The sequence below is a fragment of the Xenopus tropicalis genome, chromosome 2, assembly GCF_000004195.4.
Source record: "Xenopus tropicalis strain Nigerian chromosome 2, UCB_Xtro_10.0, whole genome shotgun sequence".
NCBI lineage: Eukaryota > Metazoa > Chordata > Amphibia > Anura > Pipidae > Xenopus > Xenopus tropicalis.
The window spans coordinates 115,995,480-116,051,058 of record NC_030678.2 but is presented as its reverse complement, the minus strand read 5'-3'; the positions used below and the strand labels follow the sequence as shown (position 1 = coordinate 116,051,058).

General features: G+C 37.4%; 2 protein-coding genes across 7 annotated transcripts; one reads left to right on the top strand and one right to left on the bottom strand.

Annotated features, from left to right (window-relative positions):
* Nucleotides 1-844: 844 nt before the first annotated feature.
* Nucleotides 845-15,925, bottom strand: pcid2 (PCI domain containing 2). Of its 4 annotated transcripts, none has more exons than XM_012956988.3 (15): nt 15,830-15,925; nt 13,496-13,618; nt 13,091-13,180; nt 10,582-10,655; nt 9,894-9,959; nt 7,685-7,726; nt 7,022-7,076; nt 6,176-6,279; nt 5,746-5,821; nt 5,498-5,639; nt 4,815-4,915; nt 3,413-3,486; nt 2,850-2,975; nt 2,146-2,269; nt 845-1,324 (listed from the first exon to the last, which is right to left on the bottom strand). In XM_012956988.3, exons 2-15 carry the CDS (start codon nt 13,529-13,531, stop codon nt 1,235-1,237), a joined length of 1,200 nt encoding a protein of 399 aa, XP_012812442.1. In that variant the 5' UTR covers nt 13,532-13,618; nt 15,830-15,925; the 3' UTR covers nt 845-1,234.
* Nucleotides 15,776-50,521, top strand: cul4a (cullin 4A). Of its 3 annotated transcripts, XM_012956905.3 has the most exons (22): nt 15,953-16,060; nt 18,909-18,980; nt 19,689-19,919; nt 20,572-20,687; nt 23,250-23,353; nt 23,508-23,577; nt 25,407-25,480; nt 27,222-27,384; nt 28,198-28,287; nt 28,598-28,680; nt 29,200-29,267; nt 29,456-29,574; nt 36,316-36,508; nt 37,763-37,867; nt 38,177-38,287; nt 40,125-40,210; nt 40,964-41,071; nt 43,950-44,063; nt 44,901-45,006; nt 46,297-46,469; nt 48,481-48,633; nt 48,864-50,521. In XM_012956905.3, exons 3-22 carry the CDS (start codon nt 19,790-19,792, stop codon nt 48,957-48,959), a joined length of 2,262 nt encoding a protein of 753 aa, XP_012812359.1. In that variant the 5' UTR covers nt 15,953-16,060; nt 18,909-18,980; nt 19,689-19,789; the 3' UTR covers nt 48,960-50,521.
* The last annotated feature ends 5,058 nt before the right edge of the window (nt 50,522-55,579 follow it).

The window sequence follows — 55,579 nt, the reverse complement described above, 5'->3', positions numbered from 1 at the left end:
ATTAAACTCAATAAGATTATTTTGCATCCAGTAAGGATTAATTATATCTTAGTTTGGATCAAATACAAAGCACTGTTTTATTTTTACAGAGAAAACGGAAATCAATTTTTAAAATCTGAATTATTTGCTTATAATGGAGTCTATTGGAGACAGGCTTTCCGTAATTCGGAGCTTTCTGGATATCGGGTTTCCGGATAAGGGATCCCATACCTGTACAGTATAATGTACTGTTGCCCTGCATTGCTACAACTGGTGTGTTTGCCTCAGAAAGACTACTATAGTTTATATAAGCTGTTGTGTAGCCATGGGGGCAGCCATTCAAAGGAGAAAGGGCACAGGTTACATAGCAGATAGCAGATAAACTCCCATTATATGGGGCTTATCTACTAGTTATCTGCTATGTAACCTGTGCCTTTTCTCCTTTTTTCCAGCTTGAATGGCTGCCCCCATGGCTACACAGCAGCTTATTTATATAGTAGCTTTTCTGTAGCAAAAACACCAGTTTTTTGTAGAGCAACAGCACATTATATTTTAATTACTTTAAAACACTTTAATTTTTTTGATGTTACTGTTCCTTTAACAGATAATTTCTTAAAGGGGTAGTTCAATGTACAACCTGCCAAAAGCTGCTTATAGACAGCGATATTTAAGACAATCTCCAGCTGGTTTACGTTGGCATTTGAACTAAAAATATTCAAAACAGAAATTCTGTTCTGTTTTTTTCTTTATGGTTACCAGGATCAGTACAAACTACAAATGAAAAGCTTACGTAATCTTAGCTACGGCTTCTGACATACTGCATGAATATATTTCACATTATTTTTTTTAAATTGTCAAGCATTCCTTAATACAAAAAAAAGTTACTTTATTCAGCAGGAGAATCTATACACAGAAAAATAATGTACAATCTAGTGAACACCTTTACTCTCCCCACCCGGGCAATAAGGCATATAGTTTATATCATGTCACTGGAACTGGAAAGCATTACAGCTGATTTTGGAACATCATGCAGCATTACAAAAATGGGGACCTTATAAAAGGTGTTAAAAAATGTAAGAGCGTGTCCTTTTTCTCATCCCTTTTAAAAAAGTATCTTTTGTCTTTTTGCTATTAGTAGTTTGAATAAAAAGTAAGTTGTTGCCATTATAAAAGGTAAATCTGATATCTCTAAATGATGATATTCAAAAGAATAGGAGTTCTCTCGCATTCAATTCATCTTTAAAAACTGCAGAAGCTAGCAGACTGTGGACAAAGGTGGAAAAGGATTTTGCTTGCTGACCACAAGCTTTTGATGCTGATGAGATATATAGCCTTTAATGTGACCCTGTTAAAGAAAGAAAGGGAAAATATTGTTAAACCTATTAGAATGCAAGAAAAAAAGGAATGTCAAAATCAAACAGGTACAAGACAGTGGAAAATTTGATATGACTGACAACTCTTGTAAATACATTAATCCATAAACCAAACACTACTGAAACTGGGTTTTCAAGTGTTGATTCTTATATGACAAAATATGTCAAAATTTACATAATTTAACAAAATGTACCTTGGTGTGCTACGTGTATATTTGTAAGTGGTATGTCCTTTGTTTATGAATGTAGCACACAGGAAGTGACTACAAACAGGCATCGAAGCCAAGGCTGTTACTGAATGTTAATGAAGCTTTGTCAAGGCCTGCTTCTGACTAAAACATCTAGACAAAGCTAACATAACATGGCACAACACAACTTTGCCTGTTTGCAAATTGTTAGATTTCCACATATTAAATTAGTGCCAGGAAGTGTCATGAAGTAATAATTACATGTTTCTGTACAAATCTGGGACTAATGCTGATGTCAGACGAGGCGTAGGGCGGATATTTTCGGCAAGCGGGAAAAAAACTTCCTACGCCTGCCCTACGCCTCCAACTTGTGCCTGCACCCGAATGAATGGAATACGCTTGGGTGCAGGCACATGTAGCGGAAATAAGCATAAAAGAGCGAGAGTTTGAAAGTCTCGCGTTTTTATGGGTATTTCTGCTACATGTGCCTGCACCCTTATCAGTATCACTTAGTTCTCTTAGTATGATGTAGACATTGAATTTGTAATATAATTGACAGATAATTTTGAGAATGAAACAGTTTAGTACACAAAATACATTCGTACCATATAAATAAGATTAGCTATAATACATTGAACTTCGGCAAGATCTATGTCTTCTACTTCCATAAACTTCAGTGCAACTAAGAATGCATCCAAAGAAAGTTGGTGAGTTTTTAGTAGAAGGTACCTGTAAAACACACAAATGGCATTTTTTTTACAGCAAGAATAAGGCATGGGTAAAGCAGGGAATTTTAGCTCCAAAACATTATTAGAACAATTCCCTTAATGGGTCCAAGTGATTGTTAGTGCTATAACATATATCTGAATTCTTAATCACTGATGTAAATCACGTTAGGGTAAGAGTTCAGTGTTTAGTAAGGGTTTAGAAAGGGTTCAGGTTATTATTTTCCACACTAGAATTCTAGTTCACCCTACTTCTAGTGCAGAATATAAATTGTTAAATAGGGAAAATTGTTACATTCACAAAAAACAATGATTATTAATATATCAGCCCCTACAGCATAAAAATTGCTCGTACTAAAGCACAATTAAGAAGATACTATTTTAGAATTTCTGCCATGGCATGCCACCCTTGTCTGTACTATTTAACCAAAAACTCATTAACCTATGATTCTTTAAAATGATTCCTGTACAATAATTTTGTCTAATTTCAGCTAAAAAAAACAAACAAAAAAAAAAAAAAAAACTGCCATGGACCATGCACAATATTAGTGTGGACTCCTGGGAAAACAAAGCTGTAAACTCACACTTTTTTAAAGAGGTTCCTATAGCTGATAATCTTCAGATTCTCTAGTATCAGAAAAATACCACAACGAATAAAGAAGGTCTCATGCTTGGACAAAGCCTCGGTCAGTAACAGCAGGTTGCCTTCACTGTAAAAAGGAACAAAAAAACAAAAACACAAACAAAACTAATTATGTTAATATAATAAACTGAATCAGGCCCTATGCTATATGAAATCATTCATTGTATAAAGGCAGTACTTACAAATAGAACCATTACACTGTTAGAATAGCACCATAAATAGGATTCCCTTGTTTCAAATATTAGCGATTATTTTCAATATTACCATTACACGTTATGTTTAGAGCAACATACAACCAAAACATCATATGAATAACACAGGGCTAGTTTTATACTAACATCAACATTGAAAGCCACATTGTGCATTATTGTACTTGTTTAGAATTTATTGGGCTAAATCTTAATAGGTATCTTCAAATAAATTGGATAAAGTATATAGCGTACCCATTATCCCTTGCCCAGCAGAACAATATGTTTTTCAAAGAAATTGTTTAATGTGCAATACCTGACAGCTTTTGTTACTTCGGCAAACTGCATCAGATCATATTTTTTCAACAGCTGAATTGCTGGCATATGACCCTGAGAAGAAAGGAATATTTTACTTGGTAAGCAACTAAATGTATAACAATACTTATCAATAGAGGGGCATTAATATCATTAGACCCTGTCCCAGTAAACTTTACAATGTAAGGGTCCATATCATGTTATAAAATATCAACAACAGTTATGCAAAGGATTTACAAGGCTTTTATAACAAAACTCTTTTTTGCAAACATACTGTACATCAGTGATCCCCAACCAGTGGCTCGGGGGCAACATGTTGCTCCCCAACCCCTTGGATGTTGCTCTCAGTGCCCCCAAACCAAGTAGTTATTTCTGAATTTCTGACTTGGGGGCAAGTTTTGATTGAATAAAAACAAGATTTACTACCAAATAAAGCCTCCTGTAGGCTGACAGTGTGCATAGAGGCCCCTAATAGCCAATCACAGCCCTTATATGGCTCCTCCATGAACTTTTATGATGCTTGTGTTGCTCTCCAAGTCTTTTTATATTTGACTGTGGCTCACGAGTAAGAAAGGTTGGGGATCCCTGCTGTATATGAATGCTTGACTGAAAAATCATTTCAGGAAACATTTGGCATTGTGCATATTTTTTCTGCTAGTGTGTGCATTACTTTGTACTCTTAAAAACTTTATGAATAAAAAGTAACTTCAAAATATGACGTGACAATACATATTAAAGAGATTCTGTCATAATTTTTATGGTGTACTTTTAAATGTGTATTTCTAAAGGTTTATCTAAAGGTATATTTATTTTATTTTTTATTTAATTTACTTTTTTTTTTGCAGTCATCGTGCATTGTGCCCGAGTCTGAGCTTTCAGAAGGATCCAGCGCTACACAATAGAACTGCTTTCAGATTGACCTATTGTTTCTCCTACTCCCATGTAACTGGAGGAGTCCCAAGACGGACTTGGATTTCTTACTATTGAGTGCTATTCTGATATCTACTGGGAGCTGCTATCTTGCTACCTTCCCATTGTTCCGTTTATCGGCTGCTGGGGAGGAAAGGAGGGGGGGGGATATCACTTTAAAGTGCAGCTCAGCAGTAAAGTGGGACTGAAGTTTATCAGAGCACAGGTCACATGGCTGTGGCACTCCAGGAAATGAAAAATATTGGCTAGCCCCATGTGAAATTTCAAAATGAAATATTAAAAAAATCTGCACTTGCACTTTTAAAAAACAGATTTCAAAGCAGGATTCTTATGGAGAAGCGCTATTAACTGATGTGTTTTGAAAAAAACATGTTTTCCCATGACAGTATTGAAAAAAACATGTTTTCCCATGACAGTATTTCTTTAATATAAAACAGGCTCTATAGCCTTATTTAAAAAGTAACCGTACTCACCAATAACATTTTCACTGGTAATAAGTAAATAAGGATCATCCGCTTGTTTTTCTGGCTGGATCGGTGACAGTGCTCAAAGGCAAATGATAAATACTCTTCAGCTAGAAGGGCAGAGCAAGAAAAAGTTAATCTTTCACCTAAGTAAAGCTGGCCATACATGTAAGGATCTGCTTGGTCAGACAGCCAAACAAATGGACCTCTTACTGATATGCCCATCTTCATGTAAGTAAATATTGAGCTAATCCAATCGTTTGGCCCTGGGACCAAGTCAGCAGCTTTTATCGGCATGTGTATGGCCACATTAAAACCTACCTAATCTCTATCAGATCAAATATGAAGGCAAAGATACAGGTATAACTACACAAGAGCCAAGAATATCCTGTAAAATATATCCTTAAAAAAAAGGTGCTAGCTTAGTGATGTTACATAACTTACTGAAACTGGTGTATTATAATAAATAACACCCTCTAGTAAAATATCAGGCTATTATAAGTCAGGTTGGAGTTCCATGACCTTTATAAAAGCGCTCAGCCTTCAGCCACATGTCTTAATATAGTCATGAAACTCCTTATATCCTTATATTTTACAACAGGGGTTACATAATTTACTATATAATATACAGAAATGCATTGTTTACTTCTGTTTTATCACATATTCTGCACTCTTAAATTTAAGTTATTTACCTTTCTTGAAATCACTGTCAAACATGGATTTCCGACCAACATAATACTTGTATGTGACCCTTTGTGCCATGGTGTATTCTTCCTTAAAATTGGAACTGTCAATTGCTCTGATTAGAGGTTTGCATAGGTGGAGCTTGCTGATCTAGAAGTAACACCAAGGTTGTTAATTAGAGGCTGTTTTACTGGAATGCATGCAATTCATACACCCAAGTATGTACATAGCAAGTTTTTTCTGTTACAAAGCATACCTTGAAATAAATCTTGAAAAGTTGATTCACAAGAAATAACATTCCCCATTTTTTGGAATCCTCAAAAGAAGCACGGCTATTTGAAAACAAAGATTTAATCAGTTTTTTAAGGAAACTAAGACTTTTGATAAGATATATCTTTCTCTATAAGAACAATCTTTTTTGTATTATTTTATTAATTATCAGAAGCTAGCATGTTGCTTTCCCTGTAAAGGACTATAAATCATCACCTTTTTTTATCATAAGTTCTCATCTGTTTGCATAGCGTTTATAAATCAACAGGCATGTTGAAGCTTTGTAAAGCACATTATTGCTATTCAAAGATTTCTTCCTTTCTGTTAAATACAGGAGCCGAATTGCTTGCCAATTCATACCTCTTGCGGGTGATCTATGGGGCATAATAAAGCATTTAGCCAAGGCCTATACTCACGTATCACTTGCACATACTCTGAAGCAACTCATCAGGAGTTCAGCAGCTTTTTCAAGCATATCTCCCACTTTACCTTTTCCCTTCTTCACTAGCTGCTGGTCAGCCTGGAGAGAGAGAGAGAGACATCATGTGTTAGAACCACATATGAGCTGTAGATTTAAACTGCACACTTTTATTGGAGCAACTGCCATATAAAACTAAAAGGGTAGATTACCTTCACAAAAACCTTACTGTTTTCAAGCAGTGCAAAAATAATGCCCTTTTTCAGTATATTTTGTACTATTAAAAACATTTTTGTGTTCCCTCCCCTCATGTTTCCCAGTAACAGTTCAAAAACCATCTCAGCAAGTTCAGTAGCAGCAGAGAAATGGCAGAACCTACAGTATGTATCAAGCTGTAATAGCTGCTCTGTTGCCGATTTTAAAAAAGGCTCAGAGAAGTGAGCATGCTCAGTAGGAGCTGAAGCTGCTGCTGTGAAATGTCTTTTGATGTATTAAACTAAATAGTTTTGACATTCAGTGACAAGGCATAGTGAGCTGCTACTATTAAACATATGAAAGAAAAACAAAAAAACATTAAAAAATGAAAGATTGCAAAAATAAATATGAAATGCTATTTTTGCAGGATACTAGTTGAAAGCAGAAAGCTGTGTAAAGGTGAACTACTGCTTTTCTAAAGTCAGAGCCAGACAGCCATGGTTGCATCAAGTATCACCAACTACTGTTACTTAATCTGAGCAAGAGCTAGCTGGAGGCAGACAAAGATAACTGTTGGTTTAACCAAGCTGTTTACGGTGCAAGTTTTCAAAAAATGAAGTGAAAATTACAAGATGATTGATTTACTTACATTGTTAGCAAATATTCTTAAGTCAAGTGTGATGGAGTACATAATAGGCAAGGCCCTAATATACAAAGAAAATACACAATAACCAAATGTGAATATAAAAAGAAATGGCAAGATACTAAATTATTAAAGAAACAGTAAATAGTGTAATTTGCTAATAAACAAGTATAAAGGTCAGATTAGATAAAGTGCAGCAATAGTTATTTGCCATAGTGTTATTCTAGTACTGATGCTCAGTCTGGGCTCAGTCTTTTCAAAGGGCAGATAAAGGGTTAAACTCCCCAAACCTACCTCAATATTACACTTCTTTCTCCCCAAATAGGTAGGAAATCTATATTATATATATGCTACCTTTTCCTGATACCTGGTACTGAAACCCTAACTTCTGTTGGGAAACTTACAATGTGCTGTCTGCAGCAATATAAACTATGGAGCCTTGTAGGCAAATATTTAAAATGCTTCAATACATCTGCCAGTGGACACAAACAGAATCACTATCACAACTGGCCACGTCTGCCCCTACCAGAAAGAATCCATTAAGCTAATAGGCAAAACAAAAACTAAAGGTTTTATAGGTTTAACAGACACACAATTCCAGCATGAAATAGTATATCTCCAGTTTTTTGTCATACTTTTGAGGTCTAGTACATTCTAAATGGTACTCACCAGTTTTCTTCTTTATGAGCTTGAAAGCTTTTCAGAAAAGATGTGATGTGTGTTAAGAAAAGCAAATGTCAATCTCATGGATTTACGTTCAACCAGCAACAAATGAAAAGTGAAACCTTCATAAAGAGCATATTTCTCTCTACAAATCCCTGGATAAGCCTGATATAAATAGGGTGTGCTGGTCTGATAATAGTTGTTGTTGTATATTTAGTTTAGCTTTGCAAACAATTTTTGCATTTGAGTGCAGACACTCTGAGGACTGATCAAGCACTGCTTAGGAATTATCTTTGACTTCCACCTGTCTTTTATACCACACACCCAATCACTTTCCAAATCTTGTCGTAATCACCTGCACAACAATGCCGGAATATGCCCTTACCTCAGTTTAGACACAACTAAAACACTCATCCAGCCTCTTATTTCCTGCCTTGACTACCGTAACTTACTCCTTAAAGGCATCCCAACACATCGCCTTTCACAACTACAATCTGTTCTAAACCCTGCTGCCAGACTCATTCATCTATCGCTCCCCTATGCATATCATTGGCTCCCAATCTCCTCTAGAATCAAATACAAATTACTAACACTTACATATAAGGCCCTTACTACATCTCAGCTCTAATCCCTTCATACAACCTACACTCTGCCTCTGACGTTCGTCTCTTCACTTCTTCCGGGCTTCTACCTGTATCTGAATTTCTCTGCCTCGACTAATCAGACTCTCCCCTTCCTTCCAAACTTTCAAATGTTCCTAAAGACCCATCTGTTTAGGGAAGCATATGCAATGTATCTAAACTGATCAGACATTTATATATGTATCATAAATCATCAGTCAATATCCGCATTCCTTTTGTTTCAATGTACACCTAACCCCTGTAGATTGTAAGCTCTTGTGAGCAGGATCCTCTGATCTTATTGTTACCCTGTATACCCTTGTTTGTTGAACTTTTTAAGATCCCTTTTTGTGTAAATTTATTGTGCAACGCTGCATAAGTTGCTGGCGTTATATAAATAATTGATTATCTACAAACAAAATTTCTATGCCAGTTCATTACACCCTTTTAACAACCGTTATAGCTCCCCTATCATACTAGATATTGTTTCAGGTCACTTATGGCAAAGTGACATAAAAAATTTAATAACTGGAATTGTATACAGGTATAGCATCTGTTATAAGAAAATCCATTATCAAGAAAGGGAATTAGGGCGAAGCCATCTCAAAGAATCTATTTCAAGCAAATAATTCTAACTTAATTTCTAAGTAATTTCCTTTTTTGCTATAGTAATAAAAACAAAAACAAAAAATATAAATCTTATTGGAGGTAAAACAATCCAAATGGGTTTAATGTTTAAATTATTTTTTAGCAGACAAGGTTTGGTGACCCAAATTAAGTGGTCATTTAAATATCCCTTATCCGGAAAACCGCAGGTCCCGAGCATTCTGCATACTAAATGCTATACCTGTACAATCCTTTTTAATTCAAATTGACCTATGAATCCTTAATTTTTTCAGCCCCTTCACATAACCTATGCACTAAAAACTAATCTTGTAAACAGCAAAAATACAAATATTGCTTGTGTATGAATGACAAAACAGCAATATATTCATTTATTCAATGTCCTGGCTGCTAAAATGGCCGATACAGGAATTTTCAAATGCCGACTTAAAAAGAACCAATAAGAGTGTTGATGATTCAGCAGTATGCTAGGCAGGCTTATAGAAACTAGGAGAATTAGGCTGATGCCACACGTGGCGTTTTTACGCTGCGTATTTTCTAATTCTCTCGGCAGCTGAAAAATGCACAATATCATCATCCATAGAAATAACTTGAAAAGACTCGAGGAAACCACACAATGCGTAAATACGCTAGAAAACGCCTTACCAAGGATTTTTCAAGCGTTTGCCGAAATACGCCATTATTTGTACAGCAACCTATTCCTATGTATACACAAAGGCAGATGCCAGACCTAGAGGAAATACACAGCGTTTTTTACTATTTCGCACTATTAGCACCATGGGAAACGGGATTTGCTACGTCACCAGTACTAGGCTGAAAAACCCCATAGTCAGGGGCTGTGTGGCTTGTGCTGCGTTTTTAGGCTGAGAAAATACGCAGCGTAAAAACGCCATGTGTGGCATCAGCCTAAAGGTGTATAAGGATAGTTCTCAAAATATTTATGTTTGATACTATATTAAAGTGAAGGATATTGCACAACAAGCGTTTGATATTTGTATGCCTCAACAAAGTCATGGTTGGACACTGCATTAATGCACCTAGAAAAAGAACAAAAACAGATTTAAAAGGGACATAGCGTCAAAAAAAACTATATTGTAAAGATTCATTGTACTCATCTAAATATAGAAAGAATATGCTCTATAAAGTAGTGCTTCCGGCTGATTTATTAAATTTTCTCCTAAAACCTCACTGGTCCCACCCATCTGTTCCACTTCGTGCTGCCTTCTTTTCCAGGCTGTACAGGGGGTAGGGACTGTTAGGACACGCCCACCCCTCATCTGAAACACGGACAGGGACCTGAGAGGTTCGATAAGGAGCTCCAATAAAAGGGGCACTTTTACAGATGGTATTAATTTTTAGTGCAAAGTGAAACAGCACTTTAGATTATTCATAATTGTCTACAAAATTAGGTTTTTCTTTATCCTATATCTCTCCTTTAAATAAAAAATGAATTTATTTTTAAGTTTGCCATCTTCCTATTTTTCACTCACTGAATGTTAATGCAAAATCATATTTGATAAAAAAAAAAAAAAACTAAGCATAAACTAAAAAATGTTTAAAAACAGAAAATGCTTTTGAGAACCATAAAAAAATGTAATTTGAACTGTAATATGAACCGCATGGAGAGCAGTACAAATGACATATCCCACACATTCTTACCGTAGGTGTGCTGCAAACATTTCATCATAAGGTGGTTCGAGTACCTGCTGACACTTTTCCTCTGGTGAAGACAACTAACACAAAAAAGCATTAATAAAAATGTGCAGAACTATGAGACTGCTAATGTTAATATATATTTCTTATATCTTTCAATGCACTTTTTGTGCAATTATGTTTTAATAATGTTTTAGGCCACAAAATATAGAAAATTTTAAAGGGTTTACAAATTTCAAGCACAACTGTATATCTTTATGAGATCTTATGAATGCAAAACACAAGAACATATTAGGAGCCAGTAATCTGTTAGATACATTGTTCTTATAAAAAACGATTAAGCCAAGGCTCTGTATGACCCTACATGTCTGGCATGGTGATAACATGTGAAATAAGGACTTATGTATAGCAGCTCAGCTACAGTTGAAAGCAAAAATTTGGGCACTCCTTGCAAAATTACATACACAGTTCATTTTGTATGTGAAAAGTAACTACTACAGGAATTATTGAGTTACAAAAATCATCATATTTACAAAAATTAAAGGACATGTAAACCCCACCACAGAAAAAATAATCTGTGAATAGCCTCTTTAAAACCTTTAAATACCTGCCACTCTGGTTGTTAAAAGGTTAGTCGTACAGCTGCAGGATCCCAATAATTAGTTAGGATTACTTCTCCAGTTAGGAATTTACTTTGACTGTTGGCTCCAGAACATGCTCAGTTCTTCTCAAACTGAGATTACCAAACAAACCCTCCAGTCTAGGACCCAATTAAGAAACTCTGCTGGAGAACCTGTTTTTTTTTCCTCCAGACTAACTTTGCTGAGCATTACAGTGCTCAATCCAACAGGACTTTATTTTATTAAAAGTTCTGCATTCTTAATTGCATGAACTTTACAGTGCACATGTGCTGTTTGCAGATGTAAAAATTACTGGTGATGTGTGAGAAGGATAATAGCTACCGGAGAAAGTGGCTATTTGTTTTAGGAAAATGTGGAGGGGATATTTGCAGTACAGATGATGCTGTCCTGTTGGGGAAGATGTGCCCAACTTTCATACATGGTAGGAAAATGTAGGGTTTAAATGTCCTTTGGGGCACAGTCACTTTTTATTTCACAAACTTTAATACATATGAACAAAGAAAGTACAATCTCAGCTTGCAAATGCCTTTTCTATCTAAAAAATGTAATCTATAAGGGCTGGAGTGGGCAGATGTCTAACATAATGGCCAGAACACTACTTCCTCCTTTACCACAGCTCTAAGCTGTTAGCACACAGTAAACAATCATATGGGGCATAACTGTTCAGTTAGTTTGCATTTCAATCTAACCTGCTTGCTCACAAACTAACTGAACAGTTATGTTCCATGTGGGCCCCCCAAAGTCACTGACTAACTAAGAGGTTAGAGAGCTGAAAGCAGGGAGTTCTGGCTATTATGTTAGACATCTGTCCACTCCAGCTTTTATAGATTACATTTTTGCCTAACTATATTGCAAATATTTTTTATTTTGTGCAGTCTATCCATTTTACCCAGTTTAATTTTTTCACTCAACTGTTCCTTTAAGGACTACAACCTTGTTAAAAAAAAAAAACCCATAAAGTCAGGGCGCTCTTCACTGCTCGCAGCTCTTACAGAAATCAATTACACAGCCACAACAGTTGACTTGTGGTTTTTCTCTACTTGTTCGGGCTAGAGGGAAAATGTGCGCACCGCATGTTAGATCCTGCACAATGAGTATCGCCCTTTCACCTTTAGGCCGGAATATTAGCAAGGTTTTTTTTTTTTTTTTTTTATATAAAGCATTTAAAATATTAAACTTTGTGCAGGATAGAGCTAGTATTAGTGAGGGGTAGAATTGTTTTTTTTTGTGTTTAGCTCACATTGGCTGTGTAGGATTACTGTCTATGTAGGAGCCATCCCATTTTCAGCTTTAGCTTCTTAGCCGTTTCACACTAGCATTCAGTATTTGCTATTAGTAAAATCCATTCTTCCCTCTGCACATACAATGTTTTCTGTGTGTCTGCCACGCAACCCCAAGCATAATGCATCCACCTCCATGTTTAACCGTTGACAAGGTTTTAACCAAAATAAATCGGATATGTAATTTGGCAAGGGGTGCCCAACCTTTTGCATTCAAGCTCTCACCCTCTCTGTCTATATGCGCTCTATATACACATATATATGTAGACTCTGGGACAGGACACTATATTGTTAAGACTTGTAAACATAATTGCATTGTGATATTTATAGACTATTGCTGAGCACTTGAAATTGTTTTAAATCAACTGGAATCTTATTTTTCTGTTACTTCTACAGAGCTTCTAGATACCCATCATATTATTATTGTGAAACCACCACTAACAGGGTGAAAAGGACAAAACTTATTAGTGCTTACAATCAAAAGGGGGTACCCAACAGAAGGCGTTGGAATATAATTCCTCTTAAATTTAACTTCTAGCAATACAAATATGTGTTTTAGGTTATTGTAATAAAAAATAAAGAAGGCTTTCCTACCTGTAGTCGAGCATTTGCAACATGAGGATGTCTGAATGAAACTAGGTCTGCACAGTTGTAGCCATTTTTAGAGTCAATAGCTTCTTGCACCTAAAAACAAAGGACGGTTTTTAATAAGATTCTGTGAACAGATTGCCTTAAAAGAGAAAAGCTGCTTTATATCATGTACTGTTTAGTAATATAGCTGTAGGAGATATAAAAGGATCACACTACTTGGATCATACTACTTATCTCACAAGTCAGAGCAGGATCAACTGCCTTTTACATGAAAGCCTATTTTTTGCAGAAGAGCAAATTATCCTGCATGGGCATAATACACAGACAAATGCCAATCACTATATCAATTTTTGAGTTAGAATTACAAACAATACCCCAAATTCAATCATCTTCTTAAGGAAACCATACCTGTTGCAAATATTGATTTATGGTAATGTGTGCCATATTTCCTCCAGATAGATTTTTTTTTTCTTTATTCGGTTACATAAGGAATGCACATGTACTCTTCTGGTTACTCAACATTCAGTTTTTCTGAAATAATAATAAGTTATCCAATGTTATTTGAAACTACTAAAAGACATAAGACTACAACAGCTATTTTCAAACAGCGATAATGATGCTAATGTATCTCTGCATAGGCATAAAACAGAAGATGCAGAAGTCAAAAGCCATTAATAATGCCCTTAGGCCAAAGTGTGAGAGCACTAAGAGGGCTAGGAGCATACCTCTTAGTGCAGGGGTGTCAAACCCAATCACATAAGGGGGATGAAATCTAAAACACAGGCTAAGTCGCGGGCCAAATTTTTTCATTAATATACTTAGTAAGAAGATACTAAGGGGTATATTTATCACAATGTGTAAAAAGTGGAGAAGACATTATCGGTGATGTTGCTCATAGCAGCCAATAGATGCTTTGCTACTGTTGAAATCCGATTACTGATTGGATGCCTTGGGCAACATTACTGGTAATGCTTCACTCCACTTTTTACACAGCATGATAAATATACCCCTTAGTCTTAGTTACTATGTGAGAAAAATGGAAATTGATCAGGCTGGATGGTCAGACACTCACCAAGGGCCACATAAAACAGCCAGGTGGGCCGGATTTGGCCCCCGGGCCTTGTGTTTTACATAAATGTCTTAGTGCTTATGCAGAAAGTACTTTGGACTGGTGCAGGCCAGCCCTGTTCTTAACACTTTTCATCGGGCAAGCAACTAGTACAGGGTCCAAGTGTGCTAAATCCAGTCTTGTAGGATAAGCATCATCTTCCAACAATTATTTATTTTATTTTTTTTAACTGGGTTAACATTTACACTGTTTCCAGTTAATACAGACACACTGTAGTTTGACAAAAGGGTGTTCAATCAGAATATTACAACTACAATGAGTTAAAAGTGACAGCATCAAACACTGAGAAAAAATTCTATACTACTGTTTAAAAAGGGTAGTTTGCCTTAGAAACCGTTTTTCCATTAATTTGTTTTCACGCACATCGTCAACAATTAGATTGTTTAACTTTTTGTAAGATTTAAAGGGGTGGTTAACCTTTAAGGTAACTTTTAGTATGTTATTGAATGGCCAATTCTAAGCAACCTTTCAATTTGTCTTCAATATTTATAGGTTTTTTTTTAATTATTTGCGGTTTTCTTCTAACCTTTTGTAGCTTTCAGAAAACTATTGCCCTGTGAGATTACAATTTTGTTATTATTACTGAATAGGTCCTCTCCTATTCATATACCAGCCTCTCATTCAAACCACTCCCTGGTTGCTAAGGTAATTTGGACTCTAGAAACCAGATAGCTGCTAAAACCAAACTCAATTCAAAACTGAACCACCCCTTTAATTTTAAATGTAAATCTTTTTATATAGTATTTTACTGTAGTGCCTCAAAATCAAGATGCAGGCTCTCTACAGTGTTACAATTTGCTACATTTGTTGCTTCATTTCTAAGAAGACTAAGAAGAATAAGATGGAATGTATCAACTGTTAAAAAGGTTGCATAAATACTATATGCATTGCCATGAGCAAAATGTGTCGGCAATGAATTTTAATGTAATGAATGCCAGCACTCTAGGATTAGGGAGAGAATTGGGGAAGAGTCCAGACTAAGACCATAGTAGTAACTTTTTTTTGTGAAATTGGAATTTTCTGTAGAGTGGTAGTCCTAATACAAACTCAAAAGTTTAAACCAGAAGTGAGTGTAAAGAATAGAAAGGAGTAGCAAATACATATTTCGATAACAATTATTTAAAAAAACTTTTTTTTCAATTTAAATGTATTGGAAAGTTGTGTAGGATTACATTTTCTCACATTACACAAAATGACAGTTTTGGACTGGTCATCCCCTTTGCAGAACTTCATCCTTACTGTGAAGACTACTGTCCTAAAGCCTAAAGCATTAAACACTGACCAAGAAACACGTGAGTTTCCATTCAAGCGCGCAATACAACCTGCCCAGAGATGGTGTCATGTACTTACCCTGAAAATAAAAGCAAAACATTCATATCTTAACAACAAATTAAGTAAGAAAATTGCATTTCGCTTTCCTACACAATTGTGCTCCTGCAAAGACAAAATTACTCTCGCTTAACTCCCCCGGAAACCGGCTATTGTGCCCCCTGACCCGGAAGTGACTGTACATATTATCAGCGGCTAATGCCGGTGATAGTTCCAGCCGCTATATGGAACGCCATTTTAATTACACAGGTAACCTCATAAATGTATGTTAACATTTCACTCACTCTGTGGCATATCTCTCAATTTCCATTCTGACAGCAGCTTTCTCAGGTTGTTTCATAGTGGGCGGGTCCTTGATGTAAACCGCAGCTAGACACGCCCCTTCGTGACATCATGTTCTCTTTTCCACTTCTTGGTCACGTGGCTGTGACATCACATTTGCACTCAATATGTTTTTTTTAAGACTTCGGGATCACCTTTAAACTGCTCCTTTTCCGGAAGTCGAGCGTTTGTTTGTAAGTCATTGCTGCAAAGAAAATCAGCGGCAGCTAAAGAGTCCTGGGGGATATGTTGTGTAACATTACTAGCTGCTATTTTGATTGTAATTGTGGGTGATTGGGCCGGCCTTGCCCCCCTCCCTGCTACATCTATGGGCCCCAGGCGGCTGCCCCAGCCGTCTCTATGTGTTTATTTGTGTTTAACAACTCTGTAAGCGCTAGCATTCGTAGTTGCAGGACCTTGGTGCCTTTAATGGCCGCTGACCTCTGAAATTTAACAGTTTCTGAAAAGCCTCACATTGTTGATCACTTGTGCAGCAGTACTTGGCTTTGGCGTTGAGGGCTAGGTGATCACCTAAAGAAGGAAGTCATGGGATCTGTCCAACCTGAGGCACCTCTGCTCGTTTTAATGGGGATATCCTCATATAAATTGTTTTTTTCCCTAATAATGCCATGTAAAATATACTTTCCAGTTTACATTAACATTTCAAGTTGTTTTAAATGTATGTGCTATTTAATGCAATATCTGTGTGTCTCTTTCTGTTGGCTGATATTGACTCCTGAGCCAGTGTAGCAGGTCAGTTTTCTAAGTCTATTAAAAGACATGTCAACCCAAAATAAATGTTGCCTAATAAAATAAAACATAATTCTAAGCAACCTTGTAATATGCATTCATAACAAATTTGTAATGGTTTTTAAGTTATTTGTAGATATTATTGCTATTGTCCTTTTCTATTCACTGCCCAGGTGGCTGTGGCTTTTGAAACAATATAACATAATCCAGCAGATAGACAGACCTGTCTTGCTGAAGGAGACTGGCTTTTCAGCATTGTTTTTAAAAGGCATAGCCACCAGTTAAGCAAATTCTGCCTTCAGTTGTACTTACAAATAACTTTTAAAGCACCAAAAACATTTTAATAAATTCATATTGGTTGCTTAGAACTATGTTTTTTTTTATTAGCTTTAATCCGCTGGTTTCTGCTAGATAGTTTCAGCAGAAGTGCCATGGTTGATGGGCACAGAGTAGTGACAGGCAGACCAGTGCACCAAAACAGTTAAGAGCAGAAGCGCCTATATCTGCTATGTGTATGTTAAACAGGGTGCTTGAGATTAAGAGCAGTGACAGGTGGAGATGGGTATTTTGACTGTGACTGTTCTCCTTCAGAGAGTAACAGTGGCGAAAATGCCCTATGTCCTATTACTTTCTCCTGAGTCTTCTGGCAGGCTGCAAGGTCTGTCACCGTTTTATGTACATTCAGAATGGAGCCATACACGTAGCAATTCTAAACTTTCCTGCGACCATCGGTCGTTTCGTTGATCCACCATACATGCATCGAATGAGGTTTCGTACAATATCATCTGTGTGTGTATGGCCAGCTTTACATTCAGTTCTGCCAGGAGGGGATGGACCATTGGACTGCAGCTATTCTGAGGGCACCAATGATCAAACACCTCTGTGCCATTAGTCTTAAAGGACATGGAAAGGCAAAGTCACTTAGGGGTGCCAAAATGTTAGGCACCTCCAAGTGACTTTAATCGCCTACCTTTTACCCCGGTCTGGTGCCCCTGTTGGGAGAGAATAGCACCAGCCCGGGGTAGCTGCATCGCTTCCTCCTTCCTGATCGCTTGCGCGCACATGCACAGAAGAGTGAAAAAGCTGAACTTTAACAAAGAAGTCGACTTTTCACTCTACCGCGCATGCGCCTACCGCATAGTCGCAGCTAAAAGTAGCAGGAAGGAGGAAGCGCATCACTCCACGTACCCCGGGCTGATGCTGTTTTCTCCTAACAGGGGCACCAGCCCGGGGTACAAGGTAAGCGATTAAAGTCACTTGGGGGTGTCTAACATTTTGGCACCCCCAAGTGACTTTGTCTTTCCTTGTCCTTTAATGTTGAACAGCAGCAGGGGAGCAGCACATAGCACATCCTTTAACTGTGATGGTGGTCTTTAATATCTCCTGTAATTATAGATACTTCTCAAGGGACAGTGGATATAGTTAATAACAAGCATCAGGTCTTTGAACCAATAAACACACTTTAGGGGCAGATTTATCAAAATGTGAAATTAGAAGTTTACCACAGAAAAATTCACCCACTTTCCATTCATTACTTTTGGGATTTTTAGAAGCGTATTTATCAAATAATGTACTTTTCCCATTGATAAATACACTTATTAGTGTTGTTGAAAAAACCTGCAGAGTGCTGTGAACTAAGCATTACTGGCACTCAGGCATTGAAATCATTTTTAAGGCTGTGCTCCTCTTTTTCCATTACATAGAGATTAGATGTAGATTTGGAGCTTTTTGTAGGCTTCCTTATAGTAATGTAGTTATTACCTTTTGTTTTTGTACAGCTGTGAAAAGGGACACATTAAGTGGAGTGGATGGGAGGACAGGCATATTGGAGCAGTAAAGTGTGTTGGCATGAAGATCAGCATCTTTATTATAGTTCTGTGACACATGGGGAGATTAGTCGCCGTGCGACATATCTTCCTTGTCGTGGGTGACTAATCTAAAAAAATGTAAATTGTAACTAAAAACTTTCTTAGAAAAGGACATTCTATAGCATACAAAAAGTTAAAGGTGTAACCAGAAACATAGATTTACTTATTTGCACCCCTAAATAGAGATTAGTTAGCTGTGTTAGAAAGATAGTTGCTTATATTGGCCCAGTCTTGTTCTGTAAGGAAATGAATGTTAGCTAAACCCTGCTTATTGCGGGAATCTATTTAAAAGAATAGTGTCATGTAATTAAAGACACAATGTGTTATATTATGAGAATTACTTTATAGTAATAGTCACTTTTAGTTTTATGAGGGTTTTATTTCCTAATTCTGATGTGACTGTCTCTATATCCTTTTTATGCAGGACTGTCTTACTTTATGGCAGGGTCTATAGACTCAGGATCAGAGCAGATGTCTCACAAAGCACATGGACAGGGTCGGTTATACTTTTATATTTATTTTTACAACACTGATACTTAAAGAGCTTAGCATATGAGAGTGGAACAGGATAAGAAAGTTTAGCTGAAGCAGAGCAAACTGTACAGTGAACTTTTTGTTTTTAATTTAAAATGTATTAATTTCCCAAACTTTTTCCAAAAATGTCAAGTACTTGTTAAACAGAAACAATAGACGAGATACAGTCCCTATCATGTACCAGTTACTTGATTTAAAAAAAAAAAAATGACAATACTATTACATTGGGGTGGGGAATTTGTAGTGAAATTTTAGTGTTTATTTTGAAGCAATTTTTTGAAGTTGCTAAAGTTTTGTTTACCCAATTTTTCTGGGAGAATAACTCTTCCTAGAGCCTTGTAGCAATGTATATACAGTGAAATTTAAATATTTACGGGCTTCAGCAATAAAGGAGCAGTAACCAATAACAACCAATCCGAAGGTAAAATTTACTGATCACCTGTTTGAAAGCAAGCATCTTATTCGTTGCTATAGGTTACTGCTTATGGCCAAACTTGTGCCTTTTATTACATATGAGGGAAGTTTATAAAGGTCAGACCTACAATGTAACTAACAATATGGATAAAGAAAATGGGGTTATAATGGTAATTGTTATTGATAACCATATCTCATTAAAGTTTTAAATAAACGCTAACATGCTTTTTTATCTCCGCAATTTTGTAAAATATAGATTTCCAGTGAGAATATGGGGAAAGAGCTCTGCTGACACTCATTCTTGGAACCTAATTTTTCATGTCGTTTAATCCTTGAGTGGCTCACCAGTGTACCACTATGGCACAGGAAGCTCAGAAAAAAGCAAACTTTTCAACACTTGCTGGACATACAAATGGTCTCACAAAGTCCTCTGCCTTGACCTCTAAGCCTTCAGCTTCCAAAAAGTTAATTATTAAAAATTTTAAAGGTAGGTATTTCTTAATCTGTTTTTTAACTCTTACATGCTATGAAGGTTAATCCATTGTTGAAGCATTTTTATATATAATGCTGGCTCTATATAGACGGGGGTTGGGGGCAGTGCATAAATTGTTCATCAGTAAGCAGACACATTTGTGTTAAGCTGGCCATACACGCACCGATAATATCGTACGAAACCTCGTTTCGTGCGATATTCGGTACGTGTATGGCATGTCGGCGAGTCGACCGATATCGCAGGAAGCTGCTGAAATCTGTCGACTCGCCGATCGGCCAGGTTAGAAAATTTTGATCGGGCACCATAGAAGGCGCCTGACCAAAATCTGCCATCAGGGCTGAATCGGCAGAAGGAGGTAGAAATCCTATTGTTTCTACCTCCTTATCTGCTATTATCTTATCTGTTATTTTTAGGTGCCTGACACCAACCTTCATTTGCATGTATATAAACATAATAGTTACTGCCTTTTTAAGGAGTATATCACTTTTTGCCCCTGGAATATGCTGTTTGATTCCATACATAAATACCCTGAGATCACATGTAATTAATTCTTCAAATTTGTTACATTTTACATGCTCTGCTAGTAACTAGACCTTACATGGTGTTGTCTGCATGGCTGCTCTGACTGTAACATCTGAAATTTCAGATAAACCAAAACTGCCTGACAGCTACACTCAGGACACGTGGCAAAAGCTCCAGGAGGCAGTGAATGCCATAGAAAGTAGCACATCTATAAAATACAACCTGGAGGAGTTATACCAGGTATGACTTTCCTTTGCTATTTTAGTAAAGTCTTAACCAGCCACCCATTCTGTCCTGCACTGTTAATTACCCTGGCAACCCAAACCTATCCAGCTCATGGGTAGACTTTTTCTCTGGTACTTAGCAAAACGCAATGGTATTATCAGGTATATTAATAACTACAGTTACTGTATAGTACTCTATTGTGCTAATGTGTACTAACATGGAGCTTGTTCAGATGGTATATAGAGCAGTGCTGTCTAACTTCTGTGGTACCGAGGGCCGGAATTTTTCTGACCTACGTGGTGGAGGACCGATAATGGAAGCCAGTTTTGACCACTCCCCTTTTTGAAACCACACCCGTGTTGTCACATGACCATACCCATATTAATGGTTGTAGTACAGCAAAAACCTGCCATACTCTGCCTTCCCTAACCCTGCCTGTGTGTGCCATACTCTGCCTTCCCTACCCTGCCTGCGTGTGCCATACTTTGACTGTGTGTGCAATTCTTGGCGGGTTTGTGCCATGCTTGGCCTGTGTGTGCCATACTCTGCCTGCCCTACCCTGCCTGTGTGTGCCATACTCTGCCTGCCCTATGCTGCCTGTGTGGGCAATACTCTGCCTGCCCTATGGCACACACAGGCAGCATACAGTGACACAATGCTGGCACTGCTCCTACAGTCTGCAAAAAACTTTTTAATTGCAGTATCACCTCAGTATATGTTCTTTTTGTAGTGTGCAGGGATTATTTGTGGGTTTCTACTGCTCCTACAGTCTGTCTGAGGTGTGAACAGGGGAACAATGTGGGTGATTACAGTCTGAGCCTGAGGTGTGAACACTGCAGGGGGTGAACAATGCAGAGATTAAAAGGTGAACAACACAGCGGATTACATTTTCAAAAATACAGAGGGTTTACAGCCTGAATCTGAGGTGTGAACCATGCAGGGGGAGCAGTTAATCACAGTACTGTGACCGCACTGATATAGAGGGTTCCAGACATGTTTAAAATGTGAAATAGATAGACATCATCACACAGAAAAGTAGCACATTATGTTTTTTTTCAGCAGTCACTATTCTTATACCAGTCTCTCTTCTACCTGAGAAGTGTAAAGATTAAAAAAAACAATTTTCTCTACATTTTGTGTGTTTAAGGGGTTGGAAGGCTTGTCTAGGAATAGCATTGCTATCTGTAATCAAAGCAGTTAGTACTGGACATACTTTTTACTTATTGTTTAATCACTTATTGTTTAATTTTTTTTTTTTCTTGAGCTAAACAGGGAGATTAAAGCTACGCAAAATTTAGCACAGGTATCCCTTATATGGAAACCCATTATCCAGAAAGTTCCAAATTATGGAAAGGCCAATTCTCATAGACTCCATTATAAGCAAATAATTCTAATTTTTGAAAAGGGTTTCCTTTTTCTCTGTAATACTAAAACAGTACCTTGTACTTGATCCCAAATAAGATAGCATTAATCCTTATTGGAGGCAAAACAAGCTTATTGGAATTATTCAATATTTAAATTATTTTTAGCAGACTTAAGTTATGGAGATCCAAGTTATGGAAAGATCCCTTTTCCGGAAAACCCCAGGTCCTGAGCATTCTGGATAACCGGTCCCATACCTGTACTTGCAAGATATTCCCCTTGCATAATAGAATTCTATTTATTTGTCCTTAGGTAATCTGTGAGTAAAACAGTAGCCAAAAGTATGTTTAGGACAATCCTTGTTTATTAAACTCATGTTGGAAAGGGGGTATACTGTTATTTAACGTCACCACCTTCCCAACATCATTGCAACTTGTCTGTTGACAAAATATGGCTCCAATAGCTATGCAGTTTAACAAACTTACTCCAGAGGGTCTCTAGCTCATCTTGAAGTGTTGTTAAAAGCATGTAAGCAACTTGGGATAAATCTGGCATACAAGAAGAAAATTGCCTGCACTGTGTCCAATTATACTTTTCTTTAGTCTTGTTTACAACTCTTTTTCAAAATCCATGAGGCGCACAAACCTTTACAAGGCACAATACAAGGCAGGCATAAGGCAGTATAAATGCCTGCTCCCTGCAAGCTCTCAGCCTTTGTGTCTTGCAGTCTTGCTATGAGTTGTTTCTCAGAAAAGTTATATCAACACGGGAGCACTTACCGCCACTCATCCACGTGTGCTACTCACGGACCAACTCCCAATGGCCCCAAACAAGTAGATAACATCCAGAAAAAGCGGAGCACCACGTGGTGAAAAATAAAATCAGTCTTTACATGTACCGTTTTAATGTGACTAAATAAAGACTGATTTTATTTTTCACCACGTGGTGCTCCACTTTTTCTGGATGTAATCCGTGTTTTCTGCCTCCATCCTACTGACCTTAGTTATGTGTGCATACCTGCTTATGTGCTGCTGTTCTTCTAAGCATCGGTGAAGGAAATGCTATAGCAGTATCTGGCATTCTAAAGCTGGTAGAGCACACTGTAATAGATTGATCTAGTCCATCACAAGTTTCATTTTTTAACATTTAATTAAATCAGCTTTAGTAATTTTGTTCATCTTGTAAAAAAGCACTGTGTACTATGTTGTTTTTCAGGCTGTAGAAAATTTATGCTCCTATAAAGTTTCTCATACCCTTTACAAACAACTTCGTCAAGTATGTGAAGAACATATGAAAGCTCAAATCCATCAGTTCAGGGAATATCCTTTTCTTAAAGACTTATATAGAATTCTAAGGGCCACACTAAGTTTGACCCTTTTTATTAATTTGTTCTACTATAACTGATAAATGCAATGTGCTGACATTTTAAAAGAATGTGTATTACAGAACCCTTAACTTCTGATATGTGTGCACAGATTCTCTAGACAGCTTTTTATTTTTAAAAAAGGTTAACAGATGTTGGAAGGATCACTGCCGACAAATGGTAAGTGTACCATTGCTTTTGTTTGTGTTCTGTGAAATTCCATAAGTAAGGGTAAAGTTGGTGTGGGTACTGATTGAAAACAATGTTTAAAAAAAGTGTGTATTTATGAAATTAAAACTTTAGCTGTCATAAAGGTTTTGTGTGTGTGTGTGTGTGTGTGTATATATATAAAAATATAAGAAACAAAAATCCAGACTCGTTTAAATGAAAAAAGAAAAAATCTTTACTGCATTGTGCATAATAATTGCATTACTTACAACGTTTCAAGGCTCCCGCCTGTTTATCAAGTAGCAAGATGTATATATAGATATGTATGTAAAGAAGCAGAGAGCCGCACACACAGGGACTTTGCAAAAAGATAAAGCATTTATTGAAAAAGATCCAACGTTTTGAGCACTAACGGTGCTCTTCTTCAGGGAAAAACCAGATAGATATGTATGTATGTATGTATGTATATATAGATATACAGGTACGGGATCCCTTATCCGGAAACCCATTATCCGGAAAGTTCCGAATTACAGAAAGGCCATCTCCCATACACTCCATTATAAGCAAATAATTCTAATTTTTAAAAATGATTTCCTTTTTCTCTCTAATAATAAAAACAGTACCTTGTACTTGATCCCAACTAAGATATAATTAATTCTTATTGGAGGCAAAACAAGCCTATTGGGTGTATTCAATGTTTAAATGATTTTTAGCAGACTTAAGTTATGGAGATACAAATTAAAAAAAATGAAAAATAAAAACCTGCTACAGGAATGCCATCCTATCTTTATCTAAGTGCTTTAGTTAAAGGAAATCTATACTTCCAGAATGAAAACTTAACCAACAGTTGATTTTATGTTAAGTGACCTAGTAAGAATCTTGCCAAACTGGAAATATATGTTAGTAAACATTGCCCTTTTACATCCTTTCCCTTGATCCACCATTTAGTGATGGGCTGTGTGCTCCCTCAGAGATCACGACCCTTAATTCTTAAAATGGCAATTTTCTATTTAGGAGTACACAATGGTACATACTACTAAAAATATATTTTTACAAAAATGGTTTATTTAGATAAAGCAGGGTTTTACATATAGGCTTGTATATGCAATATATTTTTATAGAGACCTCCATTATTTGGGGGTATAGTTTTCCTTTAAATACAAAGGGAGAAAAATGTGGGTCCCTTAAGCATAATAATATGTTATCTCTGTTCTGCTTTTCTCCTCTGTAGCCCAACACCCACACCAAAAAACACTTTTGGAATTTGTATGGTTTTAGTATAATGCAGATATAAGCAAGGCAGTTAAGAGTGGGTAAGGTCAAGAAAATAAAAGAAACTGCCCTTTTTCCACACTACATAAAACTGATTTTCTTATGTATTTTATGGATGTTACATGTAGTAAACAAGTTTTCTGGTTATTTGTGGTTTAAGTCAGGCCTGGACTGTCAATCTGTGGATTCTGGCTAATGCCAGACTGGCTGCTGTAAGATGCAAAAGACAGTCATTATTAAGTGAGCTGGTAGGAGGCTCTTTGTGCATTTGAAAGGCTTTTGTCTATTTTGAATTCTATTCCAGGCCTGGGTTACATTATAGGCCTGTACAAGATTAAGTATATTCATTTTTGCTGAAATAGTTCTATTAAACTTACTAGTGTATACACATATATTACCTATTATATATTAGGCATTGTAATATTATACTCTTCAACACAACTTTAACACAACTACTTAAGACCCAAACTTGAATTTTTAAAATAAAGAACCCTGGGTAAACTGGAAATTTGAATATTACTGGAAATGTTTTAGCTTAATTTTTACTTAAATTTTCTCTTTCTCTTTAGATCATGATCAGAAGTATTTTTTTATTTTTGGATCGTACTTATGTCCTTCAGAACTCAATGCTTCCATCAATATGGTGCGTTTATAGTATGTGTGTGTGTGTATATATAATACAGTAATATATATATATATATATATATATATATATAAATCTCATTAGCAGATTGACACAGTGGCTTTACCTTTACATACGTTGTTTAGAAGTATGTTATATTTACTGTCTGATCTATTGACAAACATTCCAACTAAGGAATGTACTGGAATTTATGTAAAACAGTGTTTGCAGCAGCAAAAATGCTTACTGGATAAATTTGGCCTAGTTCACACTAGTATGTAATATTCTTTCTCTGCACAGGCTGTTATCAAATGTACGAGTTTTGTCTTTTTTTTTTTTTGCTACATGTTTTTTGCCACTTACAACTGACCATATATTAAGTCATTTCTAAGTACTCCCTCTGATGTCAGACCACACATTTGGCCCCATATCCCAAAGAAAGAGATTTTTCACATACTGTCAAATAGACTAAGAGGAGACAAATAGGGTTGCTGGAAGTACATGCATGAAAGTTTAGCCAAGGTAACATCTAATACAAGGGCCATTATGGAATTTAGGTAAACGGGTATATAGTTAGACATGTCAAGCCCAAAAATATTTTTTTGCCTAATAAAAGAAAACATAATTCCAAGCAACTTTCCAATGTGAATTTATTGAAAATTTTAAGTGCTTTAAAAGTTATTTGTAAATGTAGTTGCTATAGGAAGCAGCATTTGCTGAACTCCTGGTTGTTACTTATTTTGTTGTTACAATTTTGCAAATGCCAGTCTCCTCCAGCAAGGCAGATCTGTCAATCTGTTGGCTTGTGTTACATTGTTTCAAATGCCTTGGTCACCAGGCCAGAGAATAGAAAAGGATAGCAAATATATACAAATAAATAAAAAACCATTGCAAATTTGTATATTGCAATGTTGCTTAGAATTATGTTTTTCTTTTATTTGTAGATTGTAAGCTCTTTTGGGCAGGGCTCCCTTCACCTTTTGTATCGGTTATTGATTGCTTTATATGTTACTCTGTATGTCCAATGTATGAAACCCACTTATTGTACAGCGCTGCGGAATATGTTGGAGCTTTATAAATAAAAATAATAATAATAATTAGGCAAAAAATTATATTTTGGTTTGACTTTTTCTTTAATAAGACACATGCATAAAAATGTTACTAAAAATTGCAAAACAGCATGTAAAGAGAATAGGGGATTTTAAGGAGGAAAATCGCCTTTCATAAAAGTAAGCAATAGTGATGAGCGAATTTATCCCAGCCACCGTTTTGTGATGGTCTGTGTGCTCCCCCAGAGATCACCTGACAGGAAATAATGCCCTAACTGTAACGGGAAGAATTGTGTGAGTAAAATATAGAACTTTGCCCATTAGCTGAGGAGACCTAGCATGTATGTGTGCACCATTAATTGTACAATACCAGAGGGTCGGCCCTTAGTACTTAAAATGGCAATTTTCTTCTTAGGATACTACTAAAAAATTATATTTTTATGAAAATAGTTTATTTAGATGAAGTAGGGCTGCTTTATGCAATATATTTTTATAGAGACCTTGTTTATGGGCATAGTTTTTCCTTTTAACTAAAATTTGCTTAACTTTTAAGAGAAAGGTTTAATGCATAATATATACTGTATTAAAGTGTCTGTTACTGTTCCAGTGTATACAGATAATGCACATTGTTTGAATTAATTTATACTGCTCCTGGTAAGAGAAGAACTGTTAAAGTTTGAAATTCTAAATTTCATCTCTGGTGTTTTTTTTAGGGATATGGGATTGGAACTCTTTCGCTGTCATGTTGTTAGTGACAGAATGGTTCAGATCAAAACAATTGATGGAATCTTAAAGCTTATTGAGCAAGAACGCTCTGGGGAGGCTGTAGATCGGAGCTTGCTGAGAAGTTTATTGGGCATGTTGTCGGACTTACAAGTAAGTGGTGTGTGTCAGGTGAACATCACAGCATATCTTTGTGTTATTTCACATAGAATTGTAAGTCCCATGATCCACCTACCAGTTGAGACACTGGCAGTTTAGAAGGTCCATGCTTCGCAAACTTTCCTTTGTGTTTAGCAGTAGGAGGTGTTAGTAAATTAATAATGTCTTTGCTAAACCAGATTTATAAGCAGTATGTGAAAAGATGATTAAATAACCCATCATTTTACAAATATACTGTAAAGCAGTGTTTAATATTTTCCTAAATGCCTTACCTGTCGGCTGTAAGAGTGGTGTATAATCAGCAGATCTGTTTTGTTTTTTTTTTTTTTTGTTTTTTTAATGTTTATAGCATTTCACATGATAAAATAGTAAATAAATTAGTCCGGCAACACTGTGCAGTCTTGGCACACTCCTTTCCCCCAATTAAAAAAAAAAAAAAAAGGAATCATTTCATTTTTACATTTGGCTGTAGCGTCTTGCTTTAATGGGGACTTTTTTAGCAGGAAGATGATGTTTCTACCAGTTATGTTTTTTTAAATCAAGTTATAGCATATACTATAAACCTCTAGTTTAAACAATAAAGCATAAATAATTGTGTGCCTCACTCTTTTTTTCAATTATCAAGAAAATGTATTTGCTTTCTAGAATCTTTTTTTTTTTTTTTTTTCCATAGCCAGAATTTATATTTAGTATTCCTGTTGCATGTTCTGTTGTAGTCTGCAAAGTAGCTTTATTTGTGTTGAAACTGTGCAACCTTTTTTGTCAAAGTTTTTATTTATATACATATTTGGGTTTGTTGTCATTTAGGTGTACAAAGAGTCATTTGAGACAAAGTTCTTAGAGGAGACAAATTGTTTGTATGCTGCTGAAGGACAAAGGCTCATGCAAGAAAGAGAGGTTAGAATTTATACATCTAATATAGTACAAAATTTGATACAACTGTTTTGCTGGGAAACATACAAGATGCTTTGAACAGAATTCCAAAAATACTTTTGTCTTTGTCTTGAGGGGAAAAAAGTACTGATATGGAGAGGACATCTAGGCATTGTCCTTGCTGGCTGGGCAACTGAGTTGTGTTTGGGGCAGTAGCTTATATTATAATAATATAAATAAGCAATTAACTGTTATCTGCTTGCCTGCAGTCATCCCAAGAAAAGGTTAAATGCATAAATATCTTGCGGTTAAACTGCATGATTTTTTTTTTTAGGTACCTGAATATCTCCATCATGTGAACAGGCGTTTAGAAGAAGAGGTAGACAGAGTTATTACATATTTGGACCATGGGACACAGTAAGTAGCATATCCGTTAATATCACTTTCTGCAACTTGACATGGAACAGCTTTTCATAGTTCATCTGGACGACCCAAAAGCTGTATTTTACTTTGCTCAGTCACCACAATCTGTGCTTATTGTGCCCACTACTTGTATACCTTTTATGTGATCTAACTTAAATAAATGATAATAATTTACTTTTAGTCCAGTCAAATATGTTAAATATGTTAATATGTCAAAAATGTTAATATGATGACATTTCAAGCTAAGTTTGTATAAAGTAAAGTGTAGTATTTTGATTGTTGTGGTTGGCTTATTTTAAGTCTTTAGGGCTGAATTACTAAAGAGCATTACCCATAGCACCCAGCCAGCAAATGCTTTTGATCAGTCTTTCAAAAGTTTTAAAATGTAACAAAACTATATGACTGATTGCTTTGGTTAACTGCCTTTATGCAATTTAGCATATATGTTATGCAGTCTGTTAATGCAATTTTACTTGATCATATTAAACTGTAATTCTGTCCTTCCTTTTGCAGTAAACCACTGATTGCTTGTGTGGAAAAACAGCTCTTAGGCGAGCATTTAACTGCTATCTTGCAAAAAGGTAAACGCTGAATTGTGCTGTAGGGTGGAATATTATTATTTTTTATAATGCTAGGTTACATTAAGAAAATTGGCTTAATTTTAAAAAACTTTTAAAAGCTAAAACATGTAAATACTACAAAATTGCACATAAATTTCACAAGTAAAGCTTCATTAAGATTTTTTTTTATTAATAATGTGTTTACTCAGGTCTGAAGAATATGCTTGATGAAAATAGAGACCCAGAACTGACTCTAATGTATCAACTCTTTAGTCGGGTCAAAGGTGGTCAGATAATACTACTGCAGCACTGGGGTGAATACATTAAAGTAAGTTTCCAATCTATAAAGGTAAGCATGACACCTGAAATAAGTAAAAAGCACTATATGGTTCACAAAAAACTTTTTATATGTCATTGTTACTATCTCCCTGGTTTTCCCTTGTTAAAGGAACAGTAACACTAAAAAATAAAAATGTTTTAAAATAATTAAAATATAATGTACTGTTGCCCTGCACTGGTAAAAGTTGTGTGTCTTCTTCAGAAAGACTACTGTAGTTAATATAAATAAGCTGCTGTGTAGCCATGGGGGCAGCCATTTAAATTGAAAAAAGGAGAAAAGGCACAGGTTACATAAGAAGATAACAGATAAACTGTGTAGAATACAATGGGAATCTATGCTACTTATCTGTTATCTGCTTAGTAACCTGTGCCTTTTCTTTTTTTTCAATTTAAATGGCTGCCCCCATGGCTACACAGCAGGGTATTTATATAAACTGTAGTAGTGTTTATGAAGCAAACACACAACTTTTACCAGTGCAGGGCAATAGTATATAATTAATTATTTTTATACACTTTCATTTTTTAGTATTACTGTTCCTTTAAAGTAGTTATCAGGGAAATGAAAAAATGTTTAGATCTGTAACTTTAACCACCCTCTCTTAGCCAGCTTCAGGGGTGGATCCTTCAAGTCGGATATTCATTAAAAAAATAAGCATTGCCTACACTGTACTAATGAAACAATTGTCTGCCATAGAGACAAAGAAAAAAAAAACACCTGCACTCACCTGTATCAATATATTCTGGACATCAAGTGCATGAAGCTACTAAAAATGCTATTCCCCTTTAAACAAAACAGGGATGGTTTGTACGTATATTGCTGTATATTCAAGCTAGCCAACTAAGTCAGTCATCCCTGGTCTGGCCAGTCCTACACTCACTTTCAGCTGATTCATTAACAATTCTACTACTTTAGTATACGTTTTACTCCAGGGATAAAACTCACAAATAGTTGCCCTTTATCATTGGCCACCTCTGGGATCACCTGGCTGTAGCTGGGAAAGATGGATTATAAAATGGATCTGGCCACTGTTCCTGTATAAACTATAGAAAAGGAGGAAAGTTCCGCTCACCACTAAGAAATTTTAAGCCAGAAGTTCAGTAGCTGTGTAATGATCTATGCCTGCAGCTCTTCAATCATGAATATCTGTCCTGCAATGTAATGATAATTACTTCACTCACTCAGCTTACATAAAGGTAGTATGTTTTGTGGTCAGACCTACAGCTTTATTTTGTATTCATGCCAAATTAACAATTAGGGTATATACTGTCAACAATAACATATTCAATAAATATCATGGGCAGTTACTCTCTTATGGTGTTTTAGATCAAAACACAGCAAATCACATCAAAAGTTTTTTTTTTGTTTTTTTTTTTAAATTACACAAAATATTGAGTGTGCAATTGAGTAATTGTATACAGTTATGAGACCTGTTATCCAGAATGCTCTGGACCTGGGGTTTTCTGGATTAAGGGGGTCTTTCCGTAATTTGGATCTCCATATTTTAAGTCTACAAAAAAAAAATTTAAACATTAAATAAACCTATTTTTTGCCTCCAATAAGGATTAAATCTCTTAGTTGGGATCAAGTACAAGGTACTGTTTTATTATTATAGAGAAAAAGGAGATCATTCTTAAAAATCTGAATTATTTGATTAAAATTGAGTCTATGGGAGACAACCTTTCCGTAATTCAGAACTTTCTAAGGGATCCCATACCTGTATTACATAGTTACATAGGGTTGAAAAAAGACCAGTGTCCATCAAGTTCAACCCATCCAAGTAAACCCAGCACACCTACCAATTTATACACTCACATACATAAACTATAAATACAACCACTAGTACTAACTGTAGATATTAGTATCACAATAGCCTTGGATATTCTGATTGTTCAAGAACTCATCCAGGCCCCTCTTAAAGGCATTAACAGAATCTGCCATTACCACATCTCTAGGAAGGTCATTCCACAACCTCACTGCCCTCACCGTGAAAAACCACCTACGCTGCTTCAAATGGAAGCTCCGTTCCTCTAATCTAAAGGGGTGACCTCTGGTGCATTGATTGTTTTTATGGGAAAAAAGAACATCCCCCATCTGCCTATAATCCCCTCTAATGTACTTGTACAGAGTAATCATGTCCCCTCGCAAGCGCCTCTTTTCCAGAGAAAACAACCTCAACCTCGACAGTCTAACCTCATAGCTTAAATCTTCCATCCCCTTAACCAGTTTAGTTGCACGTCTCTGCACTCTCTCCAGCTCATTAATATCCTTCTTAAGGACTGGAGCCCAAAACTGCACCACATACTCAAGGTGAGGCCTTACCAGGGACCTATAAAGGGGCAAAATTATGTTCTCATCCCTTGAGTCAATGCCCTTTTTTATACAAGACAGCACTTTATTTGCTTTAGTAGCCACAGAATGACACTGCCTGGAATTAGACAACTTGTTATCAACAAAAACCCCTAGATCCTTCTCCATTAAGGATACCCCCAACACACTACCATTCAGTAGATAGTTTGCGTTTATATTATTTCTACCAAAATGCATAACTTTGCACTTATCAACATTGAACCTCATTTTCCAGTTTGCTGCCCAGTTTTCCAATTTTGTCAAATCTCTGCACAACTTTGTGTCATCAGCAAAAATAGAAACAGTACTCTCTATGCCCATCTCCAGGTCATTAATAAACAAGTTAAAAAGCAAAGGACCAAGGACTGACCCCTGCGGTACTCCACTAACCACACTAGTCCAATTAGAAAATGTTCCATTTACCACCACTCTTTGTAATCTATCCTTCAGCCAGTTCTCTATCCAATTACAAATATTATGTTCTAGGCCAATATTCCTTAATTTGATCATTATCCTTCTGTGAGGTACTGTATCAAGCGCTTTAGCATAGTCCAAGTAGATGACATCAACTGCCATTCCAGCATCGAGGTTCCTACTCACCTCCTCATAAAAGGCGACTAAATTAGTCTGGCAAGATCTGTTACGCATAAATCCATGCTGGCACAAACTAATAGTATTGTGAACTGCAATCTATTCAAGTACCCTATCCCTTATTACCCCTTCCAAAAGTTTTCCTACTACTGATGTCAGACTAACAGGCCTATAGTTTTCAGGCACCACATTAGCAATCCGCCAGTCTCTCGGCACCATGCCAGACCTCAACGAATCTTGAAAAATTAAGTGAAGAGGTTTGACAATCACAGCGCTCAGCTCATTTAATACCCTGGGAAGAATCCCATCTGGTCCTGGACCTTTGTTTACCTTTACATGTTCAAGTCTCTTTTGAGTTTCCTCCCGAGTGACCCATGCGTCAGTAGCCAAATTACTAGAACTGGGCATATTAAGAGGGAAGCCTTCATTATCTGGCTCCTCAGATGTATAGACAGATGAAAAATAAGAGTTCAAAATTTCTGCTTTTTCCCCGTTCTCATCAACCAACTTACCCCCCCCCCCCCCCCCGTGATAATTAGGTTCCCACCCCTTCTTGCTTCATTTTTTACTATTCACATAATTAAAAAATTATTTTGGATTCTTTTTACTCCTAGCTGCAATATCCCTTTCCATCTCTATTTTAGTTTGCTTGATAGCTTTTTTGCATGCTTTATTTGCTTCCTTGTACCTGATGAAAGTTCTGCTGTCCCAGCTAACTTGAATGCTTTAAAAGCACGTTTTTTCTTACCAACCTCGACACTAACACTTTTATTCAGCCATAAAGGTTTTGCTTTGCGATGCCTCTCCTTGCTTACAAGGGGGATATACTGTTGTGTATACCTGCAAAGCAATGTTTTAAAGATGTTCCATTTTCCTTCTGTGTCTAACCCCATGAAAAGCCTTTCCCAGTTGACACATTGCAGAGATGCCCTTATACTGGCAAAGTCTGCACGTCTAAAATTGAGCGTTTTAGTTACTCCCTTATAGAGCTGTCTCTGCAGCATTATCTCAAAGGAGACCATGTTGTGATCACTGTTCCCCAAATGCTCACCCACACAAATGTTAGAGATGAGTTCATTATTATTAGATATCACCAGGTCCAAAATAGAGTCATTCCTAGTAGGTTCTTGAACCGCCTGAAATAAAAAGTTGTCATTTAGCATATTTACAAACCTACTAGCTTTTTCTGACTTAGCCACCCCATTACTCCAGTCAATGTCCGGATAATTAAATTCCCCCATAATAACAACTTGACCCAGTTTTTAAGCCTCCTCCATTTGCAACAATAGCTGGGCCTCATCCCCCTCATCTATACGGGGTGGTTTATAGCATACACCAATGATCATTTTCTTTGTGACCTTCAGCCCTACTGAAATTTCTACCCAAAGAGATGCAACGTTTTCATTGGTAATGTCTTTATTACACGGCTTTAAATCTGACTTTACGTAAAGACAAACCCCTCCACCCTTTTTAATCTCTCTGTCCCTCCTAAAAAGTGTATAACCATTTAAATTCACAGCCCAGTCGCATTTATCATCCCACCAGGTCTCAGTGATACCTATTAAATCATAATTTTCAATACATGCAATAGCTTGCAACTCCCCTAATTTACCCGACAAGCTTCGCGCATTAGCCAGCATGCAGCGGAGATTACTACTTCTCCCTCTGATGTTTACATTAGCTAACGGAGAGTTAGAGCTAAGGCAAATATTAGACTGTTTTCCTTGTAACGGAAGCTCCTTATCTGATAAACTATATGCCCCCCTCACTCCTCCCCCACAACCCTTTGCTAGTCCCCTGTATAGATTGTACCCTAAGGAAAAGTCAGCCCAGTGCTCTAGGAACCCAAACAATTCCTTCCTACACCAAGACTTTAGCCACGCATTTAGCTCCCTAAGCTCCCGCTGTCTCCCTAAACTTGCACGTGGCACCTGCAAAATTTCCGAAAAAATGACATTGGAGGACCTTTGCTTAATCTTAGAGCCTAGATCCCTGAACTCACTCTTTAAGGTCCCCCACCTACCGTTCATTTTGTCGTTAGTACCGATATGTACCAAGACAGCCGGGTCATGCCCAGCCCCTCCCAATAATGTGTCAACCCGATCAACCACATGCCGAACCCTGGCACCAGGAAGACCGCAAACTGTCCAGTTGAAGCCATCCGCTTGACAGATTACCCTGTCCACTTTCCTAATGATTGAATCCCCTATAACCACCATCTGTTTAGGCCTAGCTCTGCTTTCCTCCCCACCATTACTAGAGAAACTGGTCTCCCGGCTGTTAGAGAGATCAGCCTCATCTAGAACCGCCAGTCCAGAGTTCACACTCCCATCTTCTTCAAACAATCTGGCAAATCTGTTGGGATGTGCAAACCCTGGAGCAGCCTCCCTTTTCCTTTTACCCACACTAGATTTTCTAACTGTCACCCAGCTTACTGCCCTATCATCCTTTTGCTGCTCCCCTCCCCCCATACTATCTGGCCCCGCTAGCTCTTGTTCAGTAAGCAAGAGACTTCTCTCAAGATTGTCGATTGAACGCAGTGTTGCAACTTGTTCCTCTAGTGCTCTAACGCGAGCCTCTAAACTGGCAATTCGCTCACATCCACAACAGAGGTATGCACTTTGGAACTGTTGTTCCACAACTGCATACATGTGGCAGGCTGTGCACTGTGTCAGACCATCAATGTTGCTACCACTCATTCTCCCAGTTACAAGAACAGTTAAACAAAAATAGGTGAAAGGGTTTTTAACTCCCTTAGTGTTTAACTCCTGAGTTGATAACTCCCCTTACAGAGCCCCCACTAACTAGTTTATAACTCCACTTACAGAGCCCCCACTAACTAGTTTATAACTCCACTTACAGAGCCCCCACTAACTCCTGAGTTTATAACTCCACTTACAGAGCCCCCACTTAAAGAGCAAACACTTACAGAACACCTACCACCACAGCAAGCTCCACTGGAGTGCCAGTGGTTCTATTTATACAGTTTGTAAAGGTCAACTAATCAAACCCCACCCCCTCAAACTGAGGGTAATTACAAAGGAATGTAACTTCTGGCAAACCTGCTGTAAGTCTATAGATCACACAAACTTTGTAAATTAGCACCAAAAACAACAATTTACTTTTGAAAAAAAAAATTAAACCCAACAGTTAAAAAACACAATGGTTTTGATAAAAGTTAATAAAGAATACTTATCCCCTTTTTGTTGAATTGAAAGCCACCAGCCTGTTAGTATTATGGTGTATGGTTCCAAATTAGATTTGGTAAGGTGGTATATTTATCTGTTACAAATCTATTTGTGACTGATAAGTTTCTGCTACAGAGTGCACTTTATTGGTTGTATTAACTTGCAATGTCATTTAAAATTCATGATTAATTAGTTCATATATTTTATATTGTATAAATACAGTATACTGGAAAGCGATCCCTAAACTCAACAAAATAGCCTCAGCAGGAAAGAATATAGGGAACTACTTAGGGCATTTTTGGAGGAACCTATCTTAACTCCTATAAGACTATGGTGGCCATGAGCAGGTACAGAAGTACAAAACAAAAGGTGCAGCACAAGTAGCGTCTAATTCTTTATTCTTCTTATAAATTGAGATTTAAGGTCATTTGGAGGCCTGCTGAAGCTTTGCCCTACCCTGCAGCATTTGGCACACAGTCGCTTCTGCTTGGTTGTTGTAGCTGGTGCTCAAATGACAGGCAGTAGATTACTATATAGCATATATATGTCTTCTGCTTGTAGGAGCAGGCAAATTATACTTACTGACTTTGTTTTTATTCCATAGAACTTTGGAAGTGGATTAGTTATTAATCCCGAAAAAGACAAAGACATGGTTCAGGAGCTCCTGGATTTCAAGGATAACGTAGACCACATAATAGACGTTTGCTTCCAGAAGAATGAGAAGTTTGTCAACACTATGAAAGAATCATTTGAAACTTTTATCAACAGAAGAGCAAACAAGCCAGCAGAACTCATAGGTAGACACTTTGTTCCTATGTGTTTATTACAGTCTGAGATGCACTTGCATAACAGTAAAACAATGACAGGTTCATTTACACACAAATTTTTCCACAGAGAGCACCCCTGTTCATATCAGTAAAGGGTAATAATAAATGATCTTGTGTATAATAGAAAATCTTTCATTGCACTACTGGTACAAGATGCTTATTGGAGCAACTTAGAATTGTATTTAGATTTTAAGGAAAAAAATTGCTATATTCAGGGTCACACTGGTGTGTTGATACCTGGAAATATTAAGGTGGGCCATCTCTATGACAGCTGGGCAGATGCTTTTGTGCACATGTGCTTTTGAGCATTTCCCTTTTCCCTTCAGTACAGAGCTGTCGCTTGCACTGCTAAAATTTTCCACGTGCTCGCTATATACTTTCACACAGCTGAGCTGCTCAATGACTGGAAAAGCTGTGCCACTTGATAAGAGAGTATATAAAGGGAAAAGAAAAACAATTTGGCATTCCGGAGACAAGAGTAAATTAAAAAAGTTTTAAAAAAAAAAAGCTCTGGAAGGACCTAGTTTAGTATCAAATACTATCAATACCAGCTTATTAGTATCATTGTCCTCCAGAGTGTGCTGCCTGTTGTAGCGTATCTCCTGCAAAAGGAGGCTTATATGTGGGACTGGGTTATTTAGGTACATAGGCTACACTGTAACCCACAATAGGCATTGCAATAGTTTTAGACTACAACTAACTCTTTTATAAGTTGCTGGGGTTTCTAGAAAACAACTACTGGTTTAGCCAACCAGACCTCTAATACATATGTTTTGTTGTACCTGTACCCCAGCGGCAAAATACAGCTTAGCTTTTTCGTTGTGCGTTGGCAACTGTTGTGATCAGCATTTTCACTCTTAACATCCAGTTACTGTTGAACATAGATACTTAGGAGGTGCAAAGGATTGTGGACAGATGCATATATCACCCATGCAAAGTTATTCAGCATTTCTATTATTGCAAGGTTAAATGTATTTGATATCAGTCTACATAGGAAATGTAAACAATGTAACTTGTTTTTGATACAGTATGAAATTATTATTCAACTAAAACGTATTGTTACATTAAGTATTAAAATGCCCATGTCTTTAGAAAGCAAAATAGTTAATATAATATATAAAATACCCTGCTCTGTGGCACAGATAAGAAACAAGGGGCACACAGCATTCAGATGTTTATATTTACAGTTACTTTTTTTTCCCAATTTTTCCAATTTTTTTTTAGCCAAATATGTGGATTCCAAGTTACGTTCTGGAAACAAAGAAGCAACAGATGAAGAACTGGAGAGACTTCTGGATAAAATAATGATTATATTTCGATTCATTCATGGTATGTAACAAATTACAGATTTTCCAGGGTTGCCCTGGTGATCAAATTTCTATATGTAGTTCCTTTGTTAATTCAATTTTATTAGCAGCTGGTTAACCAGTCATGGATGCCAGGTGTAGGCTGCCCCTGTCTTTTCATAGTGCTAAAGCTATATATAAGCTAAAAATAACATGAATGATGGGGTTCCTTTTGTCATTGTCTTAATTCACCCCAAAAAAATTAATGGCAATGATTTTTGAGGTGCTTTTTAAAAGGAGCTAAACCCAGTACTGATGAGTACTGTTTTTAATTTTGTTTTACATTTTGCAGGCAAAGATGTTTTTGAAGCATTTTACAAAAAAGATCTGGCTAAAAGACTGCTGGTTGGGAAAAGTGCCTCTGTTGATTCTGAGAAGTCAATGCTATCAAAACTTAAACATGGTGAGAGATGAAGCATGATCCCTAGACTCCCCAAGATCTAAAGACCTTAAAGGAACAGTAACACTAAAAAATGAAACTGCTTTAAAGTAATAAAAATATAATGCACTGTTGCCCTGCACTGGTAAAACTGGTGTGTTTGCTACAGTAACACTACTATAATTTATATAATAGGCTGCTGTGTAGCCATGGGGGCAGCCATTCAAGCTGGAAAAAAGGAGAAAAGGCACAGGTTACATAGCAGATAACAGATAAGTTCTGTAGAATACAATAGTGTTTTATCTGTTATCTGCTATGTGCCTGTGCCTTTTCTCCTTTGAATGGCTGCCTCCATGGCTACATAGCAGCTTATTTATATAAATTATAGTAGACTTTCTGAAGTAAACACACAACTTTTACCAGTGCAGGGCAACAGCACATTATATTTTAGTTACTTTTATACACTTTCATTTTTTGGTGTTACTGTTCCTTTAAAAGACCAGTAATGACAGAAAGTAAAAGTATTTTGTATACATTTAAAAATAATGCGTTGTAATCCTGCACTGGTAAAAATTCCATTTTGTTTCAGCAACCTTGCTACGTCTTATGTAAATGAGCTGTTCCCTGAACATTGCAACAACGATTTATATTGAAATTAGATTATAGGGTCCATGTTTACATACCAGGTAGAAGATAAGCTGTGTAGAATACAATGGTTTTAAGAAATGTTTTCAATCGATGGTGTATTGGTCCTTTAAAACAGTGCTGTACAAGATTTTCTTTCTGTGACATGTGCCCACACATACATGCACACTTACATGCACACATACTGTACACCCAGCTTTAAACATTGACATCACACAAAGGGATCTTTGGAGTTTTAGGCCATGCTTGGGGCCAAAAAGTGTTTTAGAGGGCTACCTCAGAACACTGGCCTCTAGTTAGATAGCCATGTTTTAAGGTACAGGTATGGGACCCATTATCCAGAATGCTCGGGACCTGGGGTTTTCCAGATAAGGGATCTTTCAGTAATTTGGATCTCCATACCTTAAGTCTGCTAAAAAATAATTTAAACATTAATTAAACCCAATAGAATTGTTTTGCCTCCAATAAGGATTAATTATATTGTAGTTGGGATGAAGTACAAGATACTGTTTTATTACTACAGAGAAAAAGAAAATATTAAAAATGTGAGTTATTTCCTTAAAATAGCTTTTCCGTAATTTGGAACTGTCTGGATAAGGGGTCCTATACCTGTATAAGATATTATAAGTAAAGTAGATAAAACAGTAGCCTCTTTCATAAGAATGTCTGTTCTGTCATTAGGTTGCAAGAGGAAGTTGGTCACGCTAACCCTGTGCTTGTGTAAAACACAAAAAAGCCTTTTAAGGTTTGCTGAAATTAACTGCAAAGACACTTTAGTGGTCTAAGCCACTTTGGTTATGATAGTCATTGCCAATGTTGAAACTGCAGCAATCAGCCCGTTCCATCCATTTGAATGTATTGCACTATATACCTTTACATTTTATAATTCATTCAGTGTATTTCCATCACATGTGCTGGTAGGCTTTCCTATTCATTGATCAATGTTTCCTCCTTATGTAAACTTTAAATTGAAGGCTTATTTTTAAATGTCATTGCTGTATTTTTTTTATGCAAAGTTATTAAGTATACAAAATCACAGCCCCCCCCCCGTATTTAATTTTGTTCTCTAGTCTATAACATTCTGTCTTTATAGGCACTATGCTTTTTATTCATTGCTCCATTAATGTAAATATCACTTTACAAATTTAGTAAGTACATTCTAAAAGGATGACCCTGCATAAACTATTTACAATTAACCTTTTTGTTTCTGGTTCAGAATGTGGTGCTGCATTTACCAGTAAGCTAGAAGGGATGTTTAAAGATATGGAACTCTCCAAAGATGTAATGGTTCAGTTCAAGCAGGTAATGCTCAGTCTTAATACAGTGTAAGCATGCAATGTTTAGTTTTTAGAACAATACACATGAAAACTATGCTGTCACTCCATTTTGTTGTGTGTCACTCTCTGCACCTGCCAGAGGTGGTATAGAGGAAAGATTTAATTGTGATGTTCTGTAACTACATCCAACAGTGCATTATTATTATTATTATTATTATTAACATTTATTTATAAAGCGCCAACATATTCCGCAGCGCTGCATTGCAGAGAGATTTTTTTCCAGCTGGATGATGCCAGGAAATGAAAAAAAACTTGATTGGCAATAAGAACTAAGAAAAAATGTGCATATGCCACCAAACAGTTGGATCTTGAAGTGTGTGCCTAGCTTTATCCATGTGCTCAGACTGCTAAAAACACAACATGCCCTGAAATCAGCCCATGCACCATTGCCATTAGAACAATAAAAGCAATAAACAGTTAAAGGTAGTGTGCAGACCCAGCATTTCACCAACATCTTAAAACCAAACTGATGTGCATGAAACAGCATTTGAAGGTTGTGGCATATGCATGCAGATGGGTGAGAACTATCAAATTTGTTCATGCATATGAATCCATGAGAATACATTATTTGTACCTGTGCAGCCATAAATATTTTCAGACAGTTATTGTTGAATATACAATACGTGGTACTTTTTATATAGGCATCTGTAAATATGAAAAGTAGAGAAGTAAAAATCTTAATAGCTTAAAACTTTTCTAACAATGAATTTGTTTGTAGCATATGCAAAACCACAGTGACCCAGGTAACATAGACTTGACCGTGAATATACTGACAATGGGATACTGGCCAACCTATACACCAGTGGATGTCCATTTACCAGCAGAGGTAAGCAAGCTAAACATGTACAAGAATAAAACATACATGTGAGGTTATCAAGCTGTGCATTTTGCTATTCTCCATGGACTAATAGGATAATATGTTTTGTTGGACTGGCTATTTGGGGTACTATTACTTTTACCTGCAGGCCCTGAAGTAACTGGTCCCTTTGTCCTTTCTGGAGCATTGACTCTTTTCTATTTTTTCCAGGTTCTATGTTTCATGTATTTTCAGCAGTGAGAAAGATGGGAAAGAGTTAGTTTAGGAGCCAGGGAAATGATTAAAGCCAAATGTATTGCCATAGATAAGCAGAGGAATCCAGGGAGGTTGTCTAGGGAGAGTTTGTCAAAGAATTTGCATAGAGTCATAAAAACAACATTATAGAGTTGTAAACAGCACACTTTTTCTGTCTGTTCTATTCTCTGCATTCTTTCTGTACCTACTGTGTTCTTATGGGGCTTGTACTAGCAATAATACAACAAACAGAACCCCCAGGAATGCACTGCTGCCCAAATAGAACAAGTGTGTGTTTTTATGGAAGCAGCCACTCTAGTTGCTGCAATATCCCAATGTATAAAATGTTTCCCATAGACTTCAGTAAACTGATATCTAGTGGGGAAAAAACTAGTGCCTTTTAGGCTATATTAATCAGCTGCTTTTGAACAATTAATTTTTGAGGATACCAGAGGACTCAGGGTGATGTGCCTTTGTTATCTGTAAACATTCCATAATGTTTTCCTTAAACATCACATAGTCTCTCAAATGCAGAATTGTATGATAACTTATTCTCACATGACCTATTGGCTTGTGGTACTACAAATGGATAAATGGCCTTGTTCTGCTTGGGATGCAGACTTTCTCTGTCTTTGGACAAAATGGTGCTCTGCTGGACTTTGCCTAATGAGAGAGCAGATGTACCTCAGCAAGAGTGAAGTAGTGCTGCTCTCTGTGTATACTGCTGGCTGCTTGTTTGCTTAGTGCAGTACATGTGACTGAACAGGGGAAATTGGTCAGGGCTATTAGAAGTAGAGTGAATGTACCTTACATTGAGGGGTCACTGTGCCAAATATTAGTGGTGCCACTGACTGTCCCATCTTGTGGGGATCATTGTGCCATAATATGCTGGGGCCACTGTGGCATATATGTTCACATAATGGCTCCAGCATATTCTAAACATGTCACTGTGGCATAATATGCTGGGTCCATTCTGACATAATATCTGGGAGCCACAGTTTATGGAAGGGAAATTGCATATCTGGCCTGGGAGTTGGTGGCATCAGTGTCATTTTATACTGATATATCACAATGATGTCCTATGTTGGAGGCTGCTGGTGTTTACAGTGCCATTTCATGCTGGCAGTTACAATAGTGTTCTTTGTGGTGTATCATGTGATGTATTACAGTTTGCTGAAGAATCACTCTGCTGTCTTATGCTGTGAGTCAGTATAGTTTAGTATATAATGAGGGTTGCTGACCTAACTGTCAATTGAAATTTGACTTTGACACCTTAATTTACAGAGACATTGCTAAAGCGAAACATGATTATTTTAGAAATGTTAAATACTAATGTAGAAAGTTTTCTTATTTCCATGTGATGGAGCTTACGTTGAACTTTTATTTTTTAACAGTTGTTCCCATTTAATTCAGGGAAGTTAATCCAGAGTAAAAATGGTGGTCATGCATAGTCCAGTTTTAGGGACCCATTCATTAAAGCACAAATTTTCACTACTTAAAAGCACGATTGGAAAAATTATTTTCTGGGTCGTACAAAAATATCATGGTTGCGATCTGAAAGTCACAAAATTTTCGGATCTGAATGATTGTAAACGGTGCAAAAACCTTTCTGGCTTTAAAACTTCAATGCGTGATTTTGGAAGCCTTCCGTTGGACTCAATAGCACTCTACAGCTCCAACCTGGCCAAAAGATAGTCACGACACCAAAGCTTGAATGAATTCAGATACGGTCGTAGTCTTTGCGAAAAAATACGACTTTTTCGTGGAAGTTAAAGTAAATCACGAAAAAGTCATGTCATTTTGACACTATTATCGTGGTTATTGTGAAAAGTTCTATAAATTTGAAAAAATATGATTTTTTCTGATAAAAAAAAAAATAGTGCTTTAATGAATGGGCCCCCTTATTCTTAACCAGTGGATCAGCCCATAGGCCAAACAGTTGGATATTCATGTGCAGGGCTGTGGAGTCGGAGTCGGAGGCAATTTTGGGGACTTGGAGTCGGAGTCGGCAAAAAATTAACCGACTCCGACTCCTACTAAATTTAAATGGGAATAAAAAAAATAAATAAAGCGAGTTTAAATGTCCCAATTCATAATTAATTACTTCTCTGCTATAAGAATAAAGCCCAATGCACGCAGTGCATAAACGAACACATTGAGTGACCATGAAGCATGCTTTTCATTGACTGTATGAATGTATAAATACATTAGCATATTAAAAACAGAGGAGTCGGAGTCTGAGTCGAAGTATCAGAAACTGAGGAGTTGGAGTCGGAGAATTTATCTACCGACTCCACAGCCCTGTTCATGTGGGAAGTGAAAAAGCACTGTTCTGCCTGTTCAGCTGACAAGCCAAATGTTTTGATCCTCATCTGCCACTTCTGACCACCCATCAAGAACAACTTATAATGAAAATTTGGACAGACAGACAGCTTTTATATTGAACTGCAGAGTGGTCTCTAATCTAAACTGCACATACTAGGTGTCAAATATATCCAGACATTCAAACAATATTTATGTTGGCATTTATCACCTGATAGAGTGCAGCTTGTTGTATCTATGATCTTGCCACCTTGTGGTGTTTCATTTATTTCTCTGGTGATTATTTATTTTCTTTTGCATTGTTTTATACAAGTATCTTCTCAATTTTCAGATGGTGAAACTTCAGGAAATATTTAAAACATTTTATTTAGGAAAACATAGTGGCAGAAGACTACAGTGGCAGTCAACACTTGGGCATGCAGTTCTGAAAGCAGATTTTAAAGAAGTAAGTTCTCTAAAATTATTTGGAATTTTGGTCATAGAGAGTACTCACTATTGAGTACTGTTGAAAGAGAAAGCACAGAACATCAAGACCAACTATTTACCATGTACCGTGCCTTTAAAAGTTGCTTTTCCTACTGCTTTACTGAAATGTTTCCAAAAACCTAGCTTGTTCCAGTCACCTGCTTCCCCAGGCTGTGCTGTAGGATCCTAGCCAGTCGTCAGCTTTGCAATGTAGGATCCCAGCCACAGGTGCTTTTATAGAGGTGGAGAAAAGCGAATTCGCTCTTATGTACACAACCCCATAGCTCCACTGACAGGCCTGGCATTGGCCTGTGTGGAGCTACACAGATCGCATATTGGCATAAAAACACAAACGTATGTATTTTTACTCTGATATCCGTTCTTTGTAGCTCCAGGCAGGCTGATACTGGGCCTGGTATTAGAGCTATGGGGGTGTGCGAATGAGAGCGGATCTGCTTTTCTCTGCCTTTATAAAAACCAGCTGTGGAGGAAAGCCAACAATCCACAATGTGTGCCACCTGCCTTAAGAAGCACAGTTAGAAGGTCCACTTGGACGAGATTTTGGGTGACCACTATTGTCTATTGATACAGCCGTATTGACATTTCCATAACCTTGCATGGGCTAAGTCCTTATCCAGTGTTGGGTCTAGGTGGTTGTCCCAAACCAATAAAGCCTGTAAACCACTGTAATACAGCATGGGCCACAGATAACTTCCTTTTTCAACAGCTTTGCAATAAAAATATATTTCAGCATAAATGTGCTAAACATTTCCCTTCCTTCCAAATCTTGACACTTTTGTTTTTAAATTACTTTTAGGAGAAAAAAGAACTGCAAGTGTCTCTCTTTCAGACCTTGGTGCTTCTCTTGTTTAATAAGGGAGATGAATTTGGCTTTGAAGAAATTAAAATAACAACTGGAATTGGTGAGAACTTTGACAGAGATCAGTATTTGTATACTTAATAATAATCGCCTCCCTCTGGCATATAAGAGACTGCAAAGCCTCCAGAACTGTTGGGGATGGGGGGCTTGAGAGCTGCCCTCCAGTTTTTGCTTCATGATGTATGTTTAACCATAACCTGGGCCCACCTTCTATTTCTAGTCAGGGTCGGACTGGGGGGTGAAGGGCCCACTGTGCTCCCGCCCCAGTGGCCCTGCAGGTGTCCCCGCCGGCCGCGTCCCCTAAGTCTCCCCCCCCCGCAGCGCCCCCCACCCGACGTCCGCCCCCGAGCACGCGTAATTTAACGCATCGGGAGGAGCTGTCGGGCAGAGGGAGCGCAGCAAGGGTCGGGTCTGGGCTGCCGGGGCCCACTAGAGCCGGGGCCCAGTCCGACCCTGTTTCTAGTTGGTACCAACTATAGAAGGACTCAGTCTGCTGTTTGTGGTGGCATCATGATACTGTGATCAATTTTAGGGCTGAGAAGCTAGGGAATTTAACAATATGTTAAAAAAAAAAAAAAAAAAAAAAAAGTATGTTCTCCTTGTTTAAAGTGAAAGTGTCAAAAGCAGGTAGAGTAGGCACACAAATCCTTTGCCTTGTCCTACCTATATTCCCACGTCAAAATATATGGATGTTGTAATCCGCACATTTAGCATGTCTGCTGCCATATCTAATTTAGTTTTCTGGAATGTGAATTGAAAAAGATAGGGCAGAATCAAGCTAAATCACAAAACACGGGGCTGCAGATGAGGGCATGATAGTAGCAATAGCAGTAATAACAATTTCTGAAGCAGTATATAAATTAAGGGGGAAGAGGGTGGAAAAACAATTTTCTCACTTCTACTTAAAGTTCTGCTTCTGAGCAAAACTGTAAGAAGAGGTGAGAAAATAGTTCTTCCACCCTCTCTTTAAAAGTCACAGATAAAAGTTCAGATATTTCTTTTAACTTCACTGTCATGCCCTTTTTTTACACTTCTCGTATATAGCCATTAACAAAGTAATGTCCCTTTCATGTACACAATATCTTTAAAATATGACCACACAAGATCATACATTTTCACTTTTATGCTGTGCCTTGACTATTCTTACTTTGCAATCATCAGGTGGTCTGGGAGCATAAATGTAACACAGAAACATAGTGTATCTTGCTAATCTGGATGGTACTCACAAATTAGAATGTATAGTTTATTTACCACTCTTTAGGAGAAAAGAACCCAGACTTTCATAATTTTAAATACAATTATTAATTACAATGCTCTGTCTTGTCCTAACCAGAGGATAATGAACTGAGACGAACGCTGCAGTCCCTTGCATGTGGTAAAGCCAGAGTTTTAAATAAATCACCAAAGAGCAAAGATGTGGAGGATGGAGACAGGTTTTGCTTTAATGCCGACTTCAAGCACAAACTATACAGAATTAAAATCAACCAAATACAAATGAAAGAAACTGTAAGTATCTCTTATAAGATCTATCTCAGGGCTGTCCAACTGGCCCCCTCTGTGTTGCCCCCCCACCTGTCTAGCTGCTTTGATGATTTACCTTTGTGGAAGCTTTAAATGGTATCAGTACTGAGATTAAATGGCCCCCTGCATGGTTCACACCTCATATTCAGGCTGTAATCCCCCTGTATTGTTTAAATATGTAATCTCCTGTACTGTTCACACCTTTTAATCCTTGCATTGTTCACCCCCTGCATCTGTTCACACCTCAGACAGACTGTAGGAGCAGTGCAAGCATTGTGTCAGTGTATGCTGTCTGTGTGTGCCATACACACAGGCAGCATAGGGCAGAGATAGTATGGCACACATAGGCAGGGTAGGGCAGACAGAGTATGTGCCATACTCTGCCTGCTCTATGCTGTCCGTGTGTCCCATACTCTGTCTGCCCTATGCTGCTTATGTGCCATACTCTGTCTGCCCTACCCTGCCTGTGTGTGCCATACTCTGCCTGCCCTATGCTGCCTGTGGGAGGTGAACCTGGCAGGGGTTTGTTCTGGGAGTTTGATAGCATTTAAAAATAGTCATTATATGGTCCCTAAAATTTGTAATTATATGCTGGGGGTTGCTGTGCTATCCACAGGGGAAGAGGAGGCATAAGAATTTAAGGTTGTGTCTTAATATGGCATAATATAATTCTTTCACATATGAATGAAGGCTGATATCCCTACAGTGAGCACCAACCATTTGGGGTTTTGCTGCGCTATCACCATTAATGTGGGTATAGTCTTAAAAGCTATGTGATAACATGGGTGTGATTTTAAGTGGGTGTGGTTTTAAAAGGGGGAGTGGTCAAACTGGCTTCCATTATCGTCCCTCTACCGTGTTGGCCAGAAAAATTCTGGCCCTCGGTACCACAGAAGTTGGACAGCGCTGATCTATCTATTTATGCTATTATCCACTGGCGCTACACTGTGGAGAATGTTTAAGAAATGTTTTAGTTCACTTGCACAACTAATGGCTGCTGCAATATCTCTCAGACCCACAACATGATTTTCCACAGCAAAGAAAATGTTATTTGTTGATTGAGTTTTCAAATAAACATTTAGTAACTTTAAAAAGCTATTAACACAGCGAATTCTATGCATGCCTACCTTGATAGGATCATTATAGAACCAGTGAAATGATCAAATCATAAACCATTATCTGTCTGTGTAAAGGCACCTTAAAGGGTAACACACCCCCTGCACTGAAGCTAGTGTTCCTGGAATGTCCTCCCTACCAAACTGCACCAGCTGCCCCCTGCCCAATAATGCCCTGTTCACCTTACACTTTTATAAGAAGCAGAGTAGCATAATGAGTATTTACTGGCAGCATCTAGCTTAGCTACATCTTCTGTAACAATTGATTGCAGAAACCCAGCATGTGCAGTTGAAGCCAGGTCTGGATCGGCTCTGACTGGGCATGCACAGTGTCAGCAGTTGCTTACTGCAGAAGATGATGCTGCACAAGATGGCACTTGTGAATCCCCCTGCACTACTCTGCTTCTGGTCAATGTGTACGGTGAATGGGGCATTATGGAGAGGGCCAGCTGGTACAGTTGGTGAAGGGGGACATTGCAGGAGCACTAGCTTAGATGTAAATGTTCTGTTCTCCTTTTAAGCTTGGTTAGCTATCCAGGGGTGACTAACAGTGGTTTGGAACCAGAAGGGTTACTTATTCGTTGCTCTTTGACCCTCCATGCTGTTAGTCATTAAAAAAACTGGAGCAAGCTATGAAGAATTATACAAAATATACAGAATTTTAATGTTTACAAACAAAAAAAAGACTTTGCATCAGAGAACGATCATTTATTAGAGCTAAAATAAGAAAACTAGAAATTAAGAAAAGGAAGATCGATTTACACTGACATTATGGCCTTTACAACTTGCAGCTTGTGCATATTGTTATGTGATCTTTCTACTTCCAAGTCCAAAGTGCGTTTCCATGAAAATATTGGCAAGTTTCCATTCTCTCTTATCAGGTAGAAGAACAAGTGAATACAACAGAAAGGGTGTTCCAAGACCGGCAGTATCAGATTGATGCAGCTATTGTGCGCATAATGAAGATGAGAAAGACCCTTACTCATAATCTTTTGGTCTCTGAGCTTTACAATCAATTGAAATTCCCTGTAAAGGTACATACTGCTTTATTAACCATTCCTATATGATACATTGTTTGGCATAGCTGGTTCTAAATTTATATATATTTATATATATTTATATACTGCAGGACAGACGTTCATAAGTTCCTATTGATACAGACAGACTTTAAGGACTTTGGCAGTTCAACCTGGGCAAGCTTTATGGTGGGAGGACTTGGGCTTTGTATAAGTTATATCCATTTATTTGAATTCTGTTCTTTCAGCCAGGAGACTTGAAGAAAAGGATTGAATCCCTTATAGACAGAGACTATATGGAAAGAGATAAAGACAATGCAAAACAGTACCATTATCTGGCATGAACAAAAAACCTGGACTTTATCAGAGAACAAATCTGCACCAGTCGCAATAAAGAACCAGTGCATCATTTCTCTCTAGCGTTCCTGCTCTGAGTGACAAGACAATATCTTAATGCCCCATCCCCAATGCACCTTAGAAAATTTGAATTAGTTTTCTGTATCATGTATTCTTGTTTGTGTGGCTGCTTAAAATTGTTGCTAGTTTAATGGCACAAATACATTGCATTTTGTTTTGTTTTTCCTTTTTTTTGTTCTAGCATACTATCTCACACCATAACACCTCAATGCTGCAATATTTATTAGTAGCTATGAGGATTACAATCAGGAGACTAATGTTATTGTGGTTATGTCAGGAAATAAACCAGCTCCAAAACAAAACATTTTCTTTCTATTTAGCTGCATGACCGATTGAGCTAGATCTTCTTAGCAGCAATCTACTTATAATGAAAAGGAATTTTCTCAGCCAAACTGATTTCTTCGTTATGCCTTTAACTCTCCAGAATTTGAGTTTGTGCGGGGGTGCATCTAGTGCAATATACACAAAAGGAACCCATTCCCTTCAGCAGGGGAGCAATGTGTTGTGTTCTCAATACGTTACCAAAGTCTGTTCCCTATGTGCCTAACTTAGGGGACATTTTCGTACACAGACAGAAAACTGCTTCCTAGTCAGTCAACCAGTCATTTCTTCATCCAAACACACACCAGCTTCTGGTTATTCAAAGACACACCCGTCCACAAAGAGATCTGTATGCACTTGACTACATCCATACCTAAGTTACCTATTCAGTAATACACATTATCCACCAACATGCCTATCCAACTGTGTGCACACCCACCATCCATATTCCCAATAAACTGCTCTTGTGTATACACCACCAACCAGACTCTTCACACAGCCATTCCACAATATGCCAAGACAGACATTTACACACATCCTGCCTCCAGAAAAGCCACCAACCCATGCAAAGCCAGCTACAAACACCTACAACTAACTACACATTCATTGAACCACCCAACAATCTGCAGAAATGCTCATCAAACCACACAAATTACTCTGCCAACACTCCCATGAATCAACACCCTGTTTAATTACTATCATCTATAAAGTACAATACCACTCGAACTGCTCACATCTGTTTGCCTCTTTAACATCTCAGTCACTTGAATCCATTTTTGAACTTTCATCTGCAAACTGCTATCCAACCACAAACACATCCTTTCCCAGTCACAAACATGCAACCTACCTAACCTATCTGCAAAAACAACCATACGCACACTGTAGAAAAACATAAATAAGCCAATCAAACATGCATATCAATGTATTTCTCTTCTGCCCTCTGTTTTGTGGCAGTTTTCTGTATAATAAACATTGTTTAATTATTTCACTTTATCATGTGACATTAAAAAAGTGATAATTAAAGCAAACAATATTGCAACTGTTGTTGCTGCAATTTCCAGGTAGATTTAATATGCAATTTCTAAAATTATTTGAAATGAATTCGCTTGTTTACAGTAAACAATGTAAGCTATGGGCATTTGCTTTTGCTAATAAAATATTTAAAGCAGTGCAGCCTTTTAATTATAAACCCCTTTGCTCCAATTCCCCTTTCCTATCTCCTCAATTTCCCCAATCCACCTTTCCTCTCCCTCCTGTTCAGTCTCTCTTTCGCTTTCTCACTTTTATATCTGAATACACCCATTGGTGCATTCAGCATCTTGACTCCTTTTGCCCATATTCTCTTTAGCTAGCTTCCTTTGTTTGGACAAATTTCTTAGGGGCAGATTTATCAAAACACGAGTTTGAATCCCGAATGGGAAAAATTCAGATTGGAAACGAAAATTTCTGAAGATCGCAAATATCCCAAAAATGCTTACGGAAAAATCATATTAGTCGCAATAATAGCGTATTGGCGATACAAAATTCAAGAAATTTTCGTACTGAACGATTGTAAACCGATCCGATTTTTTCGCGCTAAAATACAAAAAAGTCGCGCCCGCCTTGAAAAAGCTAATATACTTGTAACATTGTGGCTCAGTTACTAACATAGGTATTGTTGCCAATAGCAACTAACCATAAAAACATAAGGGGTCTCTACTTACCCTCCTTTCTTTTTGATTAAGGAAATAAGCATTTAGGTGGCCATGCATCTTGTGCAAATTGGAAATATGAATTATCTAATGAACAAATAGTTTATCCCACTTATAAAAGTGAGTTTTGCACTGTAAAGTGTATATACTTTAAAATATGCATGATATGATTTGTTTGTACAGAAGCAAAGATGGATGTCCAACAGTTAATGAAATATAGAGGCCTATTAACCATGCTGTGTAGAAAAAAAAACAAATCCAAATACACCACACATTACTATCTGATTGCAGTGGAAATAACTGTGTTTATCAAGCTGTGTAAACTGAGTAAGTTCTTCACATAAAAAGCAGCTGTTTGAAAATACTGTGTAGATAAACAGTGATTGTCCTCTGTATATATTTTTTAATTAACTTGGTTACACCTTAAATTTAACGCAATCAGGTGGTATAAAACAAAAAACAGTTTTATATATTAGTGGCTTAAACTTTTTCAATAATGAAGTTAGTGCATCCAGATTTATCCTCAGTTACTCAACAATTTGTATTGTTTTCAAGCTAAAAAAAAAAAGAGACAGTAAGGGGCACATTTATTTATGCACAATCTGTCCGAATCTGAGTTTCTCTTACTGAGCGTATTTTCTGCAACAATTTTGTACCTTGCGCGACTTTTCCGTACTTTGCAACAAAATTTGTGCGACAAAATCGTATTGTCGTGCCGAGTACAAAAGTCTTGGATTCATTCAAGCTTCTTTATCGTAACTTTACTTGGGCCAGGTTGGAGCTGCAGAGTGCCATTGAGCCCTATGGGAGACTTTCCTTGGGCCAGGTTGGAGCTGCAGGGTGCCATTGAGCCCTATGGGAGACTTTCCTTGGGCCAGGTTGGAGCTGCAGAGTGCCATTGATTCCTATGGGAGGCTTCCATAATCATGCACAGAAGGATCAAAGTCGGAAAGGTTTTCCCGCTGTTTACGATCATTTGGTACGAAAATTTCATGACTTTCGGAGCGCCAATATGATATTATCGTGACTATTCCGATTTTTCCGTGATATTTGCGATCATCAGAAATTATTGTATCCAATCCAAATTTTACCCATTTTCGAACTCGTGATTTGATGAATGTGCCCTTAGCATGTTATAAAGCTAGACATACTAGCATCTTAAGCACAAATAAAAGGCAGTGGGTACTTTAACCCCAAACACAATCAAACCAAAAAGAAAAGTATGTGAAGCTGTAGGTCTGATTTTTAAGGGTTGTTTATCTTTGAGTTAACTTTTAGTAGAACGTAGAATTTTAGCAGTTACTTTGTTACTAGGGTTCAAGGTTCAAATTATCTTAGCAACCAGGGAGTGGTTTGAATAAAAGAGGAGAGGACCTCAATATAAAAATAAGTCATAAAAAGTAACAATAACAATGACTCACAGAGCAATAGTTTTTAGTCTGCTGGGGTCAGTGACCCCCATCTGAAGTTTAGAGAAGTTCAGAAGTAGAAGGCACACAATGCAAAAACTTGCAAAACAATAAACAACAAAGACCAATTGAAAAGCTTAGGATTGGTCATTCTGTAACGTTTTTAAAGTGAACTTAAAATACCTTTTTTGTGCTCATCAAGCAAGCTTGATGTTATAAACATTGACATCACAATATATATTATATGAATATAACATATATACAGATAGGGAATCTATTATGTGGAAGTCAGTTATGCAGAAAAATATTGCTTTACTGAATCATTTAAGCAAATGATTATTTTTAAAAATCTGTTTTTTCTCTTTTAGAAAACTTCTTAAATCCATATTTGTGGCAGAACACTCCTATCAGGGTTTTAATGTTTCAGCATTTACTCCCCCCATATGTTACAAAAAGCAGGTGCAGTAAGTAACCCATAGCAACCAATAAAATATTTGCTTTTAAAGAGGTGACAGAAAATGTTACTAGCTGATAGGGTGTTATAGGTTATAATAACAGTACCAAACTTTGCCCCTTATTCCTTATAATACATAAAGGCACTGTGCTCCAAATTATGAAAATAATGTATCTAGAAAGTCCCATGTTTGAAGCATTTTTGTGTATTTTTTGTACTCACAATATTCATTTCTTGTTTTAAAAAAAGCTGCATGCATTTAACTTTCCCTTTTATTTCGACAATGTGGCCATCTTATATCTTATATCCCCCTGGATAGGGCATTCCATTTTTTGCAAAGTGTGAACATACACAAAATCTGGCCCCTGATGAAGTAGTATAACAAATAACTGGCCTACTATATGGAAACAGCTGGGCAGCCGTAGTTTTAGCATTACGTTGCTTTATCTGCTATAGCAAGATGAAGTTTTAAAACTTTACTTTTGTGCTTGAAGGTATCACGGTGCCGCGTGCAAGTTTAGGGAGACAGCGGGAGCTTAGGGAGCTAAATGCGTGGCTAAAGTCTTGGTGTAGGAAGGAAGGGTTTGGGTTCCTAGAGCACTGGGCTGACTTTTCCTTGGGGTACAATCTATACAGCCCTGACGGATTGCACCTCAATGGAAGGGGGTCTGCTGTGCTAGGGGAGAGAATGGTTAAGAGGTTGGAGGAGTGTTTAAACTAGACAAGGGGGGGGTGGGTGAGCTAGAATTCCATGGGAAAATTAGTGTAGACGGGGTAGGGGGACTAGCAAAGGGTTGTGGGGGAGGAGTGAGGGGGGCATATAGTTTATCAGATAAGGAGCTTCCGTTACAAGGAAAGCAGTCTCATAATTGCCTTAGCTCTAATTCTCCCTTAGCTAATGTAAACATCAGAGGGAGAAGTAATAATCTCCGCTGCATGCTGGCTAATGCGCGTAGCTTGTCGGGTAAATTAGGGGAGCTGCAAGCTATTGCATGTATTGAAAATTATGATTTAATAGGTATCACTGAGACCTGGTGGGATGATAAATGCGACTGGGCTGTGAATTTAAATGGGTATACACTTTTTAGGAGGGACAGAGAGATTAAAAAGGGTGGAGGGGTTTGTCTTTACGTAAAGTCAGACTTAAAGCCATGTAATAAAGACATTACCAATGAAAACGTCGAATCTCTTTGGGTAGAAATTTCAGTAGGGCTGAAGGTCACAAAGAAAATGATCATTGGTGTATGTTATAAACCACCCCGTATAGATGAGGGGGATGAGGCCCAGCTATTGTTGCAAATGGAGGAGGCTTCAAAACTGGGTCAAGTTGTTGTTATGGGGGACTTTAATTATCCGGACATTGACTGGAGTAATGGGGTGGCTAAGTCAGAAAAAGCTAGTAGGTTTGTAAATATGCTAAATGACAACTTTTTATTTCAGGCAGTTCAAGAACCCACTAGGAATGACGCTATTTTGGACCTGGTGATTTCTAATAATAATGAACTTATCTCTAACATTTGTGTGGGTGAGCATTTGGGGAACAGTGATCACAACATGGTCTCCTTTGAGAATGCTGCAGAGACAGCGCTATAAGGGAGTAACTAAAACACTCAATTTTAGACGTGCAGACTTTGCCAGTATAAGGGCATCTCTGCAATGTGTCAACTGGGAAAGGCTTTTCATGGGGTTAGACACAGAAGGAAAATGGAACATCTTTAAAACATTGCTTTGTAGGTATACGCAACAGTATATCCCCCTAGTAAGCAAGGAGAGGCATCGCAAAGCAAAACCTTTATGGCTGAATAAAAGTGTTATTGTCGAGGTTGGTAAGAAAAAACGTGCTTTTAGGGCATTCAAGTTAGCTGGGACAGCAGAAACTTTCATCAGGTACAAGGAAGCAAATAAAGCATGCAAAAAAGCTATCAGGCAAGCTAAAATAGAGATGGAAAGGGATATTGCTGCTAGGAGTAAAAAGAATCCAAAATTATTTTTTAATTATGTGAATAGTAAAAAAATGAAGCAAGAAGGGGTGGGAACTTTATTATCACGGGGGGGTACGTTGGTTGATGAAAACGGGGAAAAAGCTGAAATTTTGAACTCTTATTTTTCATCTGTCTATACATCTGAGGAGCCAGATAATGAAGGCTTCCCTTGTAATATGCCCAGTTCTAGTAATTTAGCTACTGACGCATGGGTCACTCGGGAGGAAATTCAAAAGAGACTTGAACATGTAAAGGTAAACAAAGGTCCAGGGCCGGATGGGATTCATCCCAGGGTATTAAATGAGCTGAGCGCTGTGATTGCCAAACCTCTTCACTTAATTTTTCAGGATTCATTGAGGTCTGGCATGGTGCCAAGAGACTGGCGGATTGCTAATGTGGTGCCGTTATTTAAAAAGGGATCCCGTTCTCAGCCTGAAAACTATAGGCCTGTTAGTCTGACATCAGTAGTAGGAAAACTTTTGGAAGGGGTAATAAGGGATAGGGTACTTGAATACATTGCAGTTCACAATACTATTAGTTTGTGCCAGCATGGTTTTATGCGTAACAGATCTTGCCAGACTAATTTAGTTGCCTTTTATGAGGAGGTGAGTAGGAACCTTGATGCTGGAATGGCAGTTGATGTCATCTACTTGGACTTTGCTAAAGCGTTTGATACAGTACCTCACAGAA

What these genes read in the sequence shown, in the direction of transcription:
- pcid2 (XM_012956988.3), bottom strand. Translation starts at nt 13,531, where the DNA reads ATGGCACACATTACCATAAATCAATATTTGCAACAG. An exon ending in TTGCAAATGCTCGACTACAG is followed by an intron (nt 10,656 to 13,090) that starts GTAGGAAAGCCT and finishes TTTTTGTGTTAG; the next exon opens with TTGTCTTCACCAGAGGAAAA. An exon ending in GAAGTAACAAAAGCTGTCAG is followed by an intron (nt 2,976 to 3,412) that starts GTATTGCACATT and finishes TCCTTTTTACAG; the next exon opens with TGAAGGCAACCTGCTGTTAC.
- cul4a (XM_018091228.2), top strand. Translation starts at nt 19,790, where the DNA reads ATGGCACAGGAAGCTCAGAAAAAAGCAAACTTTTCAACACTTGCTGGA. An exon ending in AACTGCTATCTTGCAAAAAG is followed by an intron (nt 29,268 to 29,455) that starts GTAAACGCTGAA and finishes GTGTTTACTCAG; the next exon opens with GTCTGAAGAATATGCTTGAT. An exon ending in TATATTTCGATTCATTCATG is followed by an intron (nt 37,868 to 38,176) that starts GTATGTAACAAA and finishes TACATTTTGCAG; the next exon opens with GCAAAGATGTTTTTGAAGCA.